Source organism: Phaenicophaeus curvirostris, chromosome 6, assembly GCF_032191515.1.
Source record: "Phaenicophaeus curvirostris isolate KB17595 chromosome 6, BPBGC_Pcur_1.0, whole genome shotgun sequence".
Classification (NCBI taxonomy): Eukaryota; Metazoa; Chordata; class Aves; order Cuculiformes; family Cuculidae; genus Phaenicophaeus; species Phaenicophaeus curvirostris.
In genome coordinates, this window is record NC_091397.1 from 31533199 (window position 1) to 31605287 (window position 72089).

General features: G+C 41.7%; 1 protein-coding gene across 1 annotated transcript; it reads right to left on the reverse strand.

Annotated features, from left to right (window-relative positions):
- Positions 1-5046: 5046 nt before the first annotated feature.
- RAMP3 (receptor activity modifying protein 3) lies at positions 5047-36853 on the reverse strand. The gene is made up of 4 exons (XM_069859038.1): positions 36823-36853; positions 24807-24836; positions 22475-22607; positions 5047-5610 (listed from the first exon to the last, which is right to left on the reverse strand). The coding sequence occupies exons 2-4, from the start codon at positions 24823-24825 to the stop codon at positions 5355-5357; spliced, it is 408 nt and encodes a 135-aa protein (XP_069715139.1). The 5' UTR covers positions 24826-24836; positions 36823-36853; the 3' UTR covers positions 5047-5354.
- Between the last annotated feature and the right edge of the window lie 35236 nt (positions 36854-72089).

The window sequence follows — 72089 nt, forward strand, 5'->3', positions numbered from 1 at the left end:
GGTGGACACCTGCCAGCAGGACCCACAGACAACATTTAGAAGGGCAGAGACATCAGCTACACCAGCAGAAGGAGATGATCCTATGTCTCATTCCCTAAGGTAGTAAATGATGACATGTCAGGCAGGGGGTTAGCGGCCACAACTGACATGCAGAAGTTACTAAGCCAGGCCAGCCTAAAACACAGGGAATCTTCCCAATTCAAAAAGCTCTGAAAAGGCTAAGCAAGACCTATTTTTAAGCTTTCACTTAGCCTTACCAGGACTGCAGATTCAGTCCAGGGTTCAATCACGCATTGCTGGATTTTGCACCTGGTATGGAGTAATGCAGGGCACAAGTCATCTGAATTAGAAGAGGAGTGGCTGGAGAACAGCCCTTAAGAAAGGGGTCTAGAGACACAGGTTGACAGGAAACTCAACAGGAATCACCAGCGTGCCCTGGCAGCCAAGAGAGAAAATGATGTCCTGGGGGTGCTTAAAACACAGCATAACCACGTGATCAAAAGAGATGATTACCCCACTGATTACATCACTGCCAATCCCATTGATTATTTGTTTTCCTCTTTGCAAAAGGCCCCCAAAAGGCAAATGCACGCTAAAATAACATAATCCTGAAATCACTCACTATAGCAATACTACTTGCATTCTCATACTGCAGGGGATCACTGTACAGGAAATCGATCCTGTAAAATGAATCCCACAATTTAAAAAGGTTGCTAAGGTAATTGAATGCGTCCAGAGGAGGGTAACAAAGCTGCTGACGGGGCTGGTAGGCATGTCTTGTGAGGAGCAGCCGAGGACACCGGGTTTTTCTACTTTGGAGAGAAGGAGGCTGAGAGGTGACCTCAACTGCTCTCTCTCTACAGCTTTTCAAAGAGGAGAAGGGGAGAGGCAAGTGATCTTCTCTTCTTGCTGCAGTCCAGTGCAGGGCATGTGGGAACTGCTCTTAAGTCCAGACTTGACATGAGGAAACACATCTTTACCAAGAGGGTGGTCCAACTCTGCAACTGGATTCTTAGAGCTTGACGCCTCATGCCTGTTACTGTTTAAGAGGCATTTAGATAATGCTCTTAATGCCATACTTTAACCTTGTTCAGCCCTGAACTGGTCAGACAGTTGGACTATATGGTCACTGTAGGTTCCTTACAGCTGAATTATTCTATTCTATTCTGTTCTGTTCTGTTCTGTTCTGTTCTATTCTATTCTATTCTATTCCTATTCCTATTCCTGTTTCTCTCTACTCTACTCTCTACTCTGCTCTACTCTACTCTACAACTTAGGATTCATCTGGATATTTTTTACCCACTTTCTTTTCTGTCAACTAACAAGTCACATAGATGTTTTATTTTTTTCATAAATAGAATTACTGTCAGCAGAAAACTATAATGATTCCCAAGACCTGCCCTCTCATGCCACAGGCTGGGCACAGCTCCCAGGAGATGTCCAAGCCCTGCTCTCCCTCAACTTCATGTCACCTCAAGGGCTTCATAGAGTGGTAAAAGGCCCTGGCCTGACCAACCCTTGGGTCTAGAATCCTTCCCATGCCTGGCAGGGCAGCAGTGGATGCTCCAAAACAGTGGGACCCCGACAACCTCTCTGCATCCCATTTCTTACAGCTGCTGTCCCTGGCTGTGCAAGGGATGAGATCAGCAAGCTCTGCAGTGCTCCTCAAAGAGGAATTCCCTTGGTCTTGCCACTGCTATCCAGTTGAAAAGGATTCCCATCCCTCAGATGAGCTTTGAAGGTGGTCTCACCAGGAGCTGGCCTTCCAGCAGAGAACTTCCAGCAGATTTACCTGGCCTCCTCTGCTATTCCTTCCTCAGCCCACTCCAAGTAATTTCACTGGCTCTTCAAGGACTTCTTCTCAGATGTCTTTGGGCTTCCCCTGAGCCAGTTCTGGCAGTGGGACATGAGAAGATGTGAATTTTTATCCTGCCCTGGGGTATTGTGGCTATTGCCTCAGTGGCTGGTGGCCCTGTTCCATGGGGATGACAGGGCTGCCCATGCACAGCCCCGCCCTTTGGGCAGCATCCTTTGTAGTAAGACCTCTGGGGGGCTGTCCCTGCCTTTGGTGGCCATGCACTGGGCACAGCTGCTAGGCAACCCTGTAAATTCACCCGTACATCCAGACTACGTAACTAAGGGCATTTATCTTATAGACATTCTTTTGGATGTGGGGATGCCAGAGGTGAAAAACAGCTTTTAGCTTCCCCTGAGTTAACTTTGCAGAGACAGAGCATGCAGGATTTCCTCACCATTCCCTACCAGTGCACAAAGGGACATTTGCTACTACTCTGCTTATGGCGAGGTCTTCGTGGAAAAAAGTCCCAAATTGTTTCGTTTTCTTGACCATCTTTTTCCCTGCACTTCAGTAGCTCTTTTCCTCCTTTGGCTTTAATCATCTCCTGAAAGAGATCGTGGCCCTCTCAGCCTTTGTCTTGCTCCCACTAGTCATCGTTTTCTTCTGTAAACTCTTTGCTGAAGCTCTTATATCCCATGGAAATGCACATGTTCCCTGCTGTTTCTGAATGCAAAAAAAATCCCAGAACTCACATGCAATGAACAGATGTCAGCTAGCTGCATAGCAAGCCTGTCACTTCTCTTCTGGCCTAAGCATTTCTTGGGATGAAACAATGCTCTGATTTTAGGAAAGATTTTGAACCAGTTATTTTTTTTCAATGTGAATCTCTGTCTATTTTCCTCTGAGACTCTGTTGTAACATAGAATTAATTTTGAGTTACAAAACAAGCCAGATTCTTGGTCCCAGATGTGATTTTCTTGGCAATGGAAATAGGCTTAGAGGGAAAGATAGTAAGCTCCATGCAGTAGAACATAAACTCTAAATCTCATTAACATACAGTACAAGTTATGTCAAAAGGTCCAACAGTAACCATTCTGGTTCCCTATCAACGTATACAGCTGTTAAGAACTGGACACTGTGGTTGCTTTTTTACTAAAACACTGTAAATATGTCTCCAGATTTAACCACTGAGGCTGCATTACATTAGCAATTATTCCTCATGCACCATTTCAATACCTCTGCCTTTCTATCAAATATATTAAAAAAACAGTGGAAGATCACATTTTGGATGGGGAAGACGTACAAAAATAAGGTTAAATTTTTACATCCAAAGTACACAGCAGCGACAGAATCCTTCCTCTTCCCCCACAGCACATGAAGGAAAATCCACTATCTTTTTTTCTTTGAATGGTACTTTTCTTAGACTTTTTCAAAGCTAACACTAGATTTTATTTTCAAATTAAATAGAATTCTTTTAAACATGGCATTTGTTTAAAGAACACAGTACACATCTAGTAGCATGATGTCAGCAAAGTGATAGTTTCTTCTCTCTTACACAGACCAATTTGGTTTATGTTGAATTAGGCTGGCTGTTATCTCTAAGTTGACTTGTTGACCAAGTGAACGTAGTTTCAAACAAACCAGAACCAGTCAAGAATTTGCACCAAATGTTGCAATGAGATTGAAAAGAATATGGTTTAGAAAAAGTCAAAATTTTTGCTATGTGGTTTCCAAACTAAAGTTTTGAAATTTGATTTGAAGGTTGTTGTTGAAGTTTAAAGTAAAATCAGGATTAAAATGAAATTCCATGTAGAAAAGAAAATTATTTGGTTTTAGCCACACAAAATGGTTAATCAAACAATCTTTTGGATCAAATGAATGGATTGGATTTTGGTCCCTCATTAGTTTTGAGGGACCAAAACATTCTAATGCATGAAACACTTGTTAAGAAGAAAATGAAACCAAAATCCTGAATACATGTCATTCTTTTATAAAGATCAATTTTCTGCTAGCATCTAGAGAACAAAAAGGTTTCTTTGGAAAAACACCTTAGGAAATTAATCATTTTAATATTGAGTTAAAGAAAGAAAAAGTTGGTGCCCACAATCATTGCGAAAGGATGTGAGAACAAACCAGTACAGTCACAGATGTCCTTTGTTTTTCCACATATAAATAATTCTAGCAAAGAGGGCACTTTTAATTTATTCAAGCCTGGAAATGCTTTTCATACACATAGACCTAAATCCCAAATGCTAGACCAGAATCTTAAAGGACAAAATCTAGTCAGCAGAGAAATGAAACTTGACTTTTCAACCTGTGTTTTGTGTGCATAAGGTATGGAAAAACAAAGAGTCATTTCTATACAGATATTACTCATAATAGAAGATCATTCAACTGAAAGGCATTCTGTGAAATGACAGAAAAGGTTTATAACACAAACATAGAAGTAATTTTATTTTGGGCAGATGATCTTTATTTAAACTGTTACATAGGAATAGCTTTCTAGAATAAGATTTCTGAGTAGAATATTTTCTCCTTCCTCCTGTGTCTGTTCCAAGCTTTCATGTTCATACTTTAGTTCCCACACTCTTCGTGGGATTAAGAATTATTTATGTACAAAATCATGCTCTGCAAGGCACCTCAATCAACATGACACCTTTGTATTGACATAAACTGAAGTGAGAGTGGGGACTATACAGTGAACACCAGTTGCCAAGAATAATAATTATAAAAGAGGAAGAATAGTCCTATGAAAGTGTCTTCATTAGTCCTTAATATATTTATAATCAACCAATTTCCTTCCACATTTTCCAGCTCCATAAAATAAGACCTGCATACCTTCCCGGAGTTTGTTTGTAAGCCACACAATTCCAAGTGGCTGTGCATAAAGGCATTTTAAAAATACTATATTATAACATGGTATGATAATCTCCGCATGGGGATCGTCACTGAACATAGAAATTGTTCCTTCACCAGGACAATATTCCCAGTTCTTGATAATGATGTTATCAACTAGATTCCAGCAAAAACTGCCACTTGGTTATATCCATGTTCAGTTCCTTTGCCAGTCATCTTCTATCCAAGTCACGGCGTTCACAGACCCAATCATCAAGCATCCTGCACAAAAACTCAAGAGACATCATCTTTCTTACAACTGATGTTACACCATGCATACCTACACACTGTTTTGCAAAACTTAGTTTACCAAACAGGTTTACTCATGACAAAGTAGCTTTAACCCTTTTGCAGCTAAGGGTTCCATTTGCCTCGGAATTCTGCTGGTTTTGAGAGCTGCCTATGAATTGCATGAAGATGATTAGGTCCAATGTAAGTAGAGAGCATTGCAATAGCAACACCAATGGCCAACCTCAAAGGCAGTGACTTTCAGCAGCGGTAGCAGGCAGCTTTGTTCACAGGAACAACGTCTCTTTCTCAGTATCTCACAAGTTTCATTTCAGCAGATCTGAAATTTTTATGTCAAGTTACTCTCTTTGTCCTCCTGTCTCAGTGCTTCTAGAAGAAGGAAATGATGAAAAACAAAGCCCAAAAGAAAAACTTAGACCAGGATGTCACTTCTCTTGCTGCACCATACTACCAGTGTTATCATGGCACATGTCAACATGACTGGGATCAAGATCAGAGTTATGAGAATTTCATCTGGTGGATCTTCCCAGTGAACCTTGTCTGAAGTACAGTTTGAAAAGAATTGTTTATGGATTCCAGTGATAAAGCCCTCTGCAAGGGGGTTTGGCCAAAAACAACTCGCGTTGTTGGCTTCACGTTCTGTGCACTGGGTAAAGCTGTCATAATACCTAGGAGAAGAAGAAAGTGAAGAGAAGTTTAAACAGAACATATATGCATATTACACTTGGAGAAAGCCACATAGGGTGTCATATAGAATCTGTAAGAGTTGGTCTGTCATGAAGATACTCTGCTGAAGACCTTAATGTAACCTGTGGGTAACAAATACTACAGAATGAACCACGAGAACTGACTCACGTGTACTCATACAACTGAGAGAATTCACACGACATTCTGAGATCCTGCATGGACAGTGGTCAAAACCTATGGTTCTGGGTGCTGTAACTACAGCCAAGACTTCCTAATGACATAAGCAGAATTAGAATGTCCTCACTAGAGACATCTACAGTATCTTCAAAAAACAGACAAATGTAACAAGGACAGGACATTTTCAGGAAAATATGGATAATTCATGCCTCATTTATCATTGGACATGATGTTGTGGTAAAAATGATGATGTGACCAAGCCACAGCATAATTTACTGTGTAAAAATTTCAATTCCATTGTACCCTCAGGCAGTAAGAAGGTAATGGGAAAATAAACACACAGAAAATTAGCTTTTGACAACCTTTGTCTTTTTCCCCAGCTCCAGCAAATGCCCAGCAGGAAAAAAACAATCATTCCTAATTACATGTTTGTAATGCTCATGAAAGATTGGGAACCCCTCCTAATGCCTAATGATTTCAACACGGCATGTGCTGAGATTTACCTGTCCAGGGTTAACTTATATTTATGAGAAATGGCTATTCCTCAGGAAAAAAAAAAAAGGAAACAATAGACCTAAATGAGTAATAGGATGGAGTTCGTGGTGTTATCACAAGCCAAAGAAATTCAGGAAGTGAATGGACTATGGCAGAGAAGATCGGAAATTAAGAAGACAAAGAGTGTCTGGTCAGTACATGAAAACAGGGCAAGAAATAAAAAAGCTGAATTATTGTCCGTTGCATTTTTAAATATTTCTTCCAGTTCTTCATGACTCAATAAACTCACTTCAAAGCGAAACTAAAAATAGGAAGGAGAGCAATGAACAAATGACACGCCAATAGTATCCTGCACTATTATTCAAAGGCCCTATGCTCCCTTTCACTACGTATAAACACAGTAACCCCTGAGGAACGACTCATTCTGACATTAAGTACCACAGGGGACTAATGTTGACTTCATCCTTTGCTGTGAAGCACTGAAGAAGAGATATTCAGTGTTTGAGTCAAGACTGAAGTCCACTGTTTATGGCTTGTCTGTAGGGGAAACATCTGCCTGTCCAAGCTACAAGCACGTAGGTTGAGAATACAGCATCTGGAGCTGTGTTCACAGAAGAAAAAGCCTCACAAAAAGTTCCTTCTGCAACTTCCTCACAGTTCTTATTCTCAGGGAGTTTTATTTGTAAACAAATACATCGCTCATTCTGACAAATTCACACCCAGATGCTCTGGCACACAGATGCATATATGCACAATGTATGTATATTTTAAGCAGAGCAACTAGAAAGGAAGCTTTTGTGACAATGCCAGCCACTACAGGGAAACAATGGGAAATAAGCTAAAAGTAAAATACAAATATTAGGTGTTTGTTATTTTAATAGTGTCATTCTTGCATGCAACCTGGTAGCATCCATTCTTTATGTCCTTGGACAAAATTAGAAGCTGAAGATGTCTAACTGAATATGGGACAGACAGTCCCAGAGGACCTCAAGAATAATACATCTAAAGGCATGCCTAGAAAGCTTCACAGACTATAATGCAGAGACAATGCATCCAGTTGCCCAGACAGGTCAGTGCTCGGCCTAGCACAGACATCAGGCAGGGCTCCAGAAACCACTGGACTCTGCTCCAGCCCTGCTTTGTGCTCTAGTGAGCAAGCTTGCCCCATCATAAGTGTAAGTAACCCTGTAGTGACAGTGAGAGACCAGACATCACTGAAAATTTAATAAATAAAACCAGCATGGATAACTTTATAGTTTTGGTTTCAAAGTCAGAGGGTAGTTATGAAATGCAAGCTAATATAAAGCAATTAATTTCTAAATAAGGAATGGAATCACAAAAAAAGCCTGCAAGACTGCTATTTCAGACACTGCCTTCTATAGAGAAGCAAAACAAAAAGAATTGTTAATAATGCCTTTGTGTCATTTAATACCTTTTATTCATTAATTTGCAAAGGAAGCAAACACACTGATTGTTTTCTAGATGACAAAACTCAATCATAACATGTAATCACAATTTGCCCACAGCAGAGTGAGCAAAACTGCAAATAGCAGTTTTCCACATGGCAGAACTGCGAATAGAATAAGGGTCTCTTAGGCTCATGATCAGGCTCTAGGTGCAACCCACACTGTTTACGAGGAGTCTGATTCTTATCCTGCAACTATGGTATCAAACCTTTTTTTTTCTTGTGAAAATCCTTTTCCTTGTGAAATCTCCACTGTTTGAGCTATGCACACACACACAACACAGTTTAATTTCTCAGGAAACCAGGTCAGAAAGTGGCCTGTTTTTTCCCAAAAAAAGCTCAGTCTTCAGGTATTACTTGGACAACAGAATACCAGGTCTGTCAGAACCTAACAGAGAAAAATAAAAGGATGCCCTGAACTTCTTTCTGCGTGTGACCAACATACAGTCAGGAAAGGAACTGAAGGCAGGAACAGAAAACAAAGCACAAAGTTACAGCTGAGCAATTATCTCACAATATCCACAAAATTGCTACAGCCTGAAGAACCAGCGACAGACCTGACCTGCTTGTTTGCAAATAAGAGATATATGAACTACCATCTTTAATTCAAACTATGAAAGACACCCTGTACCTCAGTCCTGAGCACAATCAAGAGGCTTTTCTTCCAGAGAGTTCATGCAAAAGTTGATATAAATTCTAGTTTCATTTATGTTACTGATGAATGCAACACAGTTCCCAGGTTAAGGGGAACTCAGTTACAAACTAATTCTGCGCAGTTATCCACCTCATCTCTCCCATCCTTTCCACAATAAGTAAATGTCAGCACACAGTATAGATGACATTTTTCAACAGTCCTGATAACAGGTTACTAGAAAAGAAAGCTTCTGGAGCACTGCACAGCAAGTGAACCACACCACAATACCAGAAATCAGACAAAGAATGGAGGTGGGACTCATTACATCTTGCTTTCATCTTGCTTCATTTCCATGCAAATGCATCAAGTCTGTATTTTTCACCTGAAGATCAAACCTGTCTACATTCAACAAATGGCTCTTGAATTTTAAGTTCTACAAAGTTCCTGCAAAGCTCACTGAAATAAACATATGTTACATAAACCTGCATATTCTCACAAGTGGAAATCATACTTTTGAGACAAGCTGCAAATTAGGTTGCAAGGGTGAGGAGGTGAAACAGATTTAAGAATTCTCAATACTTTTGTGACTTACTTTAAACTTGATTTTCACACCTATCATTTCTCCCCTTCACAGTTTCTCATTAAAATGATGAACTCAGATCTTTATGTCTGGTAAAACATACATAAATAATTCCTTTTAACAACAAACCAGACATTTGAGTTCACCTCAGCCACAAAAAAAAAGTAATCTCAATGTTCCCTACATACATGGTATCGGGAATGTTCTTAAGACACCAATAGCATTTATGTGCCCTGAAGAAGCTGATTTTTCAGAATAAATTCAGGGTACTGATTCCAGCCTTACACAGAGAAAAAAAATACATGGATACCTGCTAATAGTTTCCTCCTTAGCAAGAGGCAAATTTTTGCTCCTGGCAATGTTTGTGCACCAGGTTTGCTGTCACCTATGGAATCTCATCATCACCCACTCATCTATGACCTCTCATCACCTACCCAGGTAGTGCAAAAAAAAATTAACATGGACCCTGACAGATGAAAAGCAGGTTCTCTACTTGTTTATGGGTAGCTAGGTTCTTCTTCGGAGGACCGGGAGGTGATTCAAGACAGCCAGCACGGCTTCGCCAAGGCCAAGTCCTGTATGACCAACCTACTGGCCTTCTATGATGGAGCAGCTGCATCAGTGGACAAGGGAAGAGCTATGGATGTCACCTATCTGGACTTCTGTAAAGCCTTTGACATAGACCCCCACAACATCCTTCTCTTTATATTGAAGAAATATGGATTTCATGGGTGGATTCTTAAGTGGATAAGGAATTGATCAGACAGTTGCATTCGGAAAGCAGTAGTCAATGGCTCGATGTCCAGACAAGAGATCCGTGACAAGTGGTGACCCTCAGAGATCCATACTGGGACCAGTGCCGTTTAATACTTTCATTGATGATAAAGACAGCATGAACATGTGTACCCTCAGCCAGTCTGCAGATGACACTAAGATGACACTAAGCTGAGTGGTGCAGTTGTCACACCAGAAGGACAAGATGTCATCCAGAGGGACCTGGACAAGCTTGAGATGTGGGCCCAGGTGAACCTTATGAGGTTCAACAAGTCCAAGTGCAAAGTCCTGCCACCTGGGTTGGAGCAACCCCTCAGTATCAATACAGGCTGGGGCAGAAGGACTCAGGGGTCCTGATGGATGATCTGACAGTGTGCACTTGCAGCCCAGAAGGCCAGTTGTATCTTGAGCTGCATCAAAAGAAGCATGGCCAGCAGGTCAAGGGAGGTGATTATGCCCTTCTACTTCACTCTGGTGGTACCCAACCTGGAGGACTGCATCCAGCTCTGGAGCCCTTAGGGCAGGACAGACATGGACCTGTTGGAGCAGGTCCAGAGTACGGCCACAAAAATGATCAGAGGGATGGAACATCTCTCCTTCGAGGAAAGGCTGACAGAGCTGGAATTGTTCAGCCTGGAGAACAGAAGGCTCCAGGAAGACCTTATTACAGCCTTTCAGTGCTTAAAGGGGGACTGTAAGAAAGACGAGGACAAACATTTTAGCAGAGCCTGTTGCAATAGGACAACAGGTAATGGGTTTTGAACTAAAAGAGGGCAGATTTAGACTAGATATAAGGAAGATTTTTTTTTAATGATGAGGGTGTTGAAACACTGCTCTCCCCAAGTGCTATTGGCTTTCTTTTTTCCTCACAATGTAGAAGCAAACTTTGGTTTTAGAAAGACATACTGTGCTGCTAGCTTTAAAGTAAGCAAAACAATGCATGGGGGCAAATTAAAAGACAGAAATCTGCATAGGCAGCAGTAGGGTTTGCAGTTTTCCTGGGGCTCTGCTTAAAGTCAACTCCCTTGAATAACTCTCAACAGCAAAACAAATGCATACAAAACCACAAAGACACCTTCCCTAGCATTTTGGTCCCTCGTAAATCTCCTGCCAACTTGCAAACTGTGTGCTCCTTTCCATCAAACACTACAGCAATGAACTAGCCCCTAATCCTCTAAGAATTAATCCTACTACTAAACCACACATATTGATTTTACTGTAATTAATCTATTTCAAAATGTAGATTAAAATCTAGATGAGCATGGATAGTAAATGCTTTACTAGCAAACCAATGTGGGAGTGGTTACTGCCAAGCTGCAGCAAAGTTCTGCTAAACTCAGGGCTAACAAATCATAGTGTTCCCATAGGAAAGGAGTTCCTCCTCCAGCCAAGTCATTGAACATACAGAAAAATCCTTACCCTCAAATTCAGGAACAGGAAAAACAAAATTACAACTAAATCACAGACCTAGATTGCAATTCCTCAAGAGTAATGTTTTATTGCTCTTTAAATCCTCACTTTTAGACCCAAATAAAGGAAGTAGTGTTCTAGTGGGAATGGCAGTAAAAAAGCACCAAGTACTGATAGCGCACTAACGCTCTAGCTTTTGCTGAACAGTATTTGTACAGCATCAAGGCCTTCTCTGTTTCTCACTCTGCTCCCCCCTCCCAGTGAAAAGACTGGTGATTGCACAATAGGCTGGGAGGGGACACAACCAGGAGGATGACCTGAACTAACCAGAGAGACACTCCATACTATATAACATCATGCTCAGCAATAAAAGGGAAAAGAAGGAATTTTAGGGAGGTTAGCCATTTTTTTGGCTTGGGAACTGGCTGGGCATTGGCCTATCCAAGGGAAGTGGTGAGTGATTGCCTTTGCATCAGCTGTTTTGTTTTCTCTCTTTGCACTTATCTTTCACCTTTTAAACAATTTAATTTTTTATTTATTTTATCTTCATCTCCAAGCTTTCTTGTTCACATTTTTCCTCTCCTCCTCTCCTGCCCACTTGGGTGGAGGAGGGGTGAAGTGAGCAGATGGCTGTCTGGTGTTAAGCTGCCCACCAGAGTTAACCCATGATATCTCTCATATAAATTCTCCCCTCTGGTTCAAAGTAGTATTTAAATTTAGAGCATTTTCTTTAGAAAATCATTTTTAACTTTTAAAAAATACATATCCACAAGCCAGCTCGTATTTAAAATACTACAATTGGAAAATGGAAGAAAGGCAAAAAAATCCCAAGGTATGGTTCTGAAATTAACAGGGTTAGTGTGTGACAATTCCTGCCAGCTGCACAATTAAAATATCACCTAGGCAAGAATACAATTGGCCAGACAACAGAGTAGGGAACACTCTGGCCTTACAGATGTTTACTTTCTACCAGACCACATACATACCCATCAAGTGATATCATTTGACTACAAGCAGCACAAATTATTACATACCTATTCCTTACAATCAAACAAGAGGTTTGTGTTTCTATAAGTGAAATGCAATCCTTAAAACTTCTTAACTTATGGATCAAGTTTCAAACTTTTTATCAAGTTAGTAAACTAGTGAAAGCCATTCATCTTCTTGGTCTTCTCATGATAGAAGACAGTATGATTTCTGGGGCAAACATTCAAACACATCACATATTTTTATGTTCCTATGCTCATCAGTATTTAAAATTTTACATCTAAAATTTTAATCCTTGTACTTGAGCATGTGAAGGGAGGCAGGAAGTTCTCAAAACTTCACACCCAAATGATCAGAACATCTTTCAATTTCTAGTAAATACTTCTCAGCACTAAAAACTACAGGTGCACTATCTCTGCTGTCTCATCTGCTTTTTTCTATTACAGTCAGCTACTTTTCTATCCAATTCAGATTATTTCACAACACAGTAAGGTAAAGGCAAAATCTGACAAAGATCTGGTGTACTTTCTTTTCCCATCAGCTTTGTGTCTCGCTTCAGTCTCATTAGGACAATCATTAGCATTTTCTAGCATATATCCTTCTTCAGATGCCAAATGTGAAGGAAACAAGAATGCTGAGAATCTTAAGAGCACCATCTGAAGGTCTGTTCCCACTTTATCTTGTCAGGTTAGACTTCAAAGCAAATTTCTGCATGCTTAGAAACTAGACTGTCTTTATAGTCAGTGGAAACACTGGAATAATTTTAGGGCATGGTGCCTATGATCTGTTTTAAGATACCTTCCTTAAGCTTCCATTGGCCAGGAAAGGAGTCAAGGACAATTAGTATGTTGGACTGATGAATCCCACACCTGTTCTATGCAGTAAAAAATGAATCACAAAAGCAATCTAGTCAAGAATTACACTCAAATATGCCACTGTCAGTGATGGAGAAACATGCAACCAATATGCTATTCTTGTATCTACCTAAGCTCAATTCCTTCCCAAAAATATTACCATCAGAGTCGCCATTGGATTGTATAATTTTCCCTTCGGTCAGCTCAAGAGCAAATGCACTTGGTGCATACAGCTATTCAGGTAAGTCACTAGCATCAGTCACCTGTTGAGGCAATCCTGCTTTCTCCCAAACACATCAGCCACTTTCATCATTCACCTTGTAAAGTTTGCTACATGTAAAGACTTATTTGACACCACTATTCTTAAAATGTTCCAACTCAATGCTAACACCATTATTCCACTACTGTTTCCAAAATTAAATGCTCACCTAGCTTCAGACCAATCCTCCAACATCAGGGGAGGAGCCAGTGAGGAGGGAAGAGCCAGTCCCCAGCCCAGAGCTGCGCTGAGCTAGTCATTCGCGACACACACTATCTCAGCATTTCAAGGCTTTTCTTTCCATCTAGATGAACCAAGCTGATGTACAAGCAGAGAAAACGTGGCTCTAATCCAGATCAGTATGACATCACTGAGCCTCCAGATGGCTATTTAAACGGCAGGCACCTGTCAACATAGTAATTTTTCTGACCAGCAGACATAGCCCATGGGGGAAGAAATATCAGGAGAGCCCTCTTCATTAATTCCAGCTTACATCTACAAAAAACTTCTTTGGCTTCCATTTTTAAAAGGATATCAAAGTGTCATCTGCTGAGTGGAAGCTGTTATTAGATTCCACTTAGTCCAAAGTAGTACAAGCCTTTCATAACATCACAGCATGTTTTCTTAAAGTGGAAATGGGAGATAAAAATATCTCATGATATCCAGCTGTGAAACAAAAATCGGAGATCAACCAGGCTTACACTTTGAGAAACATCCACTGCAGCATGTGCACAGTGAAAAATAAGTAAAATGAAAAATAATATTAATCTGCTTCTAAGTCAAACTTCCATTCGTATTAAATTTCACACCCCTCCTTACTTAATTTTTATGAGCAAGCCAAGAATGCAGATTTTTTTTCTGATTATTTCTGGAAAATGGATTTTACATACACCAAAACAAATTCTGCAATTACAAAATCCATTTGCTTTGGAGGAGAGTGGCAGCTGGTTTCTTTTCCAAGCAGATAACAAATAATGGGAGTCAAAAATCAGGCAACGGGTCTTAAACTTCAGATCACGTCAATTACTAGTGAACAAACAGGTGGGTTCTGCACTTTTGACAAGACAAGTCAGCAGCCTCCTGAGCAGGTGCAAAAAATATTATGGCAGGAGATTCTGGATGGTATCCAGTAAGACTGGCTGCAGATCAGAGTAGGGGGACTCTACTAAATTCACACAACTTCTTCTTTGGTCTTCCTAAGCTTTACTTTAATTATAGAATGAATAGTGTAATATGGCATATCATCTGTGAAAGACGACAAATTCTTGCCATAAGAAAGCTATCATGGGGTCAGTTAATTTTTAAGCACCATGCACAAGTTTACTTTTTAAGCTTTTATCTAATTCCTCTTTGGATGATGAAAATACTGCCTTATTTTCATGCTGATGGTTAAAAACCTATTTTTTTCTGTGCACAGCAATAGTTAAAAGTAGAAACAACCTTAGATTTTTGTACCTATTTTTTCATAAGTCGTAACACTAATACTTCACACTGTAACACCTTTATGTGTCAGCCTGGATATGTATTAGTTATATATACTCCTCAGTAATATGATGTAAAAACCTGTGATAGATTACAGTGCATTTTGGTAAATAATACATAACACAGACCATCTTAAGATCATTCTGCTTCTTAAGCTACCTTCCTGCAGACAAAAATCAGACTCAAGGCCACAGTGATAACTCCCAAGTTCCACAGGAGTGGCGAGAGAAAGAGATGGTTATAGAACATGCCCTAACCTGTCACAGTGAGACAAGGCTCAACTTGATCACTTCTCTCAGTACGAGCGGACACATGTTGAGGTAAATTTTCTTGTTCTCATTTGGAAAATGTAGTTGTGTGCCAGCCAATACCACTTTGTCTGTGAAGCAGTTTTTAGCTAATAACAACACTGCTTGAGCACCCTATTTGCTAAACCTGGCTCCCTCTTCCAAAAGATCGAGTAGCTCCTCAAAGGAACACATTTTTTGTCACTAAAAGATGTGAAAGCAAAAACAACAGCGATCCTCAAGAGCCTTTCAGACAATGATCTGTGGAATTGATTCAAACATTGGCAGCATTGTATGCAACTGTGTATCAACTCAGAGGGGAACTATTTTGAAGGTGATCATAGCTGATTCTCTTTATTTGTTAAATAAAAAGAATTACAGGCACAGTCTCATTTTTTTTTGGTTGGACCTCATGTTATTCTTCATAAGTACTATAATTATTTCATACATTGCCATCAAGTTTATCAACACAGCTGTCAACATAGATGTCTGCCCTTTGCAAATTATTCAATAGGCTGAAGGTGACTGATGTTTTTAAGAGTGCAGAACACTACATTTATTGTCTTCGATATACTTTCCAACATTGAATTATATACTGTTTTGAAAAGATAAAAAGAAATGCCACAGCCTTGTCAATTAACCATGTAAAATACTTTTTTTAAAGTATCATTGCTTTGCAAGCTTCTGTAATTGAAACAAGACCCTAAATACAGAACAAATGAGTAGTATTAACTCATACCTTGAAGTGCTGTCAACAGTTAACCACATGACTAATACCACATGTAGCTTAAAAAAAGAAAAATCTAATTTTTTGCCTCTTCTGAGTTAATTTGGGTAATTATATATTCATGGTTGATCCATTTAGAAAACAAGGATGTAGAAATTGTCTTGCAAGCCAAAACAGAAGAACCACAAGTTTTTATTAAGTATTCATCTTCATAACACATTTATCTTTTTGCATTTTCACTGCCTCTAAAAATATACCATCCATATTTGCATTACATAATTGATTCTAGTCTATCAGTTATGCTGCATTCTTTTATCACTAAGTAACTTTAAACAGAAATCTAATGTATTGCTTATTTTTAAATACAATATTTAATAATAAGCTCTAAGGAGATTGCCTTCTATTCCTGATCTTGCCACAATAAAATTCAAAGAGGGCATGAAAGGTGTTGAGAAGGCATATCAACTGAGAGTGATGAGATTTAACCACAGAGTGCTTTCTAATATCATCTCTAAATTGCTTACATTATTTTTTGCAAGTAACTTTACATATTAGGATTACTATATTCTTAATCATGGAATCATGGAATCATAGAATGTCCTGAGTTGGAAGGGACCCACGAGGATCATCGAGCCCTACTCTTGTCCCTGCATAGGACAACCCCAACATTCACACCATGTGTCTGAGGGTGTTGTCCAAATGCTTCTTGAATATTGTCAGGCTTGGTGCCACAACTGCTTTCCCTGGGAAGCCTGTTCACCACCGTCTGAGTGAAGAACCATTTCCTAATACCCAAGCTAAATCTTCCCTGGTGCATCTTGAAATACATAGGTAGAAAAGATGAAACATCAGCCTTATCTGCATTGCACTGAAAGCTTAAAAAAAAAAAAAAAGAAAAAGAAAAGGTAGCAACTCTATCTGTATGGAAAGCCCAAAGAAAGACCACCCTATTAAAGAAGTACAAAATGCTAGCATCTGTTACTAGCAGTCCCTGTTTTTCTATACCATATCAAACACTTAATGATAAATAAATTACACTGAAGTGAGGCCACAAAAAGTGCAGGCTTCTTTAACCTTCCTTCACAGAGATATTAAGCTGTCAAAGAATATTTTCTTCTACAAAATCTGGGGTGACTTAACTGAGAGGAGCTACACCAGGCTAAATAAGGAATTTTGATTCTTTTCTCCAATAAATCTTCAGGAAAAATAGACAGTCACTCTTCAGGCACATGAGGATGTTACTCATAACATTGCAGAAGATAATCTAGAGAGCAGGCAACAATACAGTGAGCTTTTCTTGTGCAAGAAGATTTGTGATTTGCAGCACTTTACCATGACTTTGTCCAAGATAAAGCATTACCAATGTACTAGTCTGTCTGCTAGGATATAAATCCCAACTCAAATATGGACACACACACCCCAACATTGCACAGCTTAGGAAGAGTGGGACTAACTTTTATCAGTACTATTATAGGTCTAAAATCATGTGTGCTGGCCACTCAAAGGTTCAGCTCTAGGCAGCCCCAGTTTGCCTTTTGTGTGAGAAAATTACATGCAAAAATTGAGTCTGTTCTGATACTGTTGAAAAAGTGAGCCAAAGGTGTTTGCATTCTAAGTGTGAGAGATTTTACACGGAAATGAAACAGCTTACGTGAATCAGCACCTCACTTTAGCTGCAAAACAAACCTAGTAGTTAGTCTGAGATTTTTACAGCACGTTCCTCTTCTGCAGATGTTTTGACATTAGCAGCTCGATGCAACCACTGATCAGCATCTAGATCAGACTTTCTGCCGCAGTCAATGGGGAAGATGAAAAAATTTACACAACTGACCACAAAAACAACTCAGTTTGGAGGGCTCTTACATCCCCACTTAGCCAGCAGAAGCTTTGAGGTCCAAGCTTTAAGAACTGGGGGAATATAATTTCCTCTTGGATTGCACAGTTTGTTTTCCCATTGATTCTAACTTAATCTGGCTTTCTTTTCTTTAATATTTTACTATGTTTCTTTGAAAACTAGACACTTCTATGAATAGTTTAGTTTAGCTGGGCCAAATTGTAACAGGCAAAACTCCCATTGACTTTAAAATTGAGGAACAGCATTGGGATTGTTTTCCAGAAGATTACACCAAATTTGGCTCTAGTCGTGCACATCTTTTTTTCCTTAACTCCTTTCTGAAATCTTCAACATTTGTTCAACTTAGAAGACCTTTGTCATTTTCAATGGGACTGAACTCTATTGCTTCTGTTTATAGATTCATTTTTGATGTAAAGGGTTCTGGGAAATTTACTCTGAGGTGGTATAGGAAATAAAATTCTTGTTGAGTGTGGGCATAGTCCTTGGACCATGCTCAGAGTAAAGCAGGGAATTCCACCAGGTAGACACACACATGAAATTAATCAGCTTCAGACATACAGTTAAAGACAAATTTTGCCCTCTCCTATTCTGCTAAGGACTCAAATTTAAAACTTTGAAAGAATCAGAATTGTAACTTCTTCTAGGTGCCATAGAGCAGTGCTACACCACCATGAAGGCAGGCTTGATGAGGTAAAAAGAAATGTAGGAACCACAGGAAGTCTGTTACAAATAATTCTTCTGCTGAAACAGAGAAGCCACATCTTTTCCTTACATATGTTACTCTGCTAGAACTCTCTTCCGAAACACAAACTGGTAATTGGTATTGGTAATCCTAACGATTCACAGCTGGCAAACACAGAACAATTGGCTGGGATCTTCCCAGGTAGCAGGCATACAACTTTATACACTTCTGAGATGACTGTTGCAATAGCAATACTGGCTTGAAGTAACAGAATGCCTTCCGCTGAAATAGACGACACCCAACGAGACGAAAGATAACAATCAGATCCTACATTTTTCAATTTCAGTCCAGTAGCAAATAAATGTTACTAAGGCTGGCCTGTTCCCTCAGATTGTGTTTAGTGGACTGAAATATGTAAGAAAGTATACACGTTGGGAACTGGAGTCAGGCAAATTGATAAGAAATAAGACATGCTTTCCTCTGATTGAGAAATAAGATATATTTTCCTCTGACTGTAAACAGTGGACCCTTTTGGAACAATCAGTGTACGGATGCAATGGATTAATGCTAATTTGGTATCTTTTTAATAAACTGAAGTCTCCCTATAACATACCCACTCACTGTTACAGGGTTTATAATAGTGACAGGTCCAGCCCTGTTCAATATCTTTATCAATGACCTGGATGAAGGCACTGAGTGCACCCTTAGCAAGTTTGCAGATGATACTAAGCTGGGTGGAAGTGTCGATCTGCTGGAGGGTAGGGAGGCTCTGCAAAGGGATCTGAACAGGCTGGACCGCTGGGCAGAGACCAATGGCATGACGTTTAACAAGGCCAAATGCCGGGTCCTGCACTTGGGGCACAACAACCCTAAGCACTGTTACAGACTGGGAGAAGCCTGGCTGGAGAGCTGCCAGGAGGAGAAAGACCTGGGGGTGTTGGTTGACAACCGACTGAACATGAGCCAGCAGTGTGCCCAGGTGGCCAAGAAGGCCAAGGGCATCCTGGCTTGTATCAGAAACAGCGTGACCAGCAGGTCCAGGGAGGTTATTCTCCCTCTGTACTCGGCACTGGTGAGACTGCACCTTGAATACTGTGTTCAGGTCTGGTCCCCTCACCACAAGAAGGATGTTGAGGCTCTGGAGCGAGTCCAGAGAAGAGCAACAAATCTGGTGAAGGGGCTGGAGAACAGGCCTTATGAGGAACGGCTGAGAGAGCTGGGATTGTTTAGCCTGGAGAAGAGGAGGCTGAGGGGAGACCTCATTGCTCTCTACAACTACCTGAAAGGACGTTGTAGAGAGGAGGATGATGGCCTCTTCTTTCAAGTGACAGGGGACAGGACAAGAGGGAATGGCCTCAAGCTCCACCAGGGGAGGTTTAGAGTGGACATTAGGAAAAAAATTTTCACAGAAGGGGTCATTGGGCACTGGAACAGGCTGCCCAGGGAGGTGGTTGAGTCACCTTCCCTGGAGGTGTTTAAGGGGCGGGTGGATGAGGTGCTGAGGGGCATGGTTTAGTGTTTGATAGAAATGGTTGGACTTGATGATCCGGTGGGTCTCTTCCAACCTGATGATTCTGTGATTCTGTGATGTAAAAATGTGAAGTATTTTTCTTGCTACATCTCGAAGAGGCTGGCATTCTTCTTCTGGTACTGCATATGGTGAAAAACAAGCAAAGCTTCAGACTGACTGATTTCTTCAAACAAAACAATCTCCATAGATAGGCAGGAATTTCCTTGTGCAGGTAATGAAAGTGACACCAAAGGGAAGTACAATTGGAAAGGATAAAAGCAAGGTGGATACTTAACCTACATTAACAGAAACATAGTCTAATATTTTGAGTCCTATAGGTATCTTTCTTCGCTGTAAATAGTCCCCTTAGTTGAGGACGCCTATCAATATGAACAAAATATCAGCAAATAACTCAGTTTTGTCATTATAATACAATTGTAATGAAGATCAAATGGAGCAAAATTAGTGCTTTCTTTAAAATAATTAAAACAGCTTGCAATTAGATGAGTTGCAAAATTAAAATTATTGTCCCCTATCATACAGCTACTTGTTAAATAAATTTACCAGTAGCCGTCTTGCAATGCTTTTCTTTTCTTATGTGTACACATTTTTCTTTGTCAGATTTGAATGCAATTTCTGCAAGCTAGATAAGAAGCGCTTATCTCCTCTTGCTCCTGCCACCAAATGGAGAACTGCACGAGTACGTCTTTCACTCCAACAACATGAGATTTAAGAATTTACCTTTTAAATGGTTGCAAGGCTGTAAATTTCATCTAGTGCATGCAAATAGAAGTGCTAAACAGGAATAGCATCTAAGTTGTTAATACACTGTGAGATTATGAAACTTTACTAACAGGTGGGACATTTAAACACCGGCATTAGCAGTAAGAAAAACATGAGGAATGGCTGCAACATGGCACAGCAGTCCAACATTTCATTATCTATTGTTTCTACTGGTAATCAGCTATTTAAAATCCTGCATAAGGTAATTGTGAAATCTTTCATTATATAATGTGATACCAAATAGGAGACAAGACCAAAGATCATACGAGACAAGAACACACATGGGCCTGAATGACTCGAGTACTGTGTTCAGTTCTGGGCCCCTCACCACAAGAAGGATGTTGAGGCTCTGGTACGAGTCCAGAGAAGAGCAACAAAGCCTGTGAGGAGGCTGGAGAGCAGGTCTTACGAGGAGCGGCTGAGAGAGCTGGGGTTGTTTAGCCTGGAGAAGAGGAGGCTGAGGGGAGACCTCATTGCTCTCTACAACTACCTGAAAGGAGGTTGTAGAGAGGAGGGTGCTGGCCTCTTCTCCCAAGTGACAGGGGACAGGACAAGAGGGAATGGCCTCAAGCTCCGCCAGGGGAGGTTTAGGCTGGACATTAGGAAAAAATTCTTCCCAGAAAGGGTCATTGGGCACTGGCAGAGGCTGCCCAGGGAGTTGGTTGAGTCACCTTCCCTGGAGATGTTTAAGGCACGGGTGGACGAGGTGCTAAGGGGCATGGTTTAGTGTTTGATAGGAATGGTTGGACTCGATGATCCGGTGGGTCTCTTCCAACCTGCTTATTCTATGATTCTATTCTATGCTTTTGATAGAAGAAGTGACAGCTAGCTTGGGGCTACCCTGCCTTAGAAGTAGGACCCAAAATAGCACCAGCATTTTCAAATCCAGGAAGATGTTCTGCTTTAGGCTTGCTCATACCCCACCGGAGCTAATTCACTTGAGTCTCATTTTCTGGAGTGCTGAACACCTGCAGTTTCCTCTGATTTCAGTTGGTGTAGAGGGTACTCAGCGCTTCCAAGAACCAAGCATTATGCATGAACTGACATACTCTGAATAAGCAGATGCTCCACAAAGCCCAAAATGCCACACAAGCCCTGTGAGTTTTGTCCAGAGCAGAGGCTGAAGTGTGCAGCTTCATAGAGAGATGTTTAAATGCCTCTAGCAACTACAGAAGAGGGATAGAAATCAGAAAATAACAATACCATCCTCACTACTGTCAGTCTTGCAAAATGCGTGTTGCTCACTTTCTCCATGCCGTCCTTTGCAGGCAAAGAAATAATCTGACATAGGTTCCATAGGACAAATGATTTTACATTTGGACAGGACAACTTCACATAAGAGGTAGATTTCTGAAACACTATATGAGGAAAAGTTCCAGTCACCTCACTGAAAAAAGGATATTAGGGGAGGGAACTGCATTGTTGCCAACAGAAAAAAACAGAATACCATTATTCTAAAAGCATAATGCTTTAGTGGTTTCACAGGAAAAAAAAATTACTTAAGTAACAGTTGCATAAAATACACAGAAATATAGATTAAATACATCCACAATCATCTGAGGTAAAAGCAGTAGCAGCTAGTATTGATTAGCCTACTGGTTAGTTTTCATTGAAGTTGTCTATTCTGTGCACTCTCCGAGTTAAGAGCTGGGTCTCTATGTGCGCATGTAGCCACATTGTAAGGACTTAAGAGCTACAGCTTAACTCTGCAACTGCCAATCAGTTGCAGGAGAAATTCAATTTATCTGGAAAACAAATGCTTTACATGCATTAGGGATATAATAGGAATATAGAATTACAGTTTTCATGGCATTTAAGGTAATCCTCTTCTTAAAGGGTAATCATTATAAGGTGACAACTATCAAAACCAAAGCTAACTCTTACATGATAAATTCTGTCAGGTTGCACCACTTTTTAGAGTCCACTTTCTTCATCATCTCTTCAAAGGATTTTCCACAGGCAGGCAACTTTTCTAACATGAGAGATTCATTGCAGAGATTAGTCTGTTGGTGTGCACCTAGGCAAAATCAGAAAGCACCTTAAATCACAAACATCGAAACAGAAGCGTGAACACACCATTCGAACTCCTTTATGTAATTTTGCTTGCCACTTACATTGTTATAAACCTAATATCCAACTTCTGAAACGATTTTAGTAAACAGGTAAAATACACCTGTTGAAAATTTATTAAAAATATAACTTAGTACAGAATACTACAGGTTACCATATATAGTATCTTCCTTTAGACCTTGCAACGAGGAACCCATCTAGCCACTTTTCTAATCTTACTTAGCTTCTACTCATACTAACTTATTACTGCCCATTTGCAGTTTTAGTTAAAAGCTGCCTGGAGTTAGTGATCTTATACTTCAACGTAGAAAGCACTACTCAAGCATACACAGATGTATCCCATTCAGCTAACTACATGAGTCTAAAGTACTTCAGCATCAAAAATATTTGTATATCCCACCAGCTAAAGGGCTTTAATTCCCACAGTCAGTCACTGTTAAGCTTTTTCTTTAGACTGTCTACTAATGGCCAATGTCCATGAGGTTTAACAAGGCCAAATGCCGGGTCCTGCCCTTGGGGCACAACAACCCTATGCAGTGCTACAGACTAGGAGAAGTCTGTCTAGAAAGCTGCCTGGAGGAGAGGGACCTGGGGGTGCTGGTTGACAACCGACTGAATATGAGCCAGCAGTGTGCCCAGGTGGCCAAGAAGGCCAATGGCATCTTGGCCTGTATCAGAAATGGCGTGACCAGCAGGTCCAGGGAGGTTATCCTCCCTCTGTACTCGGCACTGGTGAGACCGCTCCTCGAATACTGTGTTCAGTTCTGGGCCCCTCACCACAAGAAGGATGTTGAGGCTCTGGAGAGAGTCCAGAGAAGAGCAACGAAGCTGGTGAAGGGGCTGGAGAACAGGCCTTATGAGGAACGGCTGAGAGAGCTGGGGTTGTTTAGCCTGGAGAAGAGGAGGCTGAGGGGAGACCTCATTGCTCTCTACAACTACCTGAAAGGAGGTTGTAGAGAGGAGGGTGCTGGCCTCTTCTCCCAAGTGACAGGGGACAGGACAAGAGGGAATGGCCTCAAGCTCCGCCAGGGGAGGTTTAGGCTAGACGTTGGGAAAAAATTCTTTACAAAAAGGGTCATTGGGCACTGGAACAGGCTGCCCAGGGAAGTGGTTAAGTCACCTTCCCTGGAGATGTTTAAGGCACGGGTGGACGAGGTGCTAAGGGGCATGCTTTAGTATTTAATAGGAATGGCTGGACTCGATGATCCGGTTGGTCTCTTCCAACCTGCTTATTCTATGATTCTATGATTCTATGAATTTACACAGACCACAAACATCTCCAGGAGTACAGCTGACTCACTGGGACTTGACCCCCACTCCATCATGTCTAACTGTCAGAGCTCATAGAGCTAATACTACATCTTCATCCAGGTCAGAAAAACAGCAGAACTATAATTAACCACCAGCGACAGAAATGGTGAAAGTTATTAAACAGGGGGAGCATAACTTTGACCTTGGGAATTTAACATGAAAGCATGGAACCTCCCTACTTAAGTGTTCCCGCCAATTCAACTGGCAGCTGCAGCAGTTATAAGTTATACTTTCCACAGTTAGTTCTGCCAATGAACATTAAAGCTGGGCAGAATTCAAAACCAGATAAGAAAATTGCATAGCTGGAAACTTAAATCCTGCATTGATGCTTTGACAAAAGTTAAGCAAAGCTGCTTTCCCTGGCAGGATATTCTAAACAGCCAGCTATCATTTGATTTATAACCCTATAAATCCAACAGAATATAAATTTCTCCTCCATTACATCATGTGCACTAACAATTTACGCCAGCCTCTACCCAGCAAGGAGTTTAAATAGATTTTCCATGGCCTTAATTCTTTTCGTTGGCTCCCTTTAGAATTTCAGTATTTTGAAGGGTTATAGGAAAAACTCTGATAGTACCATTTGACAGGAACTATCTGACAACACAAGAGTTTCTGTCTAAAGGAGTTCTAAATTATGAATAATTCTATAATTTTGCCATTACTATTGAGACTGATTTTTACAAGTCACTACAACACTCTATTAATACAGTCAATGGACAAGACCAGATGTAAAAAATGCATGACAGTTGACTAACTGAAATGAAAGCGCTTCTCAAATGGTTGACATTAACAAAACAGAAACAGAAGCTTGAATTTTAGAAGTAAAGCTCACCTGTGAATCCGAGCATCATTAGACCATTAACTACGGGAGGAAAAAAAAGAGAGATTAGATACCTCCGCTATTATACAAAAGAATTAGTGCAGATACAAGCAAACTTGAGCATAATTTAGGTTTCAATAGAATACTCAATATGTTCACTCAAACATTAGTTTCGGTTTTATTAAAGAGTGTGTCTGAATGGAAAAGTGAACATGTAGAAAATGTTATGTTTTTAAATTCCTTGTTATCTATCCTTTAAATGGCTGAGTCATGCAGGCTTGTTACGGATCTGTCCACACCAGATCATTCCAGTAGCTTCCAACATTAAGGGTTATGACAGGGAAATTTTTACTTCAAGCTTCTTGAGGGTGAAAAAGTCAGAGAAGATAACACATTTGCTTGATAGGCTGGTGAACTGCACGTTCTGAATTGTAGAGCAAAAAACAATAAATCCCTTAGCCATTAAACAAGCACAGAATTAGATAAGTGCATACTCCATTCATTTAGAAATGAACGTAATGCTGTGCTTCATAGTCTCCACTTTTGTGGTGAAGTCATACGTTCTGCAAAACTTTGTGTTCAAAACCTATAAGCTTCTCACGCAGATGTTACACTAACACAGGTGTGTCAGAAGGGCATCCAAATGGAAAATCCCCATGAGACTACAATAAGCCAAAGAAATCAGGATTTACTTTACAACAAGAGGGAACTGTTAACAGAAAACAACAGGACCATGACTAACAGACTCCCCTCAGTGTCAGGCAGGGAAGCTGCAATAAGTCAAGTACTAAACCAAGGCTTGTAGCTTTGTGCTCACAAATACCCCTGCTCAGAGGGAAAGGCGCTCTTTGCATTTTCTGATCTCCTTATAACAAAGTAACACAGGATTTTTTGCACCTATCCTCAACCAAAAGACTCCTGATACCTTCAGAGACAGGTAAAACAACAATCCAGATCACCATGTGCTATCGCATCCCTCCCTCTTTATTTTCTTTACTCACAGATATTCAACTCATAACAAAGATTTAATAAGGAGAATATAGCTCGCTGACCATGATAATTTACACAACAAGTATGACCTTTCCAGAAGTCCTTTTAAGAAGGGGCAAGTTCAGCTCACTTCTTGAAAGGCTGATGCCATCACATAAGATACACAAAGGAAGCAAAGTAGGTCAGTGTTGGAAGATGTTGCCATGACCCCAACATACACAGCTGCCATACACTCCTACCTGTACCAGCATTAAAGGAGGGTAAAGGAGGTCCAGTTTAACTGTACCAGTAGCCTGCAGATTAAATCACGTTAATAATGGACCATAGCAATGGCCTTTAACTTTTATTTTCTCCATACACTGTAGCAGCATGTATGATCGCCCCTCGCATCAGTGGAATCAGATGCAAAGGGACCGACCAGATTCCAGCTGAAGCAAGAGGTGAAGGAAAGCAGCACTGCATGAAAGATGCAGTAAAACCAGTTTGAAGGGCATTTGGGGAGAAAATAATAAAAGATAAGCAAACTAGGATGAAGTAATAGAAAATAAGAAAACCAAGGGAAAAAAACCCAAGGTTTAATTCACAATCTACTTCAAAATCTTGTATTTGAAAAAAAAATCTAATTCTAGACCTTCACAGCAGCCTCTTATTATCTACTCTCTACTCTCCCTTCATAAACAGACACTGTTCTGACATTAAAAAGGGAATTCATAATGAGATCCACAGCAATACATAAATTTGCTAAGGGAATGCATCAGAGGATAATGTCCTCTAATTTTTCAATCATATAAACTTTTATTTTTCAGTCAAATGGATAAATACTACTCAACGTTTACTTTTTTGCTATTCTATTATTATTTGCTGGCATTTTTTATCAGGGGCTTAAAAGTAGCACTGAAAATCTTTGCATTGAAACTACAATACTACATAAATCTGAAGCAGCATATTAATTGCTGTATGTTCTTCCTACTGCATGTTCCTCAAAACACTTTGTAAAAATAATTCTGAAAACCTTGTATAAGTATATAAGAATATCATTTTCCCTTGCCTGAATATTTCTTCAGGATACTGCAGTTACTGTCAGGACAGGAAAACTTCTGAGCAGCTCCAATACTTTTTCTTAGAATACAGATATCAAATAATTCTTGTTTTACCTGACCACTATATGCCATTTTTCACTACCAATTGAAAAAGTATAATCCTACACATATTCTTTGAAATTTCTGATGTCTGATTCAAAACCATATTTTCATCAATCATAATTTTCATGAGAAAAAAAAAGAACATATAACAACCTCAAGTTAAAGCTCATACTGACTGGATGGCTGGGCCCAGAGAGTTGTGGTGAATGGAGATAATTCCAGTTGGTAGTCAGTCACAAGTGGTGTCCCCCAAGACTCGGTGTTAAAGCCAGTCTTGATTAGTATCTTTATCAATGATCTAAATATGGGGATTGTGCACACTCTCAGTAAGTTTGCAGGTGACACCAAGTTGGGCACAAGCGTTGATCTGCCTGACAGAAGAAAGGCTCTACAGAGGGACTTGGACAGGTTGGATTGCCAGCTGTATAGGGTTCAACAAGGCTAAATGTCAGGTTCTCCACTGGGGCTACAACAACCCCATGCAACACCACAGGTTTGGGGATGAATGGCTGGGAAGCTGCCTGGTGGAAAAGGACCTGGGGGGTGTTAGTCAGCAGAAGGCTGTATATGAGCCAGCAGTGTGCTCAGGTGGCCAAGAAGGTCAACAGCATCCAGTCATGTGTCAGAGTTAGTGTGTCCAGGAGGAATGGGAAAGTGATCATCCCCCTGTACACAGCACTGGTGAGGCTGTTCCCGAACCCTGTGTTCAGTTTGGGGCCCCTCACTACAACAAAGACATTGAGCTGCTGGAGTGTGTGCAAAGGGCAACAAAGCTGGTGAAGAGGCTGGAGAACAAGTCTTATGAGGAGCAGTTGAAGGCACTCAGACAGTTTAGTCTGGAGAAAAGGAGACTAAGGGCAGACCTTACCGCTCTCTACAACTACCTGAAAGGAGGCTGTAGTGAGGTGGGTGTCTGTCTTTTCACCCAAGCAACAAGTGATAACTTTCTGATAAGAAAGTCTGAAACACACTCAGGAAGAAAAAAGTTGGGGATAACTGGTGATGAGCTGGGGTGACCACAGCACCATACTCAAAGGCAGACAGAGTCACAGGTGGAAAAAAAGGCTCCACAGACAGCTCCAGCATAGCAGGGGACAAACCAGGGAATGCAGACAGCAGCAGCAAGAAGGGCTAGAGATGGGACGGCAGACAAGGTAACACAGTATGTAGGTCCAGAGCACACACAGGAAAACAGCCCATAAGCCAGGACCGCTTACGGTATAGGCCAGGGCACAATGGGAGACATAGGCAGGTGACAGGGGAGGAACTCAGTGGGGCTGTTCAGGGCACTATTAATGCACTGAGAGTCCTGAAGCAGGTCAGCAAGTCACCAGCAAAGTGCAGCTTTCCAATCAGCCTTAACAAATAAGACTCAAAAAACAGTCCAGCTGGATACCTCTACTTGCTACTCAGGGAAATGTATGCGTGTGTTTATGGAGAAAATGAAACACATCTTCTCAGGTGGCCGACTCTCATAGAGAAAGGCAACATGAATGATGATATTGTTTCAAGTCTAGAGACTGTTATGAAAGTATAGAAAAGGAAAATAATGCTATTGGTACGAAAACTGAAGTCCCACTAGCCAATCTTTAAATAACACTCAGCAGAAAATACATGGCTCAGGAGGTCACCTTTTGTTCTTAACTACTAACTGTCCCTTTGACACTTTTCTTAATAAAAGGAGTGGGATTGGAAGGGGAGGTGGGGACAGGACCCAAGAACAACATCACGCAGTGTGAAAGCAGCTGAGGAAATGAGGCAACAAGTTCACAAGGCAGGAACCCAATACAAAAGAAGGATGCCAGGAATAAACAGAAGCCTGATAAATATAGTACTTGAAAGAGGTATTACACTTGCATTCAAAATTGGCTTAGAAAAAACATGCTTTAGCATGTGGAGAGGCGGGAGTAAGGTAAACCTGTTGGCAGGGTGGACTGATCTGTCCCCTATGCCCAAGAAGTTATCTAGAGCACCAGCATGATGCAGAAGTCAGCTTTGCATTATCCCCTGCTTTGATGCCGAATCCTTTCTAATACATTTTTTCCCCCTTGTCTTAACTGCATGAAAGTCATAATAGCCATGAAAATGTAATATTCAAAACTAAAACTGTAGTTCAATGCTGTACTTTATCCCAGTTTAAGGCATGATATTATTGCTTCTGAATTGGTAAGGTAATTTCAGACAGGTAACAACTTTAGACATTAGAGTCTTCTTCCTGCAGAGCAAGGGAAGCATGAAAGGAAGCGATTTAAGCTTTTTCATTTTATCAGTACAAATCAACAGGGAACATTACTGAGGGCATCAACTGTTCAGTCTCATGTTGGTTCAGAGTTTCCTAGCTTTCCAGTAACTGCAAAGAATGTGACAATTATTCTGAACTCATACTCCAACTGGGAATTTCTGAGGAGGAATATAAATGATTGTCCTTCACAGTCCTTTGTGAAGTTCATAAATTAATGCTGGCAGCATACAAATAATGCTTCACAACTTCTGAACAGCCTATGTCTAGATACATGAGAACTGTGAGAGCCCCTGAAGCTGGCCATCTGCATCCAGGACCTCAGTCTGACACTGTACCACCTCATCACCCGGAAGCATATATTTGATATAATGGGAGCTCATTATTGTAACCCAGCTACCTGTCATTAGTCAAAAAGGCAGGAAAACACAAAACAAACTGTGATGTGACATAAGGTTTCCCTATAATAAGGAAATATAAGGTCAGCACAATACTGACTTTACTATATACCTATTCACCTATGAATGAGTATAGAACACCAGTCCCTGGAGGCAAATAAGGCCTCAAATCTGCTCCTGTGGAGTAGCCTGAAAGAGAAGTCAGGCCACATTTTTTTTTTAAATAACTTGAGAAGGGGAAATGACCCATGAAGGTTTCATAGATAAGGGTCACAACACACTCCCTCCTGAAGAAGTATTTAAAACCATGTGATACTTAAAGACATTAAAAGTTTCTTCTTCCCCTGACAGGCAGAACATTTAAATCAAGACTTTACCACCACACAAGGCCTGGGGAATGTGGTTGTTCTTTCCTTTTCTCACCAGACAATGAAAACACCTACACTGCACATCCACCTTCTCTTCATGCTATGCGTACTCCTCTCGTAGATTCCTAATGTTGTTACATACCACATCAGGGTATTACATCAACATAGTTTCAGTGGAGTTACATTTTCAATGACTTCTACACCTACCATGAAATAATAAGTTGGCCTGAGCATTCAAATGTGGGTTGTTTTTCTTCAGTAGCCGAGCTTGCCTACCAGCTCTCAGGAGCTATTGGTTACTCAACTGCACGATCACAGAATATTTTAAATGACATACTGCCATGAAGAATTCACAAGAGCAATAAAATACTAACAAAATCTCAAAGCTTCACATGTCCGCTTATACTGCTATATATGTACCTGCTCATAGTAGATGTGCATAGCTCTTCATAACACCATCTTTGCTCCAAGGAATAAATACTAAAAACAGAGCTTTGCCAGCCCAGCATGACAGCATAATCCCTGCACACCATAATTTTCCCTGGATGGATACCCACATAGGAAACTGCACAGCTGTAGACTCTGGCATAGGAAATCACTTTCAACCAATCCTGGAGTAAATAATAGCTCTCAGCAGATCGAAGAAGCAGAACCGAATCCCAGAGAAGCACACTACCCGACCACCAAGCCAGGGCATGTCTGGCTGCTCTTGCACAATCCAGTGTGTCTTAGTTTGCACTTTCTGTATTTTCATGTTTTCATTTTCATTTAATGTTTCTTAACACAGTTCTTTTGCTTTTTTACTCCTTGCTGAAGGAGTAAGAGGATATGACAGTGAAAGGTTTGAACTTCTCTTTCTTCTTTCCACCATCTACTACCTTCATACATTAACATTGTACTTAAAGTTTATTGCAATTACTCCTGAGTAACAGAAATGAAGCACCTACAAGTAAGTTTTCCATGAAAAAATCTTACAGTAACAAATATATACAAAAAGTAACAAGTCAATAAAAACTTTAAATTAAAGGTTTCTTTACAACCATTAATAATCTCTACCCTGTTTGTCTTTCATGTCAGCATTTTACTGAGAAAATTTGAAGAGGAGAGTATGTCTGACCTTGTTTTCCTAACCAGTCCCAGAATAAAAGACATTTCAGCAACAGCAGATCAGCAGCACTTACACTTGCACAGGAAAAAGAAGACTGTACTAGGAATATGCCATCTAACAAGAACAGAAAGACAAAACTAAACACTATATGGAAAAATGCTAAACGATATTTCTCCCTGAGCTGAAAGAAATGCTAGGAGGTGAAGAAGAAATCATTCATCGCTATTTGTGGAGCTAGGTTGAAACAGTGAACACGATGAATCCTGAAGAGCAGGCTCCCGAGCTGCATAGTTTGAGCTCTGGTAGGGTTGATGCGCAGCCCCAGAGTTCGCTGCTGTACAGCCACCCTATTGCGGTCACTATCCAAACCTCCACAGAAAAAGAAAGCTTTTTCTCAAGATTTCACCCTATAAATAATAAAAATGCCTTGAATAATTTGAGAATTAAGCAAAAGTTCCTTTGGGGGCTTACATAAGTAAATCCAGCTGCAAAAAATTTACACACCTGCTATTCAAAGAAAGCATCAGAGCTAACTGTATTATTGTGTCACTGATTACTCACCTAACACTTCTCTTTTGTAACTGGGACTTTAATTAGTACATTAGACCTGGCTGCTTAGTTTTGCATAAAATCAATATCATTGCATGGCTATGAGAGCTTTTTTACAGCTCTTCACTGATGCCCTGAGGAGTAAGTGATGTGTTTTGACTCATGTTTTCTTAGCACTCCATACACCTCCAGCCACTTTGTTGCATGTTCAGATCTTTCAGCCCAAAAAACAGGAACTAAAAATCAAAGTACAGACATAATCTGACCAATATTGGTTATTTTGTATTAATCTATAGAATATAAGGTTTTGTTTAGCACAAACACCATCAGTGAGGCAGCAAAACAGTTTATTTAAATCTGCCTGCTTTCACAGAAATGTTCTGCGTGGGCTGAAATCTTCATGGCTTTGCTCCCATATTAAGGTGAGCTTTTTTCCCCCCAAACGCTGAGGAAAATCCTCCACAGGATTCTTGAGCCATGCAAAAAAAAATCAGTAGAAAGGGCATCAAGGAAGAACAAGGGCTCACCTCCTTCTCATTTTGTAAATGCATCAACAAATGTTTCCTCATAAACTTACAAGCATTTTTATTTTAAAAGGCTACGGAGCAATATACTCGAGGTAAGAAGGAATTCCTCAGATCACCCAGATTTATCTCTTCTGTAACACAAGGTAAAGAATGTCCTTCAATAATTTCTACACCAAGCCAATAACTTCTACTCAAATGACAGGGTGTTCTGCATAAATATTTCCAATGCAGATTTCACGACTGCAACTGATGGAGAATCCCCCACTTCCTACATAAGGGGGTTATTTTTGATTTTTTCTGCCAACACTTTTTATTTCTTTGGCAAGGTTTTTAATAATTCATTGCATGATAAAGTATGAAGTAGTTGGGAGGAAAAGAAAACCCAAATATATCTAAGCATATTCAGCATATAACAGTCAATACCTTCAGCAGACTGGTGTAGTATCAAACTTCCCTACAGTGTTGCAATGCATATTCCACCTGTTCTGTATTGCCCCATCACAAAAATACAAAAAAGAGGAGTTGGAATCAAATTTAATTAAAACTTGCTGAAAATCCCAGGCTTAAAAAGTTACATTACAGCGAGATATTTTGAGAAGATTAATTTTCTTTTGACCTTTCCTTCACATTGCCCTGACTTTCTTGGTGTTTCTAGTTTACATTAAAGCTAGTTAAGGATAAAGTGGATCAGTGGTTATTCCAGCAACACTACTTCTACTTCATTCTGCATCCCTAAGTGTTTTATGGCAGAACACTTTCCATTCCAAACTTACCCCTGGAAACACATTCAGCAGCAACATCAATTAATGGCAACGGTTGACTTGCCTGAATCCAGACTGAGTCTACTAGTCAAAAATAAGGAAGGAGATTTCCATGATTTTTAATATGATGCAGTAAGTTCTAACTTTGAGTTATTTTTGAAATAGGTATTTAGCTTATAGAAAAAAAACTATATATTGATCTGCTTTTCTAAAAATAAAATAGGAGATTTCACACATATTGTGTGACCATCAATGATTCTGTGGAAATACTAGCCTTGAGCACCTCCTCATTGAAAAGCCAAAATAAATTTGGGTTTCCTATTTGACTCAAATATGTAAGCTTAATGCTTAATCTCTTCTAATATTAAAATGGACAAGTTATGTTCTTGATACATGGAGATCTTCAAAAAGTAAACCTGGAATTGCTCATGAACTCAAGAGGCAAGGAAGGACAGCGTAACACTTGCAGAAACTCGCCAAAAACGAACATGAAGTGAAAAATCTATTCCACAGCCCCACATGGCTACCAGGCAGCAAAGCCTTGATGCCAAGGCTGAGACACCCTTCAGGCAAAGGGCTCCCTCCATTCCAAAGCAGCAGAATGTGACCAGGTACCCCAGAGACAGCCAAGTCTCTTCAGACAATGAGACTAACTGCAAGCACCAACTGCATCAGGAGGACATCCTACTCACAGCCTTGAAGATATTCTTGTGTGTGCAGAAGGTGCTCGCAACAGCAAGGACTACAGACCAAAGTTAAAGTTCAAGAGCTTAAGTCTTGGAAGAAACCTGGATTTTGAGTCCTATTGGTGAACACTTGACTAACTTCTTGAGGTGTATTGTTCTAGTCCGGGCAGCAGATGCCAACCAAGCTGTTCTATCACTTCCCCTCCTCAGTACGACAGAGAGACAAAAAATATGACAAATGCTCACGTGTTGAGATAAGGACAGGGAGATCATTCAGCAATCACTGTCACGGGTGAAGCACATTTGACTCAAGGAAATCAACTTATTACCAGTCAAATCAGAGTAGGATGATGAGAAATAAAACCAAAATTTAAAAACACCTTCCCATGACCCCTCCTTTCTTCCCGGGCTCAAATTCATTACTGATTTCTCTACCTTCTCTACTGCAGCAGCACAGGGACACAGGAAATGGGGGTTGCAGCCAGCTGATCACGTTGTCTCTGCCGCTCCTTCCTCCCCTGGGAGATGACTCCTCACACTCTTCCCCTGCATTATTGTGTTGTCCATCCCACAGGAGTCTTTCCAACGTGAATCCTTCCCACAGGCTGCAGTGCTTCACAAACTGCTCCTCCATGGGTCCTTTCCACAAGGTGCAGTCCTTCAGGAACAGACTGCTTCAGTGTGGGTCCCCCTCCCCAAGGTGACAAATCCTGCCAGCAAACCTGCTCCAACATGGGCTGTTCTCTCCATGGCGACACAGGTCCTGACGGGACCCTGCTCCAGTGTGGGCTTTCCACAGGGTCACAGCCTTCTTCGGGTGCATCCACCTGCTCTGACATGGGGCCCTCCATGTGCTGCAGGTGGATATCTGCTCCACCATTAACCTCCATAGGCTTCAAGGGGACAGCCTGCCTCACCACAGTTTTCACCACAAGCTGCAGGGGAATGTCTGCTCAGCAACCGGAGCACCTCCTCCCTTCACTGACCTTGCTGTGTGCAGAGTTGTTTCTCTCACATATTCTCACTCCTTTCTCAGGCTGCAGTTGAACAGAGGTTTTTTCCCTTCTTAAATGTGTTATCACAGAGGTTCTACCACCTTCATTGTTTGGCTTGGCCTTGGCCAGCAGCAGGTCTGTCTTGGAGCAGTAGCTCTATCAGACATGGGGGAGCTTCTGGCAGCTTCTTACAGAAGCCAACCCTACAGCCCATCTGCTACTGAAATCTTGCCACACAAACCCAATGTACTTCAACAGGATGTTATTTTTGTCCCACTATTTCCCAGTATCCTCATAATACCCTATGGATCCAAACTCCCTCTTCTTTTCTACTGAAAGCAGGAGGGCCACACAGACTGAGAACAGCACACCCTGTCAAATCCTGAACTTTTTTGGACAACAAAAATGCAAGAATATTTTAGATTAGAGTCTTTAGCATCAATCTCTCGGCATACAGAGGGACGCAAAAGAAATTCATAACTTCCAACATCTGGAAACAAAACTCCCAGTTCCCACAAGAAGCCATTAATGGCCAATGTGAATTGCAGTATTTCCTCTCACATCACCCACAGAATCTTTCCCCAGACCATCCTCTTCAAAATAAAGGCAAACCAGTCACATTTATTAGGGTGTGAGAGTAATGACAGAAAGGCTTTACTGTAAGGCGTGGTACTTCTGCATAGTTCTTTGCTTACCCAACTTAATCTGGTTAGATGTGTACTAGATGTGCTTTTGTCAGCCCGGTGCTGTGCCAGGGATGCAGCAGTACCTATCAGATTATCCTCTTCAAACCAGAGTCTCACTGGCTTGAAGCACAGGTGGAGCAAGTGACATCCCATCTGTAAAAGATCATAAAGCAGGCTCCACACAAACAAAACTCTATTTTCCAGGGATAACTTGAGGCCAACAGCTATTATGCAGACCTGTCCCTGGTTCAAGTATGGTAGTCAGTATGGTAGGTCATGTCAAGCTGCTCTCAAGAGGAAGGTTGGTTCCTTCTCTAGCTTTCAGACCATTTCTAACAGCATCGACACACTTTCTTTAAAAGCCTTTAGAGAGTCACTAAGCTGCCTCCTCTTTTCAGACTAGTTTCAGGGAAGCCAGCATAAGAACAGGGATCAAGCCTAAAAACTTGTGGGAAAGAAGGCTTTCTCCAATTCTGCTTTCCTTCTTCTTTCTTTCTTCATATCTTCCTTCCAAATGACCCAGAATTTCTTCAGGCAGCCTTTTAGGTTATTCTACATATACAGTCACATTAAAATAACATCATTACTGCCCAGTTTACCTCAATGCAAGCCTGTCTGTGAACACACTCTTATTTTACAAAAAGGCACTGACTGTTTTCATAAAATCCAAAATAATACACTTACAAACTTCTACTCTGAAATAAGATGGTTCATGTGACAGCTTGCACTAAAATAAAAATGTGCAAATTAAAATGGGATTCATTATGCTTGTGAAAATTAATCTCTTCAAGAGACCTAAATGAGAACACAGTTTGCCTTCTTCATACCTGTCTCTCAAGCACTAATTTCAATAGCAAAGACAGAGATGGTAGCAAATGTTATTTTGCAAAGTGCCCCCTCACTGTATTTCTTTTGTTGGTAGCAGAAACTAGAACTTCATTCATTTGCCTCCAAGCCACAAATCATCTCTGTTATCAGTAGAGAGGTGGAAGAAACTGAAATAAACTGTACAAAACCCACTGGTACTGTGATGTTTAAATACAGCCTAATGGGTGGGCCAAAACCTCCCAGAGCTCCCCTTGAGCCAACCCAGTCATGCTCAAGATCCTCTCCTTAAAATCTCATGGTATGTCTGCATCTGTAGCAGTACGTGTCTATTCCAGTATTTATTTCTAGCTTCAGTTCACAGCCTCAGACAATTTACTTTGCAGGTTTGGCTAAAACAAACCTAAAAGCTAGTGCCTCAGATTTCAAAGGTATTTGAAAACCTACCTATTGCGTAGGTAGGAAAATCTTATTAATTGAAGAGCAAGAGTTTACCAGCTAAACTGTTTACAGGATTGGATCTCATTGGTGTAAATCAGATTCAGAAAGCCCATTTTCTTCTTTCTCCCTTTCTGTCTGGAGTTACCTTCAAATACTGAGTGCCATTCCTATGTTTGCCTGGTATTGAAAATAATGTCTTTAGAAAATGAAGTATTGTTTTGGTAGACACATGTGTTTGTTAAAACTCTCTGGTCTGCCTCAAAATCAGATGGTCTGCCTTGCAAAGCTTTATTTGTTTCACACACACACCCACCTGGGTCTGTTAAATTCAGGGTTCCCACAATGGTTTTCCCTTTCTTCATTCCACCCTTTGCAGCTGCAGAACAGCATGATACATTCATAAGAAAATAACAGGGGAAAGAAAAATATTTGTATTCAAACTTTAACCCAATAAAATTGTTTCCCGTTTGTTTTTTGTCCTCATAAGAGTCCAAACTCCCCAGGATTTATAGACACCGTGTTCCACCAAGGGGAACTCAGGATCTTATGAACCTAGATTTTACTAGACAGCTTTTTCATGATCATTTGTAGGGTGAGATACGGTCTTCAAAATAAAAAGTAAGAATGGGAGTCTGGAGCCAGGCTTTGTTCCCAGCTTTCCAACTGTCTGGTTGTTCACCTCTGGCCCAAATACTACATTTCAACTGCTGTGAAGCAGGATTATGAAATGTGAACAACTACAGACAATCTTTGAACTCTAGATAGGAAAATTGATTCCTCTAGAATTTTAAAAACTATCCAGCTTTACTCTGGTAGCATCTTTCAACTCATATACAAAAAAGCACTGAACTAGAGGTGTTATGTAAAGGATGAAGGAGCACACGTTTGGAAAGGGATGCTGATACAGCAACTACTCGTGTAAAAAATCTGCTTAGCTTGTTAAAAGCCTAGGTCAAGCTCTTAGGTTTCTCCTTGCCTTGGTTTCTATATATAGAAGAGGAAAAGTAACCGGCGGGGTAAGAAACCAGCATGGTTGAGTAGAGAGGTCCTGAGAGACATCAATAAGAAGATGAAGGTCTATGAGCTTCGGAGGAAGGGGCAGGCATCCTGGGTGGACTATAGGGAGGAAGCGAGAACGTGCAGGGAAGAAAATCAGGAGGGCTAAGGCCCAACTAGAAATCAGATTGGCCAAGTCTGTGAAAGACAATAAAAAATCTTTCTACAAATATATCAACAGTAAAAGGAGGACTAGGGAGGATCTCCAGTCCATACTAGATGCAGAGGGAACAACAGTAACAGGGGATGAAGACAAGGCTGAAGTACTCAATGCCTACTTTGCTTCAGTCTTTAATAGCAAGGAAAGTTGTTCCCTCTGCGCACAACCCCAGGGGTTGGAGGAGCAGAATGAGGTTTCCACGACCCAAGAGGAAGTGGTTAGAGACTTGCTTGCCCAGCTAGACGTCTATAAGTCTGTGGGGCCGGATGGAGTCCACCCAAGAGTTTTGAGGGAACTGGCGGCTGTGCTTGCCAAACCCCTTTCCATCATCTTCCAGCAGTCCTGGATTACTGGGGAGGTACCACTGGACTGGAGGCTGGCTGATGTTGTGCCCATCTATAAGAAGGGGCACAAGGCAGATCCAGGGAACTACAGGCCTGTCAGGCTGACCTCAGTACCAGGGAAAGTCATGGAACAGGTGATCTTGAGTGCTATCACGAAGCACATGCAAGAGAGCCGGGGGTTCACAAAAGGCAGGTCTTGCCAGACTAACCTGATCTCCTTCTATAACCAAGTGACAAGACTGCTGGATGAGGGAAAGGCTGTGGATGTGGTCTTCTTGGACTTCAGTAAAGCCTTTGACACAGTTTCTCACAGCATTCTGCTTGAGAAACTGTCAGCCTCTGGACTGGACAGGTGCACACTCTCCTGGGAGGAAAACTGGTTGAATGACCAGGCCCAGAGAGTGGTGGTAAATGGAGTTTACTCCAGCTGGAGGCCAGTGACAAGTGGGGTTCCCCAGGGCGCAGGGCTGGGTCCAGCCCTGTTCAATATCTTTATCAATGACCTGGATGAAGACATTGAGTGCACCCTTAGCAAGTTTGCGGACGACACTAAGCTGGGTGGAAGTGTCGATCTGCTGGAGGGTCGGGAGGCTCTGCAAAGGGATCTAAACAGGCTGGACCGCTGGGCAGAGTCCAATGGCATGACGTTTAACAAGGCCAAATGCCGGGTCCTGCACTTGGGGCACAACAACCCTAAGCACTGTTACAGACTGGGAGAAGCCTGGCTGGAGAGCTGCCTGGAGGAGAGGTACCTGGGGGTGTTGGTTGACAGCCGACTGAACATGAGCCAGCAGTGTGCCCAGGTGGCCAAGAAGGCCAATGGCATCTTGGCTTGTATCAGAAACAGTGTGACCAGCAGGTCCAGGGAGGTTATTCTCCCTCTGTACTCGGCACTGGTGAGACCACTCCTTGAATACTGTGTTCGGTTCTGGGCCTCTCACCACAAGAAGGATGTTGAGGCTCTGGAGCAAGTCCAGAGAAGAGCAACGAAGCTGGTGAAGGGGCTGGAGAACAGGCCTTATGAGGAACGGCTGAGAGAGCTGGGATTGTTTAGCCTGGAGAAGAGGAGGCTTATTGTCTAAGAAGAGAGACCTTATTGTTCTCTACAACTACCTGAAGGGAGGTTGTAGAGAGGAGGATGATGGCCTCTTCTCTCAAGTGACAGGGGACAGGACAAGAGGGAATGGCCTCAAGCTCCGCCAGGGGAGGTTCAGGCTTGACATAAGGAAAAAATTCTTCACTGAAAGGGTCATTGGGCAATGGAACGGTCTGCCCAGGGACGTGGTTGACTCGCCTTCCCTGGAGGTGTTTAAGTTGCGGGTGGATGAAATATTGAAGGGCGTGATTTAGAGATTGGTGGGAATGGTTGGACTCGATGATCCGGTGGGTCTCTTCTAACCTGGTGATTCTATGATTCTATGAATAAAAGAATCTGGTATTATGATAAATACATCATTATTTCTGAGGCACATAGATCTTGCAGTAAGCAGATGCTTTCCAAGTATCTACAGCTCTGCTAAGCAAAGAACAGAGGATTTCACCTGACAACTGGTGTTTTCAGCTCTGCACCTCTCCCCATTCTGGATGTTATCAGCACTTCATAGGGGAAACAGTACGTGACTGTGTACCAGGTACCTCAGTTCACACATTCCTTCCCTTCCAATAAACACACACACACACACCCTACAGCAAATCCTTCTACAATTACTGAGCTTCCAGCAACACTGCCTTTTTTGCCATCCTCACTAAGGAGTGACAACACAGATGATTGTAGAGCATATACAGAGCGATAATGTTTCAAGAGTCCCACGTAGAAAGATATGCAGAAAGCAGTGGTCTGAAGTTCCAGGAATATGGTCCCAGTCCCCACTCAGACAGGCTTCCCAATGGATTTAGTGAGAGTAAACACTGAGGAATCCTGGTGATAGTTTTACCTTAATGAGAGGGGTCAAGGATTTCTGGCTAATCAAAAGAAGTCATTCGGGAAAAGGGGAAAAAAAGTACATTTGATTAAAGTAAAAATCCTTCCAAAATAACTGATAAGTGTGCTTGCGTTATTCAAAGAAGACTTTTAGTTTTCTAAAGTTTTCTTAAGGCTTTCCTTAGGTGTTTAAGGCACGGGTGGATGAGGTGCTGAGGGGCATGGTTCAGTGTTTGATAGGAATGGTTGGACTCGATGGTCCGGTGGGTCTCTTCCAACCTGGTGATTCTATGATTCTATGATCATGAAACTTCCAGAGCTTTTCAACTATGAAATTAGTCTAATTTCATTAGTTCTTAGTTATACCTATTCTTTCCAAGTCCAAGCAAAAGTAAAGCATTGTCAGTTAACAGATATCCTTAAAATCTTTCTTTTTCTGTTATTCTATTAAGAAAGCAACTAGCATAATCAAAAATGTCTAGCACAATTGATTTTACTTGTGTCTCTCTGATGAAAAAGGTCTTTTTGCAGCTTTCTGAGCTACGGACACATTGTCCCTCACTCCACTCATTCTCTAAAAATAAATCTCCAGTGAGCAATTTTGCTTTGTAAAAGTCACAGTAACATCAGAATGTCTCCCCATACAAAAAGATTACTGCCTGGTTCCCAAAGTTATAGACTATAAAAATCTTTCATGTATCAAGACAGGTGCTGGCCATTTTTTTACTCCTTTTCAGCAGGGAAATAACAATAAAAAAATCTGAGCAATTAAGGTGAGATTTTTCTCAGTCTCCAAGCCACAGAAAATCAGAAAATTTAGGCATTTGACACATCATTTTTTGGACAGATCAGGTCAAGGCAATGCCACTGAACACTGTCAGTACAACTATCTATTTGATTGCGGGTCTTTTCATAGAAAGATGCCCAGTGTTTACCAGTTTTATAAAGTTAGCAAACAAGGTTATAAAGTCCTCAGATAAACCTTCTAAATGTATGAGGCCTGATCTTCTTCTCCCTTATCTATGATACATGGGAAATTAACTCCTTCTCCAAGTTTCCTATTTAGTGACAAAGATCAGAACTTACTTCTCCCATTGACTTTTGACCTGACTGCAACACACTAAATCCAGAAGCCTTAAAACAAGCTACCCGACAAGGAAAAAAAAAATGGGTTTTTTTCTAGCAGTAGAGTTACCCCTGTAGTAAGTGACTGATCTGCCGGCTGTCTACACTTCTACAGCTGCCTGTTTGTCACTCAGCTGCTCTAACGGGAATCAGCCCCTCGCCTGCAGCAGAATGAACCTCACAGACGGCCAAACCTGCTTCCTCGGCTCGGATCTGGCGACCCGCGGGTGGCAGCCGGCAGGACTCTGCGGGCAGAGCGGCGGAGAAAACCCTCCTCAGGGGATGGAAAGGGACGGGGGAAGCTCGCATCTCTCCCGAACTCAGTCCTGCCCGCACTGCTCTGCCCCGCGAAGGACCGGCGGAAAAAAAACCCTCCTCGAGGGATGCTCTTGCAAAGGGAGCGGGGAGCTCGCATCTCTCCCGAACTCAATCTAACCCGAACGGGTCCGCCTGCTCCCGGGCACGACCGCAAAGGACCCCCGAAGCATAATCCCCCCTCCTCGAGAGACGCTCTTGCAAAGGGAGTGGGAAGCTCGCATCTCTCCCGAACTCAGTCCCGCCCGCACGGCTCTGCCTGCTCCCGGGCGGCCCCGGCAAAGGACCCGCAGCGAAAATTCCCCTCCTCGAGAGACTCAAAGCGAGGGAGGAAGCTCACACCTCTCCCGAACTTGCTCCCACCCGCACCGGTTCGCCTGCTCCCGGGTGGCTCCGCAAAGCAGCCGCGGAGCGAATCGCCCTCCTCGAGGGATGCTCTCGCAGAGGGAGGCAGCGAGCTCGCTCGCATCTCTCCCGAACTCAGTCCCGCCCGCACGGCTCTGCCCGCTCCCGGGCGGCCCCGCAAAGCCCCCGGGGAACAAATCCCCCTCCACAGGGGACGCGAAGGGCGCCGCCGCCACTCACCCCACAGCAGCAGGACGCGGCCCCCGGGCGCCTGCATCCCGGCGCGGGCGCCGAGGGAGCCCGCACGGGGCACCGCCCCGCCCCGCCCCCGCGCACCAACCGCCGCGCCACGCGCAGCGCGCGCCGAGCGCGGGAAGGTGGGGGGGGGGCAGCTCCAGGCGGGTAACAGCGAGGGGGTGTGACAGAAAGTGTGTGTGTGTGACAGTGAGACTGTGTGTGTGACAGCGAGTGTGCGTGTGTGTGTGACAGCAAGAGAGCTTGTGACAGCGAGTGTGTCTGTGTGACAGCAAGAGTGTGTGTGTTGGACAGTGAGAGAGCATGTGTGACAGCAAGTGAGTATGTGTGTGACGGCTAGAGCGTGTCTGTGTGACAGCAAGTGTGTGTGACAGCATGAGCGTGTCTGTGTGTGTGACTCTGAGTGTGTGTGTGACTCTGAGTGTGTGTGTGACACTGTGTGACAGCGAGTGTGTGTGTGTGAAAGTGTGTGTGTGTGAGACAGTGAGTGTGTGGGACAGCGAATGTGTGTGTGTGACTGAGTGTTTGTGACAGTGAATGTGTCTGACAGCGAGAGAGCATGTGTGACAGCGAGCATGTATGTGTGTGACAGCGAGACCATGTCTGTGTGTGTGACAGTGAATGTGTCTGTGTGAGAGAGACAGTGTGTATGTGGGGGGGATGACAGCATGTGTGTGTGTCACACCAAGTGTGGGTGTGCAGGGGTTGCATGTGTAGCAGGGGTAGCAGGGGTGTCCGTGTATATGTGTGTGCGTGCCAGAGAGTGTGTGTGCCTATGTGTATGTCTGTGGTTGTGTCTGTTTGTGTGGTTGTGTCTGTGTGTGCCTGTCTGTCTGTCTGTGCGTCTCTGTGTCTCTGTCTCTGTGTGTGCATGTGCACATGTGTGTGTGCATGTGCCTACACTCAAGGGCAGCTATGCCTCCAAAAGCACGGCAGGAAAGGATGCCTCTGCCAACCCACAGGGCTGGGTGGTTTAGGGGAGATGACTCTCTCCCCCAGTGGGAAGGTTCTGGTCCCAAGCATCCGAGAGGTTCAGGGACCCCTCACCTCCTGACCTGGGAGCCAGAGCAGCCTCTCCCCACCTACCACAACACCTGGGCAGCAAGAATAAAGGCATGAGGGGCTGAAAGGCCTGATCCGGTGGGTCTCTTCCAACCTGGTTATTCTGTGATTCTGTGCTAGTCCACCTGCAGCCCTTGTGGTTTGGCTTGCATGGCGCTGACATGTTAGCACGCTTAATATTTACAGCTGAACATGGGTAGCAAGCTAGACTAGCCCTGCACAGCACCAGAGCAAGGCAGCCAGGAGCTCTAATAAAATTCTTAATGTATTTTTATGTTACCATTTTATCTCTGGCTCTGTTCAGAGAATGGTACAGTTCCTCATTTTCATCAATATTTAAAGAGTCCATTTCTGGAGCTCTTTCTCTAGGAAATTAGCATCTCCAGCGGACACCCCACCTCAGTAACTGTCTTTCAGCAGAACATTAAATTACTACCATTGTTAAAGGTCAAATGTACCACAAAGCTTTACATTTCAAAAATATTTTCGTGCCACACACAAGAAAAAAGAGTACTTTTATGTATTAGTCAGGTTGTTCCCATTGACTTCATACACACTTGCATAGCACAGTGCTTTCAAATACTTTTGGAGAGTGAGACCCCAACTCTAGCAGAATCATGCATTGCACATGCCTTCAAAACCAGATTACTCAATACACAAACTCTTTCTGATTTATCATGTTACCTAGGCTGAAAGAAAAGGAAAACCTGGGAAAACACAGAGGAGGCTGGGAATCCATAATGTTGAAATAGCTCTGCAGACATTCAAGCATGTCAGTTATAATGAACTGCCTATCATTTGTGTGCCACTTTTTTCCTCATAGCTGAAAGCAAATCTTGTGAAATACTATAAACCCTAAATAAACCCTAGCTCGGGGAGATTATCCTTCTGCAGATTGCCTTTCCTTGCCACCTCAAGTACTGGCATGGATAGAGTGACCGCTAGCCTGCATGGAGAGACCTTGTCCAGTGTTGGATGGAAAGTTTTCTTCTCCTCTCCCTAGCAGAGCAAATTTGTATAAAAGATGCATTAAGCTTTTAAGACCACATTTTAATGGGATTGCATACCAGAGTGAGGTTTGAAAAAGTAGGTTCAATTCTTCTGTGGTTTTCAACTAAAGTAGGTCATCTTTCCCATTCAGTGCTCTTAGGAGCACGCCTTTCCTCCTCCAGAAATTTAAAAAAATTAAAGGGCATCTGCAGGTCATTACAATAATTTCCTCCTTTACGTTCTGCTTGAGTAATTCCACACAAATCTTTTCTCCTGTCTTTTTAAAATCAATATAGGAAATGTTAAAAAAGCGGCTCCTTCCTGTGACTAAAAGGTCACACTGTGGTATACTGACTGCACATAAAAGCCAGATTAAGTTTAAGTCAGTCAGATTTGAAGAGCTGAAACTTTCTATGCCTATATTACCTGAACTAAAGAGGGAGGAAAAAGGGACATTTTTGTACGTGAAGATCTTAATTTTTTTTTTACTTAAGACTAGATGTGTATTAAGGGAGTACACAGATACTTTGCCAGCCTTCTAAAACGGCGTTTTGTAAGCCACATGCAAATGTGCTCTTTGATTTCAGCTGGGTTCCTGTGTTCACGGCAAAGCATCTCAGCAGTGCGTACATGGTTCAAACCACACTCTGTTTCAGAGGTGCTGAGCTGTGAGTGTTCATTATCTCTAAGACCATTTTATTTTGCATGCCAAGCTATGACATGGCAGCCTTTCCATTGGCACAACATGCGGGCTTTCTTTGAAGGAATCGGAACATTCCATTACTGTGCTTCCATACTGGTTTCCAGGGTACTTGACAAGAGAAGTAAGCACAAATCTGTAAGAGTTGGGATGTCTCACTGATTCCCAGTTTATTTTCTCTTATCAAAAGGAGCACCCCAAGGCTGCATGTAATGCATGTCATGATTCTCTCTTCTTGTTGCATGCAGCTATTTTTCTTTTGCTCATCAGGTGGAAGTTTTAGCATAAGAAAAAGTCTTTGGAATTTGGCTCAGATATGGGAAACAAACCAAACCTTCATTTTTAAGGTAAGCATTGGCAAAATTCTCACAATGCTCTATTCCTTCTGGGCTAAATAAAGCCAAAATTAACTTGTGGGTTTTTAAACACTTCACTGCAATTTTATACTAGAGATCCTGAATTTTTACTCAGAAAATGCTTTTATTTTCTCCTGAGCAGCTTGAGAAATGCCAGCAAGGGAATATGAAGGCTGTCTCCATGAGTGGTTGTGTCTCAGAAAAATAGCTCAGCTTGGAGGGAGAATGGTGCAAGAAGATAGATGGAAATATATATGTATATTTTTCTTTTTAGAAACAATAATGTTGCTAACACTTTCTCTTGACATAAAATCTTACAGAGCTGAAATCTGAAATCTTAGAGGATTGAGTCATCAATTCTCTTGCAGCCATCTGAGGGAATATTCAAGGATCATTTTATAACCCTTGATATTCAGCTGACCTTGCAGAGATTGGTGAAGCAACACACATTATCAACATAAACCTTCCTGCCTGCCATAGAACGCAGCGAAGCCTATTTCAGTTCAGTTTAAGCCCAGGAATTCTGATTCCACAAGTGGACTCCAATCAGTGCAATTATTACGCAGCCAGCACTTGAAACATGAAAATGGACAAATCACCCTTCCTAGGTGCATAAAAGACTGACTTTAGGGCTGAGCAAGACAGATGTCAAGACACTCCTTACATGGGAAATTCCATAAATTTCCATTCCATGGAAAAATGCAGCACTATATAAAATTGAAAATACTGCCATATTAAACAAAAGGTCATTTGGAAGCACAAAATGAATGCAATACATAACATTTCTAATCTTCTCCGATCCTAACTCCTACTCTAGTTCTTCTTCTAAAGTAAAAATGAAAATTCAACACCCCCCGGGTTTCATTAAGGCTGAGTTCAACTTGCTAATACATTCACACTGTTAAATTTCTATGCTAATAAATCATCCTATTTTAATCCTATTATCTTTATAGCCCTTAGTCAACCCCAGTTCATGTACATATCACTTACACATCTTTCCACAGACACATCTCACAGAATCACAGAATAACCAGGTTGGAAGAGACCCACCGGATCATCGAGTCCAACCGTTCCCATCAAACACTAAACCATATCCCTCAGCACCTCGTCCACCCGTGCCTTAAACACCTCCAGGGAAGGTGACTCAACCACCTCCCTGGGCAGCCTGTTCCAGTGCCCAATGACCCTTTCTGTAAAGAATTTTTTCCTAACGTCTAGCCTAAACCTCCCCTGGCGGAGCTTGAGGCCATTCCCTCTTGTCCTGTCCCCTGTCACTTGGGAGAAGAGGCCAGCACCCTCCTCTCTACAACGTCCTTTCAGGTAGTTGTAGAGAGCAATGAGGTCTCCCCTCAGCCTCCTCTTCTCCAAGCTAAACAACCCCAGCTCTCTCAGCCGTTCCTCATAAGGCCTGTTCTCCAGCCCCTTCACCAGCTTTGTTGCTCTTCTCTGGACTCTCTCCAGAGCCTCAACATCCTTCTTATGGTGAGGGGCCCAGAACTGAACACAGTATTCGAGGAGCGGTCTCACCAGTGCCGAGTACAGAGGGAGGATAACCTCCCTGGACCTGCTGGTCATGCCATTTCTGATACAAGCCAAGATGCCATTGGCCTTCTTGGCCACCTGGGCACACTGCTGGCTCATATTCAGTCGGTTGTCAACCAACACCCCCAGGTCCCTCTCCTCCAGGCAGCTTTCTAGACAGACTTCTCCTAGTCTGTAGCACTGCATAGGGTTGTTGTGCCCCAAGTGCAGGACCCGGCATTTGGCCTTGTTAAACCTCATGCCATTGGACTCTGCCCAGCTGTCCAGCCTGTTCAGATCCCTTTGCAGAGCCTCCCGACCCTCCAGCAGATCGACACTTCCACCCAGCTTAGTGTCGTCCGCAAACTTGCTCAGGGTGCACTCGATGCCTTCATCCAGATCATTGATGAAGACATTGAACAGGGCTGGACCCAGCACTGAGCCCTGGGGAACCCCACTTGTCACTGGCCTCCAGCTGGATTTCACACCATTTACCACCACTCTCTGGGCCCGGCCAGCCAACCAGTTTTCCTCCCAGGAGAGTGTGCGCCTGTCCAGGCCAGAGGCTGACAGTTTCTCAAGCAGAACGCTGTGAGAAACTGTGTCAAAGGCTTTGCTGAAGTCCAGGAAGACCACATCCACAGCCTTTCCCTCATCCAGCAGCCGAGTCACTTTGTCATAGAAGGCGATCAGGTTAGTCTGGCAAGACCTGCCTTTTGTGAACTCATGTTGACTGGGCCTGATCACCTGGTTCTCTTGCATGTGCTTCATGATAGCACTCAAGATCACCTGCTCCATGACTTTCCCTGGCACTGAGGTCAGACTGACAGGCCTGTAGTTTCCTGGGTCCTCCCTGCGGCCCTTTTTGTAGATGGGCACAACATCCGCCAGCCTCCAGTCCAGTGGGACTTCCCCAGTCTTCCAGGAGTGTTGGAAGATGATGGAAAGGGGTTTGGCCAGCACATCCGCCAGCTCCTTCAGTACCCTAGGGTGAATCCCGTCTGGCCCCATAGACTTGTGGGTGTCTAGTCAGGCTAGCAAGGCTCTGACCACCTCCTCTTGGATCACGGGAGCCTCATTATGCTCCTCTAGCTCCTGGGTTAGTACACAGACGGAATGACCCTCCTTACAACTAAAGACTGAGGCAAAGAAGGCATTAAGTACCTCAGCCTTTTCCTCATCCCCTGTTACTGTTGTTCCTTCTGTGTCCAATAGGGACTGTATGGTCTCCCTAGTCTGCCTTTTATTATTTATATATTTGTAGAAAGATTTTTTGTTATCTTTCACTGACTTGGCCAATCCAATTTCTAGCTGAGCCTTAGCCCTTCTGATTTTTTCCCTACACAATCTCACTTCCCTCCTGTAGTCCACCCAAGAGGCCTGTCCCTTCTTCCAGAGGCCATAAACATTTCTCTTCTTCTTGATATCCCTCAAGATCTCTCTATTCAACCAAGCTGGCTTTCTCCCCTGCCGGCTTTTTTTCCGGACCACGGGGATGGCTTTCTCCTGAGCTGCTAGGACCACCCTTTTGAAGAGCTCCCAGCCCTCCTGGGCTCCCTTGCCCTTGAGTACTGTCTCCCATGAGACTTTGCCAACCAGCCTGCTGAAGAGATCAAAGTCTGCCCTCTGGAAATTTAATGCTACCGTCTTGCTAACCACCCTCTTCACTTCACCTAGAACAGAAAATTTTATCATCTCATGGTCACTTAGTCCTAGGCGTCCACCTACCGCCACATCCCCTACAAGGCCTTCTCTGTTCACCAACAGCAGGTCTAGGAGGGCACCCTCCCTTGTTGGTTCATTCACCAGCTATGCGAGGAACTTGTCTCCCACGCACTCCAGGAACCTCCTAGACTGCTTCCTTTCTGCTGTGTTGTACACCCAGCAGATATCAGGCAGATTGAAGTCTCCCACAAGAACAAGAGGCATTGAGCTAGAGATTGACCACAGCTGTTTATAGAAGAGCTCATCAGCTGCTTCTCCTTGGTTGGGTGGTCTGTAACAGACTCCCATCACAAAATCTACCTACTGGTGGGCTCCTCTGATTTTGACCCACAGGCACTCAACCTCCTGATGGTCACAATCCATCTCAGTGGAGTCCAAGTCCTCCCTTACAAAGAGGGCTACCCTGCCTCCTCTCCTACCCTTCCTGTCCCGCCTGAAAAGCTTATACCCCACCATAGCCGTACTCCAGTTATATGAGTCATCCCACCACGTTTCCGTGATGGCAACGACATCATAGGCCCCTTGCCCTATGACAGCTTCCAGCTCCTCCTTCTTATTCCCCATGCTGTGTGCATTGGTGTAAATGCACTTCAGCTGAGCTGCCGAGCCTACAGCCCTCCTAGAGGGAACAGGGTTCGTTCCCAACTGCCTGGTAACTGGAGTAGTTGACACCAGAGTGCCTGCATCTCCCTTAGCACCCCGAGGTGTGTTCTCCCCCACTTTTTGTGTGGTGAGGTACTGGTGGTCCTCACCCGCGCACCCTCTCCCAATCACCAATTCCCCACGTCCAGGCTCGTTCCTGTCTAGCCTGGGCTCAACCCCCTCCCCCTTCACATCTAGTTTAAAGCTCGATTTATGAGCTTGGCTAGGTTTCTAGCAAGGGCTTTAGTCCCCCTAGGAGACCCATGTTTCCCGCCCTTAGCGAGAAAGCCTGGGGGTGCGTGAGCCCCGCCATGATCAAAAAAGCCAAAGCCCCTCTCCTCGCACCAGGCTCGGAGCCAGGGATTAATCGAATTCTTCATCCTGGCTTCCCGCTCCTCTCTATTTAGCACTGGGATGGAGCAGAATACTACTTGTGCCCCAGAGCCCTCCATCATTCTCCCAATTGCCCTGAAGCCATTCTTGATGGCTTTGGCCTTTTTGTTTGTTAGGTCGTCATTACCAGTTTGGACTACTATCAGAGGATAGTAGTCTGTCTCATGGACCAGGGAAGGAAGTTTTCTAGCTACCTCCTTCCCTGATGCCCCCGGTAAGCAGCAGACCTCTCTGTAGAGCGGGTCCGGTCTGCAAATGGGTCCCTCCGTTCCTTTTAGGAGGGAGTCCCCTACAACAATCACCCTCCTCTTCTTCTTGATGGAGGATGTTTTTATCTTTTTCTGAGAATGGTGCAGCCTAGGGAAGGATTCTAGGCTGTGGGAGCCACCATCCTCATCCTCAGGGCTGGATTCCACCTGCAGCACCTGGTACTTGTTCACCAGGGGGATCTGGGGCTTTGCTGTCTGGGTGAGGGGAACAGGTTTCCTTCCTCTGGCAGGAACTTGCTGCCACTCCCCATCTCTTGTTCCCCCAACCGTGCAGTTTGCAGGTAGATCTCACAGCATTCACTACAAATTACATCAAATGTAAACCCTGGCACAAAGATTGCCTCAGTGTTTTAATCATCCAGTTTCCCTTGCGTTGCAATGGTGAAGAGCCCCAGCTTCCATTATTCAAGGACGAGACCCAGAGAGCTTCCCTAGTGTCATATATTCACTTTACAAGTACTGCCTCCCTTTCCCTTGACTGAGAAGCAATGCACAGTAAACACTTTTGCGTCTAAATGGGAAATACAGAGAAAATTTGTTGGCAGTATGACTAACACACACCACTGATTGTCACTGCGACTGAAAAGGGGGATGGGAGGAAAGAAAGATGGTATGTCAGAGACACATCGTTGCTTGTGTTTTCCATCACTGTCATAGATCTTTCCAGGGATCTCAAATGTATCCGTTCATGAGGGGTTTTTCACCCTTTGAGCACATACATTCATAAGCCTCGGCATTCTCTACAAATAAAACTGCAATAAGGGAGACCAATTATTTTCCTCACATAGCAATGAAACTACTGTTTGCATTTATGAGTGTACCAATTAAAGGTTCAAGTGAGTTCATTGCACTTCCAGAAAAGACTGCATCTGCTTAGGTTCTGTCAACCCCAAATGATAGAGAATATCATATTATGCCAAGTGACCATAATTCTCATTTGAGAAAATGACATGTCTCAAACACCTGGAGTAGCACAAAAATAAGAACATGACATAGGAGGGAACAGTGAGTTGAAGATTTGTCTTGGTAGTACTTTCTATCCTCACTCTACATCAAACATCATATGCTGCTGAAACAGGTGTGCTCCATCTCTCCTCTGAGAATTAATCTATATTTTGAGGAAATTGTAGCTATTATTAAGAAAACCTAAGTGTGTATTTATGGATTAGTCAACATGAAATAATACCTATCCCCAAACAAAAGTTTAAAACATGGAAGAAGGAAAAGAACATTCTCTTCCCAAATGTTCACTGTTCATGAAGGTTTTATTCTTCATAATTATCTTTAACAGATTATCTATCCTTTCTTATTTAATTGATTTGCTGTATAAATCTTTCACTGTGTTTAACTTTAGTAGTACAACGTTACTGCATCTGTTGGAAGCACCAGTGAAATCTTACAGAGGATCTCTTCATGCCACGCTCCTTTTTCGTTTCCAACTTAGAAAAGTTCAGAAAAAAACCAAAATAAGATACTAATACTCCCCAAAACAAGTTAATTTGCCAGACATTAAATTGTTTCATGGAAAGGAAGTGAACAACTAATACAGCTGAGCATGAATGCTTTAAATAACTTAGATTAACTGATATAGGCAGCTATTTTGTTGGTGGATAGAGAAGTAAAATATTCCAAAGGTGAGCTATGTTTACCATTGTCTCCTAAGATTTCTAAATGAGAGGAAGGATGTGAGTAAATGGATGACAGGCACAGCAGGTTGTGTACCACCACCACACATGCACACTCACCGTCTCCATCAACTATATCAGCTGGTTGATTCATCAACCCCTCTTGCTAGGGGAAGCAAGAGGCATCAGAAGAGACATTAGAAAATATGAGCTCTCCCTTGGCCAAAAAGCTGAACCAAGATTTAAAGTTCACAGTAAAGTCAAACGATGTTGAACATGCACAAAGTGGGGGGTTTATGGTGCTCTTGCAAGTGTACTGGTTGCCTCAGTTATCCATCAGAGGATAAGATAAATGGGAGTTTGAAAAACAACCTCAAACAGAACGACCCCAAACAAAACTATGATTGCACTTCCCCAGAAGTGCATGAAGCATATGTTGGGATGGGGGTGCAATATAAATATTTAACAAAAAACATATCCATTCCCTGTGCAGACCATAAATTAGGCAACTACTTTTAAAAGTATTACCCCAAAATATTTTTAACTTGCTCTGTCTTGTGAATGTGTTCCAACTGTTCCTCTGTCAGAACAATCTCTGCTTATTTTTTGTCTACTTCTCAGAACATTGCTGTTCTAATGCTGAATAAAATAAATGTCTACAGTTGACCTTGTGAGGAAAGCTGTTTTCGTGGGTTGAGACAGCAGTTTCATCTCTTAAAGGAATAAATATCCTCTAACAGATTTCTTTTATTGCAACATTGCTTCCTTTTCTGGGGAATATTAATAAAAAGCTCAAAGCTTCCTGAAAAACATTTATTTCATTTGTCTGTTTTGCTGAGTATGAAACAAGCATTTTGGGTAATGTTGTGACAGTCTGTGAGATGGGCTGAGAAAGCCTGAGGGCGAGACTGTTCCTCAGGTGACCACTTCCATGGACTTATATTAAATTCATCTATGTTAGAGATGTGCACAGATATTTCCTGACAAAAATAACATAAAGATTTACTTCTTCTACTAATTCATGCTGGAACCTAGCAAATATTAATTAATTGATAGAAGGGATTCCATTAAAGTAAACTTCAAAAGACGCTGATCTTCCTTGATGGACTATAGAAAAATGGGCTGTTCAGATAGTAACTGAGAAGACTCAAGAAAAGAATTAATATTATCTAGAGATGATATTAATAGATTTTCTTAATCAAAGAAATTCTTTTAAGTGAATTATCTTGACCAAATAAGAGAAAGCAATTATCTGCCCTGAGTTTATGTGGGTCATAAGGGATAGGATGCCAAACTCTACCAGTGAGAGACACCCTGTGGTAATAGCTTAAACTGCCACACTTACAGTTGTCTGTGAAGAAACAGCAGAAGAATTAATGATTTATGATGATTAATAATAGATTATGATGCCATACTTTTAAATAATACATGCAACAACAGCAGCATGGATCTGATGTAAAAGTGGCAGTTTCTGTTTACAAAACATGGCTCATAAATTTAAGTTCATCTTTAAGCTCGCAAATCAAAGCATTGATCTTTTTCACACCTTCTTCTGCCCCTGCCTGAGGTGCGACCGTACATGCAGCTAGAGCTCACATCCCCTATTAATTCAATTCACAATAACCACTTTTGCCATCAGTTCACACGCTTCCACTAGTTTATCACATTAAGAAAACCCTACAGCTTATATTTGTTTTTTCAAACTTCTTGTCTTCATTTACAAGTTCCTTCAAAGCTCTCCCTTTCTCTGCCTTTTGTCAACACTTTTGTAGGCTTACATTACCCCTAGACCTCTCTAATCCCCAAACAAACAAAGGATATGAAGGAAAATTAGGGTCCCCCAATTCTAAGAGCCACAAGGACTCACACCTACAGACGTCACTGTGGATTTAGTCAGGTGTGTTATCACGATGTGCCAAAGCTTTGTATATGAGGTCTCCTCATCTCCCTTGCCCTCTGTTCTACTCTGCTGCTCCCACACATGGGAGGCCGTGCAGCAGAATCACAGAATCACAGAATAACCAGGTTGGAAGAGACCCACCGGATCACCGAGTCCAACCGTTCCTACCAAACACTAAACCATATCCCTCAGCACCTCGTCCACCCGTGCCTTAAACACCTCCAGGGAAGGTGACTCAACCACCTCCCTGGGCAGCCTGTTCCAGTGCCCAATGACCCTTTCTGTAAAGAATTTTTTCCTAACGTCTAGCCTAAACCTCCCCTGGCGGAGCTTGAGGCCATTCCCTCTTGTCCTGTCCCCTGTCACTTGGAAGAAGAAGCCAGCACCCTCCTCTCTACAACGTCCTTTCAGGTAGTTGTAGAGAGCAATGAGGTCACCCCTCAGCCTCCTCTTCTCCAGGCTAAACAACCCCAGCTCTCTCAGCCGCTCCTCATAAGGCCTGTTCTCCAGCCCTTTCACCAGCTTTGTTGCTCTTCTCTGGACTCTCTCCAGAGCCTCAACATCCTTCTTGTGGTGAGGGGCCCAGAACTGAACCCAGGATTTGAGGAGCGGTCTCACCAGTGCCGAGTACAGAGGGAGGATAACCTCCCTGGACCTGCTGGTCATGCCGTTTCTGATACAAGCCAAGATGCCATTGGCCTTCTTGGCCACCTGGGCACACTGCTGGCTCATATTCAGTCGGCTGTCAACCAACACCCCCAGGTCCCTCTCCTCCAGGCAGCTTTCTAGACAGACTTCTCCTAGTCTGTAGCACTGCACAGGGTTGTTGTGCCCCAAGTGCAGGACCCGGCATTTGGCCTTGTTAAACCTCATGCCATTGGACTCTGCCCAGCGGTCCAGCCTGTTCAGATCCCTTTGCAGAGCCTCCCGACCCTCCAGCAGATCGACACTTCCACCCAGCTTAGTGTCGTCCGCAAACTTGCTAAGGGTGCACTCGATGCCTTCATCCAGATCATTGATGAAGACATTGAACAGGGCAGATGTGCCCCAAAAAGCAGCAGGTCAAATTGGCCCCTCTCTTCAGTAGGAAAGCAGCTGGGCCCCAGCTAAATTGCTCAAAAGAAGTTTGCCCTTACCCCAGAGCAGAAAAGCTGCCCTGTGTTCCTCTGCACATACTCAGAGATGCCTTGGAAACAGCAAGATCAGCCAGGACTGCTGCCAGGTAGGTCATTTCTCTAACACAGACAAGGAAGAAAATAGGGCATTTTATTCTTTGGAGGGTTTCCTGATCATTCCTCTGTGCATTGGAAATAAACACCAATCAAGGGATTTTTCATTGGAGTGTGTGTGTAGTGCCTGTAACTCTGGAAGACAAAAGATAACACTGGTTTATATTTTCTTCCAAATCTACCAGCCTAGCTAAACATGCAGGCTCTCCCTTGCCTGGTTTTATCAAAATGGTCTTTAGTATAAACAGCTTAAGCTTATGGACATGAGAGAATGAGAGCTTTACAGAAACAGTCGCAGGGACAAGTACACCCGCCTTTCTACTGGCAGCTCTGATGAACTGAATCTCGGGCTCGACTGAAACCAGTTTGGCAGGAACTAAAATACATGGATGAATTAAAAATCCAATACTTGAAGAATCTGAAAATTTAATTCCCAAAGCATAAAAATATAACTGATTTCTCTTGTATATCTCATTTAAATTTTTTCCATTAAATTAGTATTTCTGAACATAAACAGCATGAAGACAAGCTGTAGTCCAACAATATCAGCTGCAAAGCATATGCTCGAGCAGCATGTTGCTTCTACTCTGCTGCCTCACATTCTGTGTGGTAGTGCTCCCAGGTAAGACCATTAATACCACCAACATAAAATCCTCTAATTCATCACTTACCAGCTTGGAATACATGTCCATCATCTTCTTCGACTGCAATACTGAAATCTCATGCATTTTTCCACCCACATTTCTTATTGTTACAGGCAACAATATACTGGATATATTTTTTTAAAGTTTCAGCTCCCTCTGCTGTGCAATTTTTTTTTTTTAAAAAAGAAGCTTAATGTTTTATTGTTGAAAACAGGGTAGGAGTGAAATGATTTAGACCAAAAATAATTTAAGAAAATACTCAAAATTATTTTCTTGTCCTCTGTGTTGAGTAACTAAGCTGTGAGATCATTCTGTGCTGATATTTGGGAATCATGGACCTACTCTTAAATTACCCTAAAGCACGGACCTAATCTTAAATTATCATAAAGCTTCGCAATAGAGGAAATGGCCACGCCTCACTACAGCCTCCATGTACTCTTTTAAAATCTCAGTCAGATGCACTTGGTATTAGTACTCAGAACTTCAAGCAGCAGTCATGCAGTGATGGGGCTACATCAATTTGCTTCAATATACACGTACCTGTGAACAGCTGCCTCTCTCTCTCTACATATATATACACAAAATATCAAACCACTGCAGAAGAAAAAAAGGAAAACATCATTAACATCAATGAAACTTATAGTTTTGCTTTGTTAAGAGCAAGTTAGGTAATATTCAAAATTAAAATAATGAAAAGCATAACCAAGGTTGTATTTCTGTCTGTATAAGCCCCTACAAAGAGTTCTAACACGTTTAACCAGTTCCAAGTCTTGGATCTCAGGCCCAAGAGAAACCTTCAGTCCAATGAAAAAGATGATGGTAAAAGAAAAGGCAGTGTCTCACTGCATGATTTGCCACAGAACATTAGCAGAAATAAACCATTTCTGATTGAAAGCTTTTAATCTACGAATGATTGAGAAGGAAAAAAAAAAAACCAAAACAACAACAACTGAGCAAAACACCATCTTCATTTCATTATGAATTCCCAGAGCAGACATGTGCCCTTAGATGTGCGAACAAATATTCTGGAATTTAAAGTATCTTAAAGTTGGAAACAAGGCTGAGATTTGCTCCTCTTCATCCAAAGATACATAATTCGTCTTTGCTCTGCATAAGCAATGGTGCTCCACTTACAGTCTTGTCATACTACATTACAAAAATTCTCTTCATCCTACCTCGAGACTAGTACTACCTTTAGGATTATTTTGTAAAAATTCCTTGGATAAAATTAAGCAGTATCAAAGCAGTTGTACCCTAGACAGCAAACCATCTTTAACCTCAGGACCTGGAAGAATGACGGAGAACATGATGGGTGCTATTAAAAGTCTTTTAAAGGACAATGCAATCATCTAGTTCAATCAACATGGGTTCACAAAGGGAAAGTCCTGTCTAACTAATCTGATATGCTTCTACTATATGGTCACCTACCTAGTGAGTGGAAGGGTGGTAGTGGACGCAGATTTTCTGAGTTTTAATAAGGCTTTTGGTACTGTCCCCCATAGCATCCTTCTAGACAACTTGTATAGCAACGAGATGAGCAGGTACAGGGTGCACTGTGTGAAGAACTGGCTGAAAGACAGGGCTCAAAGGGTTGTGGGCTACATGTGACAGGCAGCCAGTCACCAGTGCTGTTCTTCAGGTCTCAATTCAGTTGTATTCAACATTTGTATCAATGATCTAGATGCAGGAGCTGAATGCACTCTTAGGAAGTTTGCTGATGATACTAAACTGAGTGGTGCTGTTGAATCTCTTGAGGGACAAGAAGTCTTGCAAAGGGATCTGGATATATTGGAGCATTGGGCAATCATCAGTCCCATGAAACTGAACCAGACCAAATGCTGGATTCTGCACCTGGGAAAGAATAATGCCAAGCACAAATCTAAACTGGAAGAGGAGTGGCTGGAGAAGACCCCCGTAGAAACAATTCTAGGGATGCTGGTTGACAGGAGGCTCAACAGGAGTCAGCAGTGTGCCCTGACAGCCAGGAGGGAAAACCACATTCAGGGGTGCATTAAAGCCAGCTCAACTACACAGTCAAGACAGATTATCCCACTGTATTTAGCTCTGGTGAAGACTCACTTTCAGTACTGTGTGCAGTCCTAGGCCCCACAATTTTGAAATTATGTTAAGGCACATGGATGCATCCAGATAACGGCAACAAAGCTGGGGAAGGGGCTGGCAGGCATGCCCTCTGAGAAGCAGGTGAGGACTCTGGATTTGTCTAGTCTGGAGAAAAGGAGGCTGAGGGGCACCCTCACTGCTGTCTATAGCAGCCTGAGGAAGGTAAGGAGGAGAGGGAGGTGTTGATCTCTTCTTGCTGGGACCCAGTGCCAGGATGCATGGGAATGGCTCTACGCTGCATTCATCAGGGGAGGCTCAGACTTGATACAAGGAAATGTTTCTTTACAGAGAGGGTGGTTAAACCCTGGAACAGGCTTCCTGGAGAGATAGTTGATGCCCCATACATGCCAGTGCGTAAGAAGCATTTGGACATGCCCTTAATGCCATGCTTCAACTTTTGGTCAGCTCTGAAGTGGTCAGGTAGTTGGAATACATGTTGTTGCAGGGTCCTTCCAGCTCAGCTCATCTAGTCTAGTCTCGTCTATGCTGTTCAGTGTTGTTCAGTGATGTTCTAACGTATTTTCCTTTTAAAACTGTTAATGTACAGCTGAACAAATAAGAAAGGTGGAAGAAAGAGACAAAATTAACTTCCTGCTGCAAATAGAGACTTCCACACAAGCATTCCCACATCCCTGTTTGCTAACTTACATTACTTGCACCATTGCTTTAGAATTGAAAATCCGAAACATCTGTGTTGAATTCATTTAAATGCAAGGACTGTGCAGTGAGCATTTATAGGCTGGGAAAAGTAACTATTTACCTAGCAAAGAAATGAAGAGTTTCATGAAAATCCACCTCTTCAGTATTTTGAAGATGGATATATTCATACTTATGATGAAATAACAGAGAGAACTATGGCAACATGGAGATATTGAAACACACAGCAATTGAAAATTCCCACCTGTAAACAGCATGAAAAATGGAACAAACAGGCATACTTACAGCTCTTTAAGACACAGTTAGACAGTAGCAATGACAGGGACAACACTAATGTTGAAATATTTTTAAATACCTAAATGCATTCTCACAGCCTTTGAGAATTCTTTTCCCCCTCATTCCTTTTCTAGCTCAGATATAGTCCATCAGGTACTCTTTTAATTGACATCAGTACAGACTTCAGTGAAGAAAGGTGCAGAACTGCAAGATGATTTGATGTAAACCTACCATCTATCCTTTCAATATATCTACACCACTGTAGTACTCCCACAGCTCCCAGAAGGTAAACTGCTCTGTCCCCATGTTTGTTTTTTTTCCTTCATACTCCAGAAGGGTTCAGCAGACTCTCCAGTGCTATTGGATCCAACTGTCTAAAGACTTTTTTCACACCCATCTCTCTCTCTCTGAAAGGCCACAACTCTGTCCCAACTTCTAACTTTCTAATGTGCCACCAAGAGAAGAAGGAAGCATTCCTGGTGTTTGCAGTAACACCAAAGTACACTGTCTAATTTAAGCCCCCCTGTCTCTTGTGCCTCCCTTACAGAGACATAGGTTGCAAAGCATGTTGTATGATGCAATAGCTACCACAAAATTCAATGTCTTCATCCACTTCAGGAGAAGGCAAGAGGGCTTATGGCTTATGTGTCCCACCTGTCCTGAAGTTTACAAAAGAAAAATTAGAAACTTTCTCTCTTTTTTCAACTGTATCCTCCCCCGACGGCATGTAGCTACCTCCACTTGTGCAGTCTCCACTTTATTCAATAGAAGGTTGTACAAATCCCCAGAGGGAACCACCTCTTACACTGTGAGAGGCTGCTCTGCAGGCACATGCCAAGACAGCTGTTGGCAAGATATCTTTCAGGGCTAGTCCTGCCAGATTCAGAAATTCTGGAGACAAAGAACAGAGAGGAAGCTGCACATGGTGTGGGGACCTACTGAAGCTTCTTCTCCCTCCTGGGGTCTTGGTCCCTAATAAATTGACCATTGTCTGACTCGGCAGTTCTACATTCTTTTGCCGATTGTCAAGGAACACAAAACATACCAGGAAACACTACCAATGTTTTGTTCCCACTGAGAGAACTGTCTGTTTAATTTGATCACTTACTATGAGCCATAATCCAGTCTCCTCCACAGAGACTGGCAGGACTGCTAAGTAAAATGTATTCCCCTACACTACCATACAGAAAAAGGTATTAGAGACAACAATGGAATTTGCAGTGGAAGAGAATTGTTCAGATTCATCACAATTAAGAAAGACAAAGCTTTAAACAGAGGCCAGAGAAAAAGACTGGTGACAAAACAGATCACAGAGGTTTAAAGAAAATTAGTAGTAAGCGGCAGACATGAAATCATGGCTATAGGGTAAAGGTCAAGAAGGAATATTTTTAAACTAATTGGAAAAGAAGGGAATTCTTGCAGTTCTTACAAATTCAGAAGTACGATGTGCAAATAGCATTAAAGAGAAGAAAATGAGCATGAAGAAGACAAGTTGGGGAGCTATCAAGCTACTGTATAATTTTCTAGTACAAATAACTAACACCGTTGTATCTTTTGATATTTAAAAATAGATGAAGCATTGAAAAATACTAAGTAAGAAACAATGCCACAATATTCTGAGGGAATTGGACTAGGTGACTTCCATTTTTCTTTTATGATACGCGCTTTAACAAAAGCCAAGATGATTTTAAACAAGGAGTCTGACAGGAAGAATATAAAAGATACTGAAGATGAAAGCCAAGTGGTTCAGAGCTTGAAGAAAGGCTCTGCTTAGAGTAAGGAAAAAAAAAAGTCATGCAACCTGTGGAAGAAAGAACTGGTATTAAAAGGAGAAGAGCAAGGAGAAAGCTATTATATGTGGTTTATAAATCAATATAACAGAGACAAGAGTTTCAATGCAAAACTGATCAGTTTTCAAAACTGACTAAACCAAGGCTAATGCTAGGATAATGAACTAAATGGAAAAGAAAAAAAAAAAAGAAAAAAAAAGAAATTAAGAAACCAAGAATAATTTTGGAATGTCTCTGGGAGTTTTGGGGTTCTAGTTACTGGTTGAAGTTGAGCTGTCAATAACTTTTAGATCAAGCACGAGTTTTAGCATTTCAATGTCAGTAAAATGATAGGAAAAAATTAGGTATTATTTTCCTTTCATTTTTATTTTATAACTCCTATGTTTGTTGGTGAATGTGTACTTTCAGAAAAATATGTATCTTAGGACTTGGTATTCAAAAAGAGCTTTAATTTCGGTAGAAACAATTTTTCCAACAAGGACCACTGCACACAAAGAATAAATAATGAAAAATAACCATGACTGACATAATTCAGAGCAACAAGATCATGTAACTCACAAAGCATAAAGAAGCAAAAGCACTTCTATGCATGAATAGTTCACTCCATGTGTGGTCTACTTCGTTTGTCTTCTAGACAGCAAGATTCATTCAGCCCTTTTTTCTGTTTAACTGATGTTCACAAGCCTTGTGCCTATGCAACAGAAAAGGTGGCTGACAAAAGTATGAAGGTACAAGATCTAAAAAGAAAACAGTGAAAGCAGAAATTAGTGCAAAGGGAAAGAGAGGAAAATAACAATCACACAAAAATCTACAGTGATCAGTGAAAAGTTTGAAAGGGTTCAGAAAGCTGAGAAGTAAACATAACCTAAAAGCTAATAGAAAAAAATTGAAACAAACAGAACTATAATGGGATTTATAAAACAGGAAATTCACTTAGACTGCATGACAAGAAAAGAAATAATCATATCACAGATAACAAATATCACTGTTCCCTATGACAAGCCTGGAGGTCCAACCAATACTTAATTTCACTAACCAAAGAACAGTTGTTAAGGTGATGAACGCCAGAACCATTCAGTACTACTCAGTGGCTAAACCAGAAAGTACTCAATTTTTATCAAATCTGTTTCAAACTCTGAAAGAATTCTAGAAAGCATTCTGGAGTAATCAGTCTGTAGATCATCAGCAAACAAAATTGCAAGGTTCCAGACTCTCAACCGTTACCCTAGGGTACAGTGTTCCCTGTAACCTGAAATATTGAGTGCATTCACAATGATGAGAAAACATGAGATCTAAAACTCTGATGGAATTCCAGGTCTGAAAAGAATAACAAAGAATTAAAAGTGAATGAAATAGAGGCATGGAAAAAAACAAATTTAGGTTTTCAGCTCTGAAAATTCCTCTTACAGTCAGGGCAAAAGACTTCAAATAAATACAGTGAACTTCAAATTAATATTACATTCATTCAGTTTAGTATGACATACATTTTGCTACCAGATAAACTAACAGAAGGTCACAGAGCTAGCCTTGAGTCATGTGGCAAATCATTTACAAGTTGAGATGCAAACAGCCTTCCTTCTAAGCCTCTTCAGAATCAGAGTGCAGCTCCCAGAGTAATCTCTGGTTTTAGTGCAAAAAGCATGAGCAGCACAGGGCCAATGAGAACTGCGTGTTTGACTCAACATGGCCATCTTACAGCCTTTCTCAGTTAATCTTCCTTGCCTCCCTCAATTAAAAATAAAACAATGCATTTTATTTACTTGGGATTACATACACTCACATACATTTTTATTACTTGGGAACCAAGAGATTTTATGTCCCTGTGGGAAACTGATATTCTAAAAAATTCACTTACCTTAAATTTTAATTACCACAAAGTTGTCTAAGTTACGGCTTCCCATTGACTGTCAGCATCAATATTGGAGCACTTGGCTACACTTACTTAACGTATGCCGTCTGGCTCAACCACTTTGGCCTGCCCTCTCAAGACCCAAGTATCACACTTGCATTGATGCTATGATGGGAGAAGTGGATAATTAAACATATGGCTCAATGGAAGTAGGAATATTTTCCGTTAAATGCTAGAGAAAGGCTTAACACACAGACTGTTAGCCATATAAACTTCACATAGACAGTATGGAAATAAATATTTGCTACGCCCAAGAACAGTATGGAAAAAGTGCTCTAGAGGAACATCTCAGAAGTCCTTTGGATGGAAAATCCTTGCTACAATAGCTCTGATAACATGGTTTACATGACTGAAGAACTGCTTTGTTGTTACAGAGCTGAGCCTCAGTCTACATCATGAACATCCTTAAGAACCAAATCAATAAGCCCAGCAGGCAGAAAAAAAGCATATGCTTAACAGAGGGATCTCTAGGCTTCCCTTATAGGGAGGAAAGGGCAGTAGGACTTCAGTAACTCACTGGCTGTTTGCAAGTTGAAACACTTGAGTGCAGATTTACTTTATTCAAAATGAGGAACATTTTTTTCACTTATTGTAAACAAACAGATAACAGAATATCCTGAGATATTTATATGATCCCTAATAGAAAGTGATGTGCTTGTTGACATTAATTAGTAATTATTAGACTCACCTATAGGGTCTGATTCAATCATTAATTCCTGTGCTGCCTACCGCTGACAAGGAGAACAGGTTGGAAAACAGCCAAAAGCTGTAGGTACATGTAGTGCTAATGGTCTGTGAAAAAGACCTTACAAAGAGCTCACAGATAATCACAGAAAGCTAAATGCTAGTATGTCAATAAGGCAACTCTAAAAAATATATCTAATCTATTATTGAGGTGATATGTATTTGGCATAGTAGCAGTGTCAGATGTTTTGGGGTACTGGTGATGAACAACTTTTCAAGAGATGGAGGAGATAACAACATAAGCATAGGAAGAAACTGATAAAGAAGACAATAGGAGAAGTAGAAATCCTCAGCTATAATACGTGATTTTATAGAGTACTTTTTTTTTTTTTTTTGAAATGGAGCTGCACACTTCTTAAATCTGGATTGGAAGTTAAAACTCAAAAATTAGGAAGAAATTGGTTCCAGGCTTTACTTTTGTGGGAAGTTTAGTCCAATATATAGACCCCCACTCAGGGAAAGCCTATGCAGTTTCTTGCAGCCAGACGTGAGCTTACTCTACCCATATTCTAAGGCAGTAAAGGAGCTGTGAGGTTACAATAAAGGTGGCATTTGCCCATATCTGCCTCAAATCATGATACATATAATCCTAAAATCAAGAACAGCAAAGTGGCTTAGGGAATCTGCAGTCCCTTGGCTTCCTTATCTAAATGGACTCAGAACACAAACCATATGGGGTCAAGCATTACAGAAGTGTTGGCCAAGAAAGTACTGAAGTAACTGGAAAAAAATGTTTAGGGAATGCAGAAATTACACAGCCTGGAAATTCGGCAATTGAGAACAAGTTTGCCTTAAGACATAAGAATAAACACATACACACTAAGAAACTAGGAAAGTATTACAGAAAACTGAGACTCAATTGCTCACTTACTAGTATATTCATTGTTTTCTCTATTGTTTATATTTGTAATAGCAAAGTAGCATGACAATATCCATCTGCACACCATTAGCTGTGGTAAAGGATGGGTTTATTACAACAAGATAAGTAATAAAATTACTTCAAACAAGAAGAAAATTATTTTCAGCATGGAACTGTTAAAGTGCAGCACATGTTATTAGCTGTCACTCAGGCAACCTTAACAACAGATGTCACTGATCTGTGAATTGCAATGCTAAACATAGTGTGTTATTATACCGATGAAAAATAATAGGGGATTATTTTCAAAAAAAAGCACACCAGATTTGTATATGAACAGGATAGCCAAAGACTCATAGGTATGAGTATACCTATGAATATATATATATAAGGTTTATATAAATCAGATTTTTACTAGAATAGTAGACTGGAAAGACTAAAGAGAGTAGTCAAATGGGAAAAAAAAAAAAAAAAGAAGAACAAAGAAAAGCGAAACCTCTGTCCCTGGCAGAGGAGTAATTTTGGATGGATGTATTAAACACTGCACTCCATTCAAGCACTTGCCCCATAGGAAAGCACTTAAATTTTCTCCATCATTGACTCTAAGGCTCCCTAGTTCCACAGTCCCCTCAAGGCACCTATAGACCTTTGCAGACCTCATGCTTCTCCCCTTCCATTATGATTTCCCACCTCTGCTGGCAACTCCACAGCTCTGAGCCTAGGTTTTACCCTCATGGTTTTCTCCTTTGCCCTTTTCTTACACAAATTCTGGTCATTCTTTTTCAATATCCTGACGTTTTCAATATCCTGACTCTATTTTTACTAGGAAACAGATTCTACATGCAAGGAAATGTGCAAGCTTTTTATATTATCTCTAGGAGATATTCTGAAGGCCACTCAGCTTTTTGTTACCTCTTTTCTTCACCCAAACGTGATGCTCTTGTTACTCAAGGAGGCTCTCTGTTAGTTTTACTGTAGCTTTGATACTGCTAAGGAAAATCACATTGCTCTGGACTTGGTCTACTAATATCATCAAGTATTCTGTATGCTTCCATGTTCACCTGCACTCATGGGTGAATGCACAGCAGTGCAATTTTCAATAAAAGGTTCAGGGCGTGTCTAATTCCTTAAACTCAGTCAAATGTGATTATTCCTTACTGAATTTTATGAGTACAAGGGTAAGCAATGCATATCTGCTTACTGTCAAATGGAAAAAAAATAAGGTTATTAAAACTGTTGAGAGCACAAGGGGACAAGGTTGACAAAAGAGTGAAACGCTACTGCAAAAAAATGTTACTGAAAAATATAGTGATAAGAAACAGGTGTGTAGAGGAAGATAAAGTCACATGAGATGAGTCTGTAGATATTTTCCATGGAATACATGACCATTCCTACCTCTAGGCACGCTTTGGATTAAAAATGTTCATAAAAAGTTTCCTGATTCAAATATAACACAAAAATTTCCTGTAGGAAAACTGAGTGCAAGACAATGTGCTGTAATCTGTTATCACCACAGATGGGTGGAAACTGAATTACAACAGCATGGAGCTTCCAATGATTTTTCAGCCAACGCATATAAAAAGTTGTCCCGACCTTGAAAGGGCTCTTGAATTCAAAGAAAGGTTTTTAGGTTTCTTAAGGAATGGTGAAGTTTCTTTGTCTGGACATTGGATTTTCTAGATTTAAAAATGATCCTTATAAAACTGAACAGTAGGAAACAAATGCTTATTTATAATAGAGGTTCTTCAGTGTTTCTCTAAAGCTCAGAGATGTGGATCTGCAGAGATAACCACTTCCTGTATTTTACAGAGCTAAAAGAAACATTTTTCAACAAGAGAGGCTGACAGCCTCAGATAGCACATGTCCCAGTGAGAATGAAAGCACATGCCAAACACATGCAAGTCTTGTCATTTCTTGTTACGGCTATTGATTTGTGCAGGTTTGGGTCAAGGGAGAAGGTAAAGAAAATGGCAGTGAAGAGAAGAAAGAAGGAAAAAAGAGGCACAGACTTACACTTGGCTCTGAAGCAAAGCTTTGAAAGAGGTGTTTATTGGACATAACTGGCAGAACATATCTGAGAAAATAAGGAACAAAAAGACTTGACTTTATCCTAGGGTTCAGGACTTGGCACGTTCCTATTAGAAGGCCATGGTTACATTTTAAATTGTCAAACTCAAACAACTAGATTTTATCCTTAACTCCTTGTTTACCTGCAAGACCATGCAATTTTGTCCAATACAACCCCTTATATCAAAATGGCTAACTCTTTCTAATCATCCTTAATGGATAAAACTAGATATTCCTAAAATTATATTTTAGAGCAACAAAACAGATTATGGGTCTGATTGTCAAGCATACTGATATTTTCAAATGTTTCCAATTTTAGATGGATAAATGGTGTTCATCTAAACTGAAGAGAGCAGTGAGATGTTTTCTTTGCTTATATACAGCACTGAAATGCTCAGAGAAATTTGTTGTACCTTAGGAGGAAAAATGTTTTAAGATTTCCACCCACACACTCTTAATTTTAACCCATAGAAGTTATCTGTAGTTGCTAGCTCGAGTTTGAGCATTAATTGGATGTGCAGAGTGAGCTCAGAATAGGCTGGCAAACTGATATAAGTTATTCAATTACATGAATCTCAATGACTAGCCTAATATGTTCCTAATTAAAACTATGCCCAAACCCTTAGTATATTCAGTAACAACTCTGACTAGCATTAGTTTTATACCTATATCTACTTCAGGCAGCACGATCTTACACATTTTTTAAGTGAACAGTATACACTAGATTATTTTTTTTTAAAAAAATACCAACAGTGGATTACTTTAATATTTTTAGTTCAGCTGATGTGTCTGGAGTTACTCTCATATAATGAAGAGCAGCAGCTCACCACAAGTCCGAAAGAGCACAAACATTGAGATTTAAGCCATGATGTTGGCTGCAAAAAGCCCTCCCATTGACACAAAGTCCCCTTTGGCACCCAAGGGCAGATTTTTTGAGGTCAAGGAGGTGTATCTATATGACCTCTCTCATGACTTTTGCCTTAGGTTTGGCGGGAGGAAGTTAAGAACAGGATATGAAAATAAACACACTGTGGACCACAGTTAACAAGCAATTGCCTCCTCTCTCCTCACCCCATTCAGAAACCCCAAAAAGTAAAATTAATTATTTGCATAAAAGTACAAACAGACTTAAATGCAAGTATAACTAAACTCAATGCACATATACAAGCATCTCTGAGTTCATCCTCTTCACCTTTTTTGAAATAATTGTTTCTTAAGGAGAGTGCAGTGCAAACACAGCAAATTATTGTAACTGAGCAGGAACCAATCAATAGCTAGGTAAGCCTAACATTTTAATATTACCTTTAAAAGATGCTAGAAAAATGCTGTCTAGGAAGGGCATAGACATCTTAATCTTTATCTCTGCTCACGTGAAAGTATAATGGTACTTCTGAAAACTGAGTAAGAAAGACAGACCTCGCACAGAACGGCAAGCAGAATGGGGATCTTGTCCCTCATGGGCTACTGTTTCCTCCAGGCAGCCAGCAGAGCATCCCCAGCCTAACTGTGCTGTGAGCTCCTGGTTTCATTTAAACATCATCAGAGCAAATGACTGGTGTCACAGAGCTGTCCGCTGACATTTCACCTAGGCCGGAGCCCAGGGGAATAGAAACATCAAAAGATGCTGAGCAAGGACACAGGTAATGACAACAAAATATTACCTTGTGCCCCACTTCCAAAAACTAGTCCAGCCTTAAATCTTCATCAGCTGCAATATATTTCCTTCTTAAATTGCATTGCAAATAAACATTTGCTTTCTTTTACTTTAAAACAGACAGATCATGTGCTCTGGTTCAAAAACTACCATCAACAACCCCATCAGCACATGTGACAGTGGGGTAGGACTAAATGCACCTGAAAAGCAAGCTTCTGAGAAGTTTCTTATATTCACTGGCATTTGAGTATTTCAAGCAGACGAGTTGTGCTACCAACAGCAGGGAGGAAAAGGCTTTCTGCCACATAAAAGCAGAACACCCTGGAGAACAAAGCCTCCCCAGTCATCTCCACATAGACACCAGAAGGTGTACTAAGACACTGAAATCAGTGTCTAGTTCTCACCACTAAAAAAGTTGGCTTGCACATACCAAGATGATGGGAAAAGTGGATATAAAACCATAGAAATTCCCAGCACAAGGAAAAAAAAACCTTCCAATACCTGATGGTTCTCTAAAACTGATTTTGTGTTCTTTTGCTTATTTCTCCTCTTATTTTTATTTCTGGTATTTGAAATATGTAAGCATGTTTGCACACAGCATTTTCTGCCTGTCCTTTCTCTGAGGCATAAAAAAATAATAAAAACATACTCAAAAATGTGATAAGATCATTATTCTAAAAATCTTAAATCCAAAACAGGAAAGAACTACAGGTATACAGGGCAAGAATAGTGGTAAGAATATTCACTATGTTCCTCATTGTTCTGTTCAGTCTTCTGTGTTTTGTCTTATATGGAACAACCAGCCAATATTCAGAGCCATTCGTGTGAAAACAAGTAAATTTTAACTGCTAACATTATCATTGACAACTAATGTACACAAAGTTCTGCTTCTCCAAACACATGAAGAAAACAGGTTATTTCTTTGATTAGAAACCCTGAAGTTTAACACTTAAAGCAAGCTCTTTACCCCAACTTCCCCATGTAAATAGACCCATATTGTCTATGAACAATAGACATACCGAATACTGTCTTCCAGTAGACATTAGCAAACTCTCAGATCTGCTCTGAAGGCTGAGCTGTTTGTGTGTCCACTCCTAAAATGAAGACTGCATCACCAAACAGCATAGCCCAATGGTTGAAACAGTGGATGATAAGGTCTCAGTCTCCACACTACACACTGTTCAGAAGTTTCACTTAGTGCTAGCTTGATCCTATGGATCAATTGCTTGACTGGCAACCTGAGTCCATGAGGTATGCACCTGAACTACATCTTCCAGATTTGTTTCTTCCCAGTGCAATCCAATTCACATGCTTTGAGACTGCTCTACGATAAGAAGTGAGGTGCAATAAGAGGACATAGTCAGGAGATTCACTTAAAAAAACACACTTGGACTAAAACACAAATGTAGATGCATCCAAAAGGACCCAGGATAGCAAACTCTTGCTACTTCATCAGTTTAAGCTAATTATAACATCTTTTGGTGATACAGACTCAGCCAGAACAGAATGTGGTTTCAAAATCCTCCATCTTCCACTCTTTTAGATTTTACTCATAACCTCTTCTGCAAGCTTTGGTATCTCTGAAAAACAGTATCTTAGTCCATCTGCCTGTTCAGTCAAGGAACACTGTCATGCCAAACTGAAGCAGGAATTACCAATATTTGCAGCTGAACTGAGCACTCCTGGCATCCTCTTCAGCTTTTGAGGCACTATGAATCTATCAGTCTGAGCTTCTGAGCTAACACACCTCATTAATTTCAGTGGAATGAATATACCCATGGAGATAAACTGGTTCAAAACAGTAAAAACTGCAACAGAAGCCTAAATAATTTCAAACTAAGAAAAATATTCGGCATCTGCCTGTGGTAGGTTGACCCTGTCTGGATGCCAGGTGCCCACCAAAGCCACTGTCACTGTCCTTCCTCATCTGGACAGGGGAAAGAAAACATAACAAAAGGTTCTGGGGTAGAGATGAGGACAGGAAGAGATTACTCACCAATTACTCTCACAGGCAAAAGAGACTCCATTTGGAAAAAAAATTAACTTATCATCAATCACATCAAAGTAGGATAATGTGAAATAAAACCAAATTTTAAAAACTTCTTCCCCCCACCCCTCCCTTCTTCCAGGCCCAAATTCATTCCTGATTTTTCTACCTCCTCCACCACAGCAGTACAGGGAGACAGAGAACAGGAGTTCCAGTCAGTTTATCACACTTTGTTTCTGCATCTCCTCCCTTGTCACACTCTTCCCCTACTCCAGTGTGGGGTCCGTCCCATGAGAGACAGTCCTCCAGGAATTGTCTCCAGCATGGGTCCTTCTCACAAGCTGCAGTTCTTCATGAACTAACCTAGCATGGGTCCTTTACACGAGATCTTAAATCCTGTCAGAAGGACTGCCCTGCTCCAGTGTGGGCTCTTCTGTCCACACAGCCACAGGTCCTGCCAGAAGCCTGCTCCAGTGGGGGCTATTCTCTTTAGAGAGTCGCTTGCTGCAGGTCCCTGTTCCACTTTGGACTTCCCATGGGTTAACAGCCTCCTTTGGGTGTATCCACTTGCCTTGGGATGTGGGCTGCAGGTGTATATCTGCCACATCATTAACCTCCATGAGCTGAAGGGGGACAGCCTTCCTCACTGTGGTCTTCACCACAGGCTGCAGGTGAATCTGCTCTGGTGCCTGGAGCACCTCCTCCCACTCCTTCCTCAATGACCTTGGTGTATGCAGTTGTTTCTGTCATGTATTCTCAATCCTCTCTCTGGCTGCAGTTGTGCAGGATTTTTCCCCTTCTGAAATACGTTGTCACAGAGGTGCTATGCTCACTGGCTTAGGCCAAGGCTTTCAGCCTTTCTTTTACTTTTCTTCTGCCAGGGAAAGAACTCAAGAGATTTCACTGTTCCTATTATATCTTTAATTTAATGTGAGTTTGTTACTTCCCATTCCTTATTCTGATATACATTATTTTCAAATCAGAAAAAATCTTCTGTATATTTATTGAATGAATCATCTATTTTTTTTTAGCTGTTGTTACTAATGCTATATATTATAGTAACTAGTTCAGTGTTGCTCAACATACCAAAAGATGTTTAAAAAGTGGAATTTAAGCAAAAAGTGATTTTGTGCCAATAATACAAACACAATTCTGTAGGACTGATTCTGAAAGCAAAGTATACATTTGGTCATTAACTTGCATTGCAATGACACCTTAAAATAATATTCACTAATGTAAAAGGTTAATGTAGAATACATCTAAAGCAAAAAAAGGTAGAAAGAGATTTTGAGGAAGGATAACAGCAAAAAAAAACCAACAAATACATAAAGCACTTATAAAATAACTAGCTTTAAGGATACAAAACATTTTGTTCTACATCATCATGCACCTTCTTTTCAAATTATTGTATTCTTGAATATCTCAAAATTACTCACAGAATTATACAACAGCTGAAGCTGAAATCACCACTGATTAGGCAGGGCCACTGACAGCCAATTGCCCAGGGCTGTGTCAAGATGGTTTTTGAATATCTTCAGGGACAGAGGCTCCGCAACCTCCCTGGGCAACATGTACTAGTGGTCAGTCATCCTCAAAGTAAAAAAATGTTTCCTGATGTTAGGAGGGAATCTCCTGTGTTTCATGTCATGCCTATTGATTGCCTCTTGTCTTGTCACTGGGCACAATGGAAAAGAGCCTGACACTATGGTCTTTACATCCTTTCTTCAATTATTTACAGTCTTTGATAATATCACCCCTGAGCCTTCTCTTCCTCCAGCTGAACAATACCAGCTCTCTCAGCCTTTCCTCATAGAATAGATGCTCCCATCCCTTAATCATCATGATGGCTTTTTGCAGGACTCCCTCAAGCACGTCCATGCCTCTCTTGCACTGGGGAGCCCAGAACTAGACAGAGTCCTCCAGGTTTGGCCTCACCAGTAATGAGTAGAAGAGAATGATCACCTCCCTTGACCCACTGGTAATGTGTAATACAGCCCATGACATTGTTAATCTTCCTTGCAACAAAGGCACAATGTTGGCTCATGGTCAAGTTGGTGTCCACCAGGACTCAAAGGCCACTTTGGGCAAAGCTGCATTCCAGCTGGGTGTTCCCTAACATGTACTGGGGCATGGGGTTGTTCCTCGCCAGGTGCAGGTCTTTGCACTTCCTCTTGTTGAACTTCATGAGGTTCCTATCAGCCCATTTCTCCAGCCTTCTAGGTGGCAGCACAACTCTCTGGCATATCAACTGCTCCTGCCAGTTTTGCATCATCTTGCTTGCCAAACTTGCTGATGGTAGACTCTGCCTTATCAGACAGATCATTAACAAAGATGTTAAACGGGACTGGATCTAGTACTGACCCTGAGGTAAACCACTACTTTCTGACCTCCAACTGGACTTCATGCACTGATCACCACTCTCTGGACCTGGCTATTCAGCCAATTTTCAATGCACATTACTGTTTGCTCATCCAGCCCCTACAACAACAGCTTCTCTATAAGGATCTTACGGGAGACAATGCCAAGTCTTACTGAATCTAGGTAGACACTAGCTGTTGCTCTCCCCTCATCTATCAGGCCAGTTGGATCAAGCATGACTTCTCCTTGCTGAAGCTACGTTGACTACTCCTGACAATTTACTTGTCCTTAATGTTCATGGAATTGGTTTCAAGAATTAGTTGCTCCATCACTTTCCCAGGAATAGAAGGGAGGCTGGGTCTTCCTTTTTGCCTTCCTTAAAAAAAAAAGAAGTGACATTTGCTTTCTTCCAGTCTTTGGGCACTTCTCCCAATCATCATGATTAAGCAAAGATTATTGAGAGCAGAGCCTGGGAACTACATCAGGCAGCTCCCTCAGCACTCATGTGTGCATCCCATCAAGGCCTATGGTCTTATGTATGCCCAGTATGCTTAAGTATTTCCTGACTCGATCCTCTTCCACCA

Excerpts from the sequence above, each read along its gene's own strand:
- RAMP3 (XM_069859038.1), bottom strand. Across the intron at positions 5,611-22,474 it reads AACCTGACAGAATTTATCAT|GTATTATGACAGCTTTACCC; the intron begins GTAAGAGTTAGC and ends TTCTTCTCCTAG.